This window comes from Spermophilus citellus, assembly GCF_964194105.1.
Source record: "Spermophilus citellus genome assembly, chromosome: 9".
Lineage (NCBI taxonomy): Eukaryota > Metazoa > Chordata > Mammalia > Rodentia > Sciuridae > Spermophilus > Spermophilus citellus.
The window spans coordinates 5,066,721-5,118,901 of NC_138191.1; the positions used below are offsets into that span (position 1 = coordinate 5,066,721).

The window sequence follows — 52,181 nt, forward strand, 5'->3', positions numbered from 1 at the left end:
CTAAGAAATTCCACTTGGAACCAAAAATGGGGAGGTTAGAAAACAAGAATTGTTTGGATCAGGCCTGTGAGTTGGAGACACCAGTATTACCCAGGTGAATAAAATGGTCCTTTAGATCTAGAGCTTTCTGCAGGAGCAGACTGGTGGATCCCCAGCTGTCAGAGAACCAGGAATAAAGCCACACAGGTCTGAATTCATCCGTTTTGCCTGCTCTCTGAAAATGGTTCTAGACCCTTTCGATGGTTCCTTTGCCATCTGGTGGTAGAGGACATTGGAGGCACGCCTCAGGAGGAACCATGCTGTCTCGTTCTGGTAGGCACCCTAGAGCTTGGCTTCTCCGGGTGTCCATCCTGCGGCACAGCATAACCAGCAGGACCCAGTGGCCAGCAGCTGGGATCGATCCTCAGCACCACATAAAAATAAATAAAATAAGATAAAGGTATTGTGTCCAACTACAACTAAAAAACATTAAAAATAAAATCAGATGGGCTTGGGATGCAGCTCAATGGCAGATCACCTTTAGGTTCAATCCCTAGTATGGGGAAGAGGGTCCTGGTGTGGCTCACTGAACGGTACAGAAGTGGTAGTGCCATGTAGCCTCGGGTTGTTGATAGCAGAATTCCTCAGGTGAGCCATCTCCTATAAACAGCCTCTCCAGAAACTCTAGAGGAGAGAATGCCTGCAAGTTCTGGAAGGCAGATTTCCAGCACATTCCACCCACGTGGCACTACCACTTAATTTTATTTTTGGTTTTTCTTGAGACACAGTCTCCCTAAATTGCCCAGAATATCTTCAACCCTTCAATCCTTAGTCTGAGACTGTTTCCCAAATTGCTAGGATCATAAGTGAGCACACCAGAGCTGGCTCACAAGTGTCTGGATATCAGATGGGGGTGGGGAGAGGGGTCTCTTCCTTGCAGCCTCTATCTCTAGGGGCAACAGCTGCTCTTTCCCAAGTGATTTAGAATTCTCTTGACTTGTCAGTCAATCCCTCATGATTACAATTTTGTCATATTTAATAATTATTTATACAAAACTCTTCCTGGGATATCATCATGTCATTTCTCTCTAGTGACGGGACCCCCTCTGATACAAGCAGCATGATGGTGGTGCATGTCGTACCTGGGTGAGAGGAGAGGTTCTTAGGAACTGCATCTCCTTCAGTCTCTGGAGAAGCCAGTGCTATGTGATTCAAGTGTTATAGTTAAAACTTCATCCCGAGGTTTCATAACTTCCAGACCACTCACGTATCATCGAATCAAGCCTTTATTGAAGCACACGGGTGGTGGCTGACCAGAACATAAAGCTGTTCCCCTGATCAGCCCTGAACAATTGCAAGGGCGCTCCTTATAAGCCTGAAAACTGCAAAGAGGATGTTCGGGGGGCGGAGGGGGTCTAGCCAATGCAAGCCAGCCAGGTTACAGAAGCGGGACAGTGCAGTCAAGCGGTGGTAAGCCTAACCAATCACAATTAGTCCACTCACCCCAGTTACAGAAACAGCCCCATTACCCTAGTTACAGAAACAGAGCCCCATTAGGTAGTTCCGTGTTCTTAAAGGTTTCTATAGCAGGGGCTGGGGATGTGGCTCAAGCGGTAGCGCGCTCGCCTGGCATGCGTGCGGCCCGGGTTCAATCCTCAGCACCACATACCAACAAAGATGTTGTGTCTGCCGAGAACTAAAAAATAAATATTAAAAAATAAAAAAAAAAAAGGTTTCTATAGCAAAAGGAAAAGAACATCTTGCCCCAGTCATGATCCTTCTACTTGGCATGGTTGTTTTACAGGATGGAGTCATAAAAAAAAATGGAGTCACATTTGCTTCTATCACATTCTCCACTGGTTTTAGTAGGTTTGATGTCAATCTTTCACATCATTAGGCCTCAGGCTTTTTTCCATCCTTTTGTGTCTAAGGACACTGGGCTTGCAAGACCATAAGTCTGACCGCACCTACATTCTTGTGTACATGGTTTAGGAGGGTTTTTAAGAGGCAGGGTCCTACAGTAATCCCAATCAGGAGAAGGACTAGGGCCTAACTATGGCTGAAATGATGGTAGTCAACCAAGGGGACCATGAGAATAGGTTTGGAACCAATTGCCTGAAGTTTAAATTTATATCTATTTGACAGCTGAGGGACTTAAAATTTTTAGAGCCTGTGATAAGAGTTGTAGTTCCCAAAGCAGTAGATCCAGCTATTTCCATACCAGCCAGGAGGGGAACTAAAATGGGGGCAGCCAGCCTATGTTAATAAATCAGTGGGCCCTGGCCTTTTTTTTTTTTTAGAATTTTAATATTTATTTTTTAGTTCTCAGCGGACACAACATCTTTGTTGGTATGTGGTGCTGAGGATCGAACCCGGGCCACACGCATGCCAGGCGAGTGCGCTACTGCTTGAGCCACATCCCCAGCTCCGGCCCTGGCCTTTTAATAAGTCCAGGTGTTCTTTCCCTTTTACTCCATCAAAATAGTAGGTTACATAGTTCAGAGTTATTGACAGTTTGGAGATTTAGTCAAGGAGTTCAATGTGGGATCCGGGAAGCACAATTTTTGGTGAACGGGGAGTTGTCCCACTTATAAGTTGGGTTGTGGAAGCAAGTGTCTCTTTCTGGGAGATCACCCAGGGTGATCTTGGGAGTAGTTTCCCAGGTACATCTTCCTGAGCTAGACATATTGGCGAACATCTATGTTGACCGTAATTTTATCTCTAATGTTAGGGACCTCCTACTGTTGTCAGGGAAAAGGGCGATGACCGTTCTTGCTACTTCAAACTGAGAGGGGGCGACGTGCAGTGGGCAAGCAGTTTGGAGTCCCTTTTTAGAAACTGAGTGGGTCAAGGAGTCCATGGTAAAAATCTGGTTCAGGAAGAACAAACAGGTTGTAAAGTGACCTGGGGAGGGCACTTCTATGAGAGAAACAAAAAGACATGAGTGCTGAAGTAAGATTGATACAAAATAGCAGTTGTAGCATCTGGAACCTGTCCATGAATATCATGAAAATGATAGAAATTAATAATTGTTTACCAGAAGGTGGAAGACCTGAGAAATTGTCCCCATAACAAGGCCTAACAAAGCCTAATAAGGCACTTTTTTTTTTTTTTAGGGAACATAAATCTTTAACATTGTCAGAATGTAGACACAACATTTAGTTAAATTAGTTAATGTCTTCTGATTTTTGTAAAAATACCTTTTTGGCATGACCTCTGTGTTCAGTAAAGATCCCTTTGTTACTTAGGGTTAATTAGATTAACAAACATTGATCACATCTACCTGTGTAGGAGGTTAGGAAGATCTATAGGCCTTAAACTGACTAAAAACTTCTGGCAGTTTTTTTATTGATAGTTATCAGGCATTTTTGCCTAAGAATTTCTCTTTTGTTGCCTCCAGTCTTACTCATTTTGAGGGGTATAACACAAGTGTACATTTTAAGTTACATTAAAATAAGTGTTGTTTCTTTTTAAAAGTCCAGGAATGGCTGTGCTTTGGTTTTAACTGTTTTGCTGGGTGTTTAAGACCAAGCTGGTCAAACTGACCTTGTTTCTACCTATTGCTAAGAGTCAGCTGAGTTTCCTCGGAGGACATTCTTGGGGAACCTGTGAGCAGCATTTTAGCTCTGTTAGTGTCATCTGCATTAGGATGGGTCAAGGTCTGGCTGACCATGTGGCTTCCCTTGGAAGCATCAGGCATGTCTCCCTGTTTCAATGACCCTCCTCTTTTGCAGCATGGACACTCATTGGCTTTCTGTTCTCCAGGGGTCTCATTAATCTCCCTTATCAGGAGGTTATGTGGCCTGGAGTTGCAAAGTTTTTCCCCCTGTCCTGGGTTCAGGCTGACTCAGAGGGCAAGAGCCAAATATTGGTTTCTTTGGCCCCTTTATTTTAACCTTAATATTTAAGTTTGGCCTTAAACATCCAGCAAGTCAGATTTACCAGTTTTAAAGTAAGAATGCTGGGCTTTAACTTTAATGTTTATAGCTTTACAGTTAATTTTTTTTACATAACACAATATCCTTATTTTATTTATTAATTCATGTAATGCTGAACATTGAACCCAGTGCCTCACATTTGTAAGGCAAGCACTCTACTGCTGAGCCATAACTTTAGCCCCTTTACAGTTAATTTAATCTCTTTTAATTATTATCTGTCTACAGATGATAGCTTAATATCTCAAATTAATTTAGGTTGTGTGTTCATGAAGTATTAACTCTGTAAAACATTAACAGGGGGGATTGGGGTTGCGGCTCAGTGGTAGAGCGCTTGCCTAGCATGTGTGAGGCACTGGGTTCGATTCTCAGCACCACATACAAATAAATAAAATAAAGGTTCATCAACAACTAAAAAATATTAAAAAAAAAAAAAAACATTAACAGGCATCAGTTATTGTTAGTTGTGGAGCAGGCTGAACCAATGTTAGTTTCGCTTGTTTGCCTGAAGTCTCAACACTCAACCCCACTCAAGCCTGAACATTCAACCCTACTTAAAGTTGAACACTTGACTTTTACCTGTCTGGTGTCACGGAAACCACATCTGACCCCTGCCCGGTCTGCCTGAAGGCAGAAGGTGACACCCTTAGCAACTACTGTCTGATCCAATCACTGCACACCAACAAGGCACTTGCAGACCCAGAGAGCCCATTAGATTTGGGCTACAAGAACTTTCTCTTGTCAGGTCCTCCTCTCTTGCTCTCTCTTTCTTCTCTCACGTTCCCTCTCTCTCATTCTTCCTCTCACTCTTCTCTCTTTCCCTCTCTCTTACCCTTTGTTTTTTCTCTCTCTCTCTCTCTTTCTCTCTCTCTCTCTTTGTGTTAATCAGACATTGCCACAATAAAGGTCTCTTGGTTTCTCTGAGTGTCACGGTCACCTTTTTTTTTTTAGTTATAATGAAATACAAAGTGAAATTAATAATAAAAACATATTTAGCTTGTATATAATTTTGAACCTTGGCTGAGTTATACATTATATTTCCTATTTGAGATCACAGTAATTTTTTAAATAAAATTAATCTTTGAATATAACTTTAAATCAACTGAAATCTGGCCTACTTTGAAGTTATTCTGACATGCTGTAAGGTGGGAGGCAGAGCCTTCTCTCAGGTAAGGCAGGGCTCTTTACAAATCCTAGGTAAAGTGTTTTAGTTCTAAAGCTGATCTTTATCTCTCTTTTTAGATATCATTTTATAAAGTTTATATATATTGTTTTCTGACTCTGTATGAATGTTGGTAGCACCATAAGACATATATTTGAAACATTAATTAAGGAAAGGCTGAGAGCCCTTAACATGTTTTTTCCATGTGGAAAAGTGGCAAATGTTTTATAATATTAATCTTTAAATAGATTAGGCTCTCATTACTTTTTTTTTTTTAAAGAGAGAGTGAGAGAGGAGAGAGAGAGAGAGAGAGAGAGAATTCTTAATATTTATTTTTTTAGTATTTGGCCGACACAACATCTTTGTTGGTATGTGGTGCTGAGGATCGAACCCGGGCCGCACGCATGCCAGGCGAGCGTGCTACCGCTTGAGCCACATCCCCAGCCCCTCTCATTACTTTTTAAAATATCTTTAAAATTTTATATTTTAGTGTAAAAGGTAACATAAGATTTGGTTACAAAACATTAAATAATATAAATAAATAAAATAAAATCTATTTTCCTTATAAGTTTAAAATTTCCATTACAGACAACTTTAGTTTGGCGAATACCAGCTTGATAAAATGTTTCTTTAAATCTTTTACCTTAAAGAATTGTATACCTGAAAGATATGAACACATTTAATCTGTAAAGAAGAGTAATGTACGACATTTTTATTGATTTTTTTTATATTAACCAAGGTTAGCTTTTAAAGAAAAATCTAGACTCTGTAATGTAGGACAATACTCTAAAATAACAGTTGCTGTTTAACCACAAATGTACAAACCTTGATTTTTTAAGATACTTGTTCTAGGGGATAAAACTTAATAGACACAATGTAATTAATATTTTTAGAAGTTTTGTCATTTTAACATATAAATATATCAGTACATTATTATTTGTCCTTAAGGAACAACCTTGAATAGTTTTAACTATTTGTGTTACATACATAACCAACTTAGTTACATATAAACCTTTTAATATTTGTCTCTTATTTATAGACCTTTATATTACTTAATTAGACCCTTTTGTTGTTTACTTAGATGTATTATAAGTATACATATACTTTACCACATAAAGACTTTTTACTTGGAAACGTTTTTTATTAAATATATTTTTTAATATAATTTTTATAGTTTTTATATTTAAAAATTTTTAATAATTTTTAATCTATTGATTTTTCTGTTTGTACCTTGAAATAACCCTTATAAATTTCTGAATTTAGGTAAATTAATCTATTTTAATAAGATGAAATATTTGTTATTTACTGTACCTTAATTGAAATACAGTTGAAACCTCTTGACTCCTTGTATGTAGAATTATATCTGTTGGGACTTTGTAATTTATAGTAACTTTTGTTTTTATAATAACACAAAATAATTTTAAATTTCCTTTTTAGTTTACCAATTTATGAAAATGCCAACATTGTTTAAATATTTTACCTATGGAATTTAAGGAGTTAAGAGTACTTGATATGGGCTGGGGATGTGGCTCAAGCGGTAGCGCGCTCGCCTGGCATGCGTGCGGCCGGGGTTCGATCCTCAGCACCATATACCAACAAAGATGTTGTGTCCGCTGAGAACTAAAAAATAAATATTAAAAATTCTCTCTCACTCTCTCTTTAAAAAAAAAAAAAAAGAGTACTTGATATTATATTTAACAGTCAGCATTTTAACTTTGTACCAATTAGATGTCTCTAACAAATACATCCATGCTTAATTTTATATATGTTTAGATGAAATTTATGTATCAGTTTTTTAAAAAAAAAAAAAAACAAGTATCAGACAAGTGCATTGAATAGTATTAGTAATCTTTTTTCCTGTTGAAGAAAAATCCTAGAGACAATGGATGTCAGATACTTTATAACATTTTAACAGTTGTTTAACCATCTAGAAACAAAACTGTGCATTAGTAACTTTAAAGACATTTGTACTTTGATCTATTTTTTCCAATTTGAATTGAACCTTTTAAGTCATATTAACCAAAAGTATTTGTATACATTTTTTAAAAATTATAATTTATGAGCTCATATGTCAATTTTTTGTACCAAATATATATAGACATGGCAATACATGTAGACAGACAGTACACCGGTGCACCCACACAAAGCAAACAGACACACAAAAACCTTGTAGCTTATTTCTTAAAAAACCTATTAGATTGAGAGTTAACCTTTGTAAATATGCCTTAGAATAAAGCAGAGCGTAATCAGAAAAACATATTAACCTAGGTGTATTGGATCAAAATTATGAATTTAACAAATATAGAATTTTAAAAGTTTTTTAACCTTTTTCCTGAGGTGGTCCTGTTCATGAAAGCTGAAAAGAGTTGAGGGAACATAGACAAACAAAGGGGGCTAATTTCTCCCTGGAGGAACGTACCAAAGACGCAGCTTTATTGGTCTCCTGGAGAGAGTCCACCAGGTTGGGGTCCCATTTTAAACTGGTTTTCTGGTTTCTTGGATAGCGGCCACCAACTTTTAGCCTGACATTGAAAAATCTTTGGACCATTTTTTAATAGTTGGGAGTTATTCATGCTTGTAAATACTGAGAGACAAAAGCCAAATTTTCTAGACAAAATTATGCTTTCCGTTATACAATTTAGGAATAATAATTTTATAAAACACTTTAGTTTTAATCTGTCCTCTCTAGGGACTGACATGATTTACCCAGTTGGCCACCTGGCCCAGTTCCTAAATGAAGGCAATCTCTAGAATGCCTTTTTCTTTTTACCTTTATCTTTTACTTTTGACAATTCTTTTTACTTCTGTTGGCAGCACTTTACAATTTAATGCAAGCTGTAGTGAGCACAGTTAAGACTCTTTTAACCATTTTTTTTCCATTAGAAACAAACTGAGGTAGAAATTAACACAGAACACAAAGGGAACAAACAAAAACAAACCAACAGACAAAGTCCTGAAAAGTTAAGAAAACAAGTTAAAGGGGTCCAGGTAGAGGTCTCTGCAGCGTTTCCTGTCTCTGATGTGGGTGGAGCGCAGGAGTCCTGGTGAAGGAAGAGCGGTTATGGGAACAGGAAAAGGGCCCATGCACAACACACGGACAGACAAACAGCCAGCAAACAGACACTGGACAGGTGACAAACAGCAGAACAGACACAGGACAAGCAACAATCGCTGAGGTCGCACAGGGAGACCTCTAATGGGGCAGAGACCACGTCTCGTCCTGCCCCCAGACAGATACAGACAGATGAGGTCACACAGGGAGATCTCCAGGGAGACAGGGACAACGTCTCGTCCTGTCCCGGGGAAGGTGTAAGCCACTGTGTCCAATCTGACCTTTTCCCCAGAAGAGTGGACCCGGCAGGAGGCTTTTCAGAGCGTCCTAGGATTGGAGTCGTCCTCGGAGTGAGGCTGAGGAGCGTCTCTCAGGAGCTCCCCTCTACTCCGGGCCGAGGTCCAAAGGCCGTCGTTGGAGGCAAAGTTGGTGTGAGGGTAGGGAAGAAACGGATCCAGGGCGAGCCCCCGATGTTACAGTTACAGCTTCGTCTGGGGTTTCATAAACTGACTTCCAGACCACTCGCGTATCATCGAATCAAGCCTTTATTGAAGCACACGGGTGGCGGCTGAGCAGAACATAAAGCTGTTCCCCTGATCAGCCCCGAACAATTGCAAGGGCACTCCTTATAAGCCTGAAAACCGCAAAAGGGATGTTCGGGGGTCTAGCCAATGCAAGCCAGCCAGGTGACAGAAGCGGGACAGTGCAGTCAAGCGGAGGGAAGCCTAACCCATCACAGTTAGCCCAGTCACCCCAGTTACAGAAACAGAGCCCCGTTACCCTAGTTACAGAAGCAATACCCCATTAGGTAGTTCCGTGTTCTTAAAGGTTTCTATAGCAAAAGGAAAAGAACATCTTGCCCCAGTCATGATCCTTCTACTTGGCATGGTTGTTTTACAGGGTGAAGTCATGAAACAAAATGGAGTCACATTTGCTCCTATCACACAAGCACCAGCAGGGAGAAGAGGGCTTTTGTGCCGCATCCCTTCAGCCATGACGCCTGGACTTTGATAAGTGCTTGGAGAATGCACAACTGTAGTAGCTCGGGCCTCCAGCCTACTGTCGAACCTCAGGTTGTGTGTGAAACCCTTGCCCAGTCTCCCACACAAACGTCCAAGGAACCAACAAGGGATGGAGTATAAACTCTTTTTTGGCATTAATTTGCCCTGAGCATAGTATTATGTCTTGTGTCATCTGGCTGGTATTTCAGAGTCCAAATGGACCAGGAGGGGAGAAAGTAGAGGCCAGAAGATCAGGCAGGAACTATCGCAGCAGGTTCACGAGAGAGAATGGTTAATCCACAGTGATAAAAGGAGTAAAAAAGGAGAGCATAAGAACAAGGCCCAGCAGTTTTCCCCAGAGACCCGGTTTTGGAAGTAGGATCACCCGATAAAATACTTCACTAAAAAGTTACTTACTGTTTATCAGCAACTGAAATTTATTGGTTCCCCAGGTATTTTGTTTGATCTATTTTCTAAATCTGGCAACCCACCTTTGAAGTCTACGTTCACAAGCATCCAAGGAACCAACAAGAGACGGTTTCTAAAACTCCTTTCAGCCGCAGCAAGGTATCATGTCCTTGACGGACACTTTAGAGTGCAAACAAACTCAAGGAGGGAGAGACCAGAGGCCAGAAGGCCAGACAGCAGCTGTTGCAACAGGACAGAGAGCAGACAGCTCACTCCAGGTGATAAGCAGCGGTTCCTTCAGAGACCCGGCTTTTGAAGTAGGATCACCTGATAAAATACTTACCCTAAAATGTCATTTCTTGTTTACCTGGAATTCTCACTCGCTTCGTGTTGCAGGTACTCTGTTTTATCTATTTTCTGGAGATTCCTTATCCAGACGCTGGTCCACCCAGCTCCAGGGCCAGGCCAGCTCCTGCTGTCTCTTTCCAGTCCAGGCCTCAGGGACTTGGACTTTTCCCCTTTCCTCCTCAACACTGTCACTGCTCGTCCTCTGGCATGGATTCCTCTTCCCAAGGGCTGGCTGGGGAGCAGGGTGCAGTTTTCCTAGCTATTCCCTTCCTTGCTGAAGACTTTCAAAATAAGTCCCCAGCCTCTCAGGAGAGTTTGACCTTTAATCACCAGAGAGAAGGGAGCAGGGAATCACAGTCAACAATAACAAGTGCACAAGACTTGAAAAGACGGGGTCTCCACGGGGGTCTCAGCTGGGGACCTTCCTGTCACCAGCCTCCCATAGCCATTCCAGTGCCTTGTCCTCCTGTATTTCTGAGATGAATATGAGCACTCTGTGCCCCCAGAGCTCTAGGGATCCCCGGTTTCTGTCCTTCAGGAGTGTTTCTCCACACTCAGTCTCTGCCGTAGCCTAGAGAATTGTGAGCACCTAGAATTCGTTAGGCCTTAATGGGCAGAGATGTAGAGTCTCTGGAAAGCCATGAAAAACCAAAATAAACTTTGGGATTTTTTTTATATTTATTTTTTAGTCGTAGTTGGACATAACACCTTTATTTTGTTTATTTATTTTTATGTGGTGCTGAGGATTGAACCCAGGGCCTCGCATGTGCTAGGCGAGTGCTCTACCGCTGGTTTTTTTTTTTTTTTTAACTTTCCACGGTGGGGATCAAACCCAGGGGCTAGAGTATGAGCTGGGCAAGGGCTCTACCCCTGAGCCAGTCCTAGGGGAACCTTTTTTTTTTTTTTTTTTGGCACCAGGGATTGAATCCAGGGGCACTTTACCACTTTCTTTTTCTTTTTTTAATATTTATTTTTTAGTTATCTGCGGACACAACATCTTTGTTGGTATGTGGTGCTGAGGATCGAACCCGGGCCGCACACATGCCAGGCGAGTGCGCTACCTGCTTGAGCCACATCCCCAGCCCCACTTTCTTTTCATTTTTTGAGAAAGGGTCTAAGTTGCTGAGGGTCTCACTAAGTTGCCAAGGCTGGCCTCAAACCTGTGATTACAGTGCCAGGATGCCGCCGTCTGGCTGGGCACAATTCAGGAGCCACTTGTCAAGCAGAAACCAACTTTATTTAGAACACACACCACACCACAAGAGCTCTCCGGGAATTCCCTCAGAGCCCAACTGCCACCACGGTCTTCGCAGAAGCCTCTCAACCTCCCCCACCCCTCCTGCTCTTGAGGCCCATGGGCTGGGTCATGTGGGCGGACCCAAAAAAAGTCCCCCAATGAGCAGCTCCATGGTCTGAAAGGGCAGGGAAACAGCCCAATGAGCATCTCCGCAGAGGAGCCAATCAGCTGGCAGCTAGAAGTTTGCTGGGGCCCCTTCGGCTGTGGCTCTCAACACCAGGATGACATGCATGCTGCACTTTGCCTGCCTTCCTTCCAAGGGACCTTTTATGAGGGAAAAAGATGAAAATATGGAAACACATGTAATTTTTTAAAAATGTAATTGTAGTTAAATATGCATAAAAACTTACCCTTTAAATGTACAGGTGTATGACCTGAAGTCCATTCCCAGGTGTGCAACCATCCCCACCATCCATCTCTGTGACTTTTCAACTTCCTAAACTGGAACTCGGTACCCATTGACAATAACTCCCCATTCTCCTCTCCCTCCAGACCCTGCGGACACAGTGTGCTGGGGATAACCCAGGGCCTCCACGGGTCAGGCAAAGTTCTGTCCCTAGCTACACCCAGCCTCTGTCCTACACTTTATCTCTACGAAGTGGACCCGGCTGGGCACCCTACTAAGGGAATCAGGCACTCTCTGTCCTTTTCTGCCTGGCTCATTCCGCTTAGCATAACCTTCTCAAGGTTCACCGAGGTCTTAGCAGGTATCAGAATTTCAGAAATCAATTCCTTCTTTTTTAAGGACATAAAGTTTCGCACATGTTTAGTGACATTAAAAATGCACTCTTCAGGGGCGGGGCTGTGGCTCGTGGTAGAGCTCTTCCCTAGAGAGCGCGAGGCCTGGGTTCCATCCCCACAGGGCACCACATAAAAATAGATAAAAGAAGAAAAAGGTATCCTGTGCATCTCAACTAAAAAATATTGTTAAAATACTCTTTTATAAATATAAAACAATACCCTGAGTATCATCTGGTTTCCTCCTGAAAGAGGGCTCTGAACACTGGGGAGAACAGCAGTTATTTTCTCCATTCCACTGGAGGAAAACAAAGAGCACACAATCCAAAACAACAGCTCCTCGGCCACGCTCCTGGAACCCCGAGCTCTGCAAACCCCGCCCTCCAGTCCCGCCCAGAACCACCGCTCCCCCGGCCCGGGGTGCGCCTCTGCCGCGCGCCGGGAACTCCATTTCCCAGCAACCCCCGCGCCGCCGCGGCTCCGCGGCGCCCCCTCGCGGCGCACTGGGGAGAACCCCAGTTCCCGGCGGCCCTAGCGGCAGGTTCCCGCACCGGCCGAGTTTGGGATGGCGGGTGCAGGTTCTGCTGCAGTGTCCGGGGCTGGGACCCCGGTGGCAGGGCCCACAGGCCGCGACCTCTTTGCCGAAGGCCTCCTCGAGTTCCTGCGACCGGCTGTGCAGCAGCTGGACTCCCACGTCCACGCCGTCAGGTGCCCGGGGGGCCAGCGGGGTGGCCGAGCCGGGGCGGCCTGCCCGGGGAGCCTCCGGGGCCGTGGAGGCGGGGCTGGCTGGTCCCGGTGCAGGGGATACGTGGGCGGCGGGCGGGCGCGCTGACCGTGCGGCCTTGCGGCCTTTGCAGGGAGAGCCAGGTGGAGCTCCGCGAGCAGATCGACAACCTCGCCGCGGGTGAGTGGGCGGCCCGCGGACCCAGGCAGGACCTTCGGTTCCCCGTCCCCGGCCGGGTCTCTGCCCCTTGCCCCCAGGACGTCTGGGCCCCTGGGACCGGGAGAGAAAGGAAGTGAGGGGAAGGACGGGACGATTCCGCCTTCCCAAGAGCAGGAGGTGAGCTGCCAGACGTCTGTTGCTCTTCCGTCCCCAGAACTGTGCCGCATCAATGAGGACCAGAAGGTGGCCTTGGATCTCGACCCCTACGTTAAGAAGCTGCTCAACGCCCGGCGACGGGTTGTTCTGGTCAACAACATCCTACAGAATGCCCAGGTAAACAAAGTCCCCGCTTCAAGTCCAATTTAAAAAATTGGGGGTAAGGGAGTGGTCAACTAGCGTCAGTAATAGACTCAGTGCTCAGTATCCAGTTGCAGCCATTGACATCCTACGTGAACTTTGACGCAGGACCGTCCTCAGGTGTTTCCAGCACCTGGCTGGCTGAACCCCAAAGCCTTTCCCAGGGGCAGTCACTAGGTTCCACCTCTTCCTGTCCCGTAGGAGCGGCTGAGGCGGCTAAACCACAGCGTTGCCAAGGAAACAGCCCGCAGGAGGGCCATGCTGGACTCAGGAGTTTATCCCCCGGGTTCACCAAGCAAGTAACAAGATGGCAGGGGACTGAGCAGCACAAACAGTTGCTACCCCGCTGCCTTGTTTCAACATACGAGAAGATTCAGGGAACAATTTCTGCAGACTTTGGGACACCTAAATGGCAGCCCTGGTTTATTTAAAGCACTTATTCACTACGTGGGAACCCAAGAAACCTGCGTGCAGTAGACTCAAGTTCCCAGAGGACTTTCATTACAGCTCTTGCTCCCTTCCAAGAACGAAATGAGGTTTTTTTCTTAACTACATACTTAATGACCATCTTTTTCAGGCCTCGTCAACCAGACTGGAGCTTCGTTTGTTTGGTTATAGTGGACCCAGGCAACATGTCCTCTACCTGTGACTTCTCTTTTTCCTTTTGTTTACAGAGGATTTACAAAGACAAGATGAATGACCTCTGTCCACCCTTTTTTGTTGATTGCACTGGCTTGAATACAACAGCAGTACTGCTAGAACCATTTAATTCAATAAATGCTTAAACAGTATTCTCATTTACTAATATATGAAAAGGTTCCAGAGGTATATACTTCAGTTTCAAGTTGCGATCTTGGTGTTTATGACTCAGTATCACTTCCAATGAAAAAAAAGAGTAAGTAAAGGAGGCCACCACCTACTAAGGAAAAACAAAACCAAGAGCCCTACTAGGAAGTACTTTAATAGTTTTTCTTAGAAAAAAAAATGTCCAAACACCTAACAGTTCACATTTCAACAACAGAGTAATGGTTGAGTGGGGTGTTTAGGAGTTGGGATTTGGGAGTATAAGGAAGAAATGTTGGTATCCTGCTTCATTATAGATGGATGGCATAGATTTATAAACAGGAGATTTTGGGCTGCTAGGCCAGTATCAAAACCAATGGAATGACAAATCTTTCTATAGAGTTTCTTTCCTGATGTCTCCTCTATTCCACAGAAATGCACCATACAAAGCCCAGTAGCAGATAGCTTAGGATCTGGTCTTCCCCTTGAGTAGGAACGGGACTGAAGGGAAGGAAGATCACTCTTGAGTTTCCATGCTTTCCTCTTCCTCTCCTTGAGGTGGTTCTTCTGTATTCTCCTCCTCTTCCTCTCCTTCCTTCTTCTCAGGTGGCTTCTCGTAAGCCTTTTCTGAAGGTGTCACTATCACTCCATCCCAGGTAGATATTTCAGAAGCAAGATCTAGAATAAAAAAAATAAGTGCTTTCAAACAAATACCCCAGCAAACAAGCAGAACATAGCAGAAACATGAAGTCATCTGAGTAAGATGGATGCACTGGCTAAACCCCTGCAATTTCAGCAAGACTGTCTCTAAAGAAAGGGCTGGGGACGTATCTCCTTGGAGTGCCCCTAGGGTTATGTCACAGCACCACACAAAGCCAGCTGAGCACCAGAAGAAACCCCTGACCCATACACACAGTGAGTACTCACAGCTGGCATCACCCTCCTGGCCAAGGATCTTCCTAAAGCCACCGTGTGAGAGGATTCGAACCAGAGTCTGAGCTGTGTAGCAGACCATATCCTGAGGAAGAGCAAAGTGAGGGTAAATTAGCAAAGAAAATCAGTACTTCATCTGACTGACACCCTTGCGAAAACAGATGCATATAACTTTTAATCTTAGGACCACAGTCTTTGAAAACCCCCAGATACCATGGATCCCTAAAGATCATGTTCCCTAGGTCCTCTCAGACCACTTCATAACTGTCCCAATACCTGCTGTTCCAGGGTCATGACCGTATGTACTCTGAAGTTGCCGCTTTCACAGGGGTCAGTGATACCCACTGATCCTGGAAGAAACAGTCCTGCAGCCAGAATCTGCAAGCAACGCCTGAAACATAGGGAAGTATTAACACACCCCCACTACCACCTTATAACCAACCCCAAACTGAAAAGAAATATGTGGTACCTGTATGCCACATTTAGGGCCAAAGGCTGTCTGGTGGGGTTATTCATCACAGCATAGTGCCCCTAGAAAAGAGTAAGTCTGGTAGGTGTGCCACCAAGTGGCAATTCTATCTTTAAAGCAAACTAAAACTTGAATAAATCATCACAAGGAAAATAAGTCATTAAGGTCTAGCCAAACACATCCAGAAGAAATTCTGAAATTGGTCCTCATTTGTTCATTTCTTTCCAGTATCACAATAATGAAATAATAGTAATAAAAACAAAAGGGGCACTGTAACTCAGTAACTACTCATTTAATCAAATACTCCCAGAACCCAATGAAATAATAAACTTTGGATCTACTGGATCACCTGTGTCCACTGAATTTCTTTTTAAGCTTTACTGAATTTCAGATTCTAGTAGGTTTCACAGTAAGTACTACCAATATGAATGCGTAGGAATTCCTATTGTCCTTGTTTACTTACAAGTAGGTCAAGGATCCAGGGTGTGAGGGGCTCAAAGCCAGGAAAACGAATCCTTAAGTCCTTCAGCAGTCTGATGAGAACCTTAACTCTGAATGTAAAAGAGATCCAAGGATTAAAAGTAGTAACATCGCTGCTGGGCAAAGTGGTACACGCCTGTAATCCTATTAACTCTGGAGGCTGAGACTGGAGGATCTAGAGTTCAAAGCCAACCTCAGAAAAAGTAAGGTACTGAGCAACTCTGTGAGACCCTGTCTCTAAATAAAATATTAAATAGGGCTGGGGATGTGGCTTAGTATCAAGTGCCCCTGAATTCAATCCCTGGTAGCCCACCCCACAAAAAAAGGTAATAAGATCACATTTCCACACCTGAGGTAGAGTTGAAGCTGACTATACTATTTATAAAACTGCATGTGCTCTTCTTTCAATCTTAATTTGCTTATTTAAAGTAAAAATGAAAATCCAACAGATCATGGCCAAAACAGTTCTATCAGAGGAAGTATGGGGAAATCCTGCTATTCAGTTAGAAAGGTTATCTGAAAATGACCAGAGACCGACTCACGTGGACTGAGAAGCATTTTCCTCGAACCAGCGGGCATGTCGGATGGCTGCTAAAGCACTCTGCAACACCTTGATATCCACTAGATAAAGCATGACAGACCAATGTGAAACAATCCTGCTATTAAGCAAGCAATCCAGTCCTGCCACCACCACAGTTCAGAAACTTAGGAGAGGCAAGCTAATTTTAACAATTTTGTTAAACCATCCCATGTTCCTCAGATCAGCAAGTCACTTGTTCCAAAATTATTACACCTATTCCAAACTAAATCTAGAAGCATGCAAGATCTGTGATTTTCTCCAAAAATCTATCCTCCTTTCTTCACAAATATTTCTACCATCCTTTTTAATTGTTCCAAATTTTCTTCCTGGCTATCCTATCTTTGAAAATTTCACTAGGAAGCTTGTAAAGTTATTTCCAAAGTACAGGGTAAACTTAAGTCCTTTAATTTCCAGAAAGCTTCCTATGAAACAAAAAAACTCAGCAAAGATACCATGCATTTTATTTCCCCCACACTTTTCAGCAATGGAAAAAAGGACTAACAGTGGAGTTCCGGGTCCAGTTTTCGGAGATTGGGTGGCACAGTCGTAATGAGAATCTTCACTGTAGCATCAGAAGAACTGATTTCAAAACCAGTTTCATTGGTCAGCATGGTCAAAACTAAAAGAACAAAATAATCAAAAGTTGTAATTCACATTTTCATTAGATGATCAAAGTTAAATCATTCCTGTGGGAACAGGTGGGCATTTAAAAACCAGAGTTCAGACTAAGGATTCAAAATACAGAGCTTTAGAAAGGAGATAAAATGGAATTTCAAACCCCTTCCAAAAACTCCTACAACATAAAACTGCATTTACTAAATCTAGTCTGACCTGATTTTGTTGAAAGTATAATTACAGGACCTGGCTCCTATTGCTACTCAATACATATTCAGCAATAAATTCAAACCTTCAGATGGATCCTGTGCTCTTAAACTTTCCACGACTTTGTTCCCCAGGGCAGCAACAGCTTCCACTAGATTGAGGGGGAAAAAATACCATTATAAATCATCTATTTATGTAGACTTCCTATATATCTCTGAGATACTTAGTACCGTCATTTCTGCCCCACATTCAAGTGTGGAACAAGTGTAACAGAACACTTTTACAAAGGAAAGCTTAAGTCCTAGACACAGAAACTGGAAGGTTCAGGAATAGGACACTTCCTATACTCACATCTTTTTTCCATACTAAAGTCGTTAGATTTTTTAATAACTTAAATTTTTTTTTCTTTTGTAGTGGTAGATGGACAGCATGCCATGCATTTACCTGTTTGTTTGTTTATTTTTCTATGCAGTGCTAAGGATCAAACCCAGTGCCTCACAAATGCTAGGCAGGTACTCTGCCACTGAGCTAAAGCCTCAATATCAGAGTTTTTCAGGTCAGTGGCACTTATAACATCTGGATTGGTTAGTCCTGTGCACTGTAGGATGTTTAGCACCATTCCCAGCCTTTAGCCCCTTTTGATGCCAGGAGTACCCCCTAGCTGTGACAACCAAAAACATCTCTAGGCAGTGCTAATAATTCCCTTAGGAGCAAAATATCCAGCAGAGAAACACAGTCCCAGAGTACTGGGCATACATTCTTTCAGACACACGTTAGAGAGTCTGTCCCTTTTATGGTTTGGATATAAGGCATCTCCCAAAAAGCTCACGTGTTAGGCAATGCAAGAATGGTGAGAGGTGGAACAATTAGATTATGAGAGCTGAAGCTTTGTCAGTAGACTAACTCAACAGTCCCTTATAACCCAGTAAACTTAAAAAATCAAATTTCCTATTTATGTCCCAAACACCCCCCCCCTCACACACACACAGATCTGGTCTTTAAAAATCCCTAGGTCCCAAATCAAACTATTACATTGTTTTCCACGGTCAGAAAGATGAACTGGGGGCTGAGGGATGTAGCCCAGCAGTAGAGCACTCGCCTGCCAAGCTCAGGGGCCTGGGTTTGACACCTAGCACCAGAAAAGAAAGAGAAAGAGGTATACTCACATGTTGGCAGAATCTTTAGTATTACCACCAGGTCAGCTACGTTGTGTCCTGTAGTCATTGTTCCCTTTTTATATGATCCTACCTGTCGGACTTCTTCAATTTGCTATTGGAAAAAGGATTTCAGGGGGAAAAAATTAGAAGAAAAAAGGTGCCAAGTTCCTCTCAGATCTCTCTCTCTCTCTCTCTTTTATTTAGAGACAGGGTCTCACTGAGTTGCTTAGCGCCTTGCAGTTGCTGAGGGTGGCTTTGAACTAGCGATTCTCCTGTCTCAGCCTCCCAAGCCACTGGGATTATAGTCAGGTGACCGGCTGCTCTCAGAACTCTTAAGACACAACTTCTTATTTCCCACATTTGGATGCAGCAGTGGTAAATTCATATCTCAAAAGCATGAAAGCATGGCTATACAACGTGGCTACAGATAATAATGATAGCTGATAATAATAATAAAAATCTTGCCTCAACAACAGTATTACAGGGAAATTTCAGAAGTCTATACTTTTCCATTTTAAGTTAAATGTGGAATAGGTAAAGAGACAGAAGCCAATGAAAATTCCTCTTAACAAGGCTGCCCTATCTTAGAACTAAGCCATCAAAAAACTCACCACTTCAAATGTCCCTGGAGCCACAATCAAATTGTCGATCACATTGTTTATTTTTGTCACCAGAGAAAGGATTGAGGCCTAAAAAACATCACAAAACAAAAATACCCTAAAGTCAAAAATCACAAGTAACTTCTCAAGAGTTACTTGAGGTTAGGGGAAAAAACATTTTCCCCTAATCTCGTCTATACAAACTCATGCATTAGGGGTCTGAAAACACTTCACCCCTTCTGGCCTTGAATATATCTGAAAAGAACAACTATTTAATCCTTAATAGATTCCCCAAAGAAAATATGATGCCACATAACCACTCATATATTCACCTAGCACTTTAACTCTAACTCTCTATATAGAGGACAAGTAAACCTTCTGTGGAGTTTAGGTTCTTGCTGGTGATCAAACCCAGAGCCTCATACATGCTAGGTTAAGTGCTCTACCACTGAGCTACACCCACAGCCCACATAACACTCTTCTTAACTATAATAGTCACTTTTCTGTTTTTAGTGAAATCTCGGAAAGAAAGCCAAAAGAACACACCTGTTCAGCAGAATTGGGAGCAAGGTCCTGATTCCTCTTCAGCAAGGCTTCACTGAAGGAAGTTTCATCAGGTGCTGGCTTGACTCGAGGGAAGGCCATTTCACACTGAGAGAAAAACAAAAACATACCATTTACCAAAAATAAGATACAACAGATATTTTTTCCTGTTATGATAGAAAAAAAATTAAAAAACAGATAATTCTACTTGTTTTCAATCAAAGATGTTCAAACAAGAATAGAAGAGCCATAATTTAAGCTCGAGCTACCTTTGTATTTAAAAAAAAAAAAAAAAAAAAAAAAAAAACTAAGCCAGAGATATAATTAACTGTTTAGGACAGATTCCAACTATGTAGGCAAGAAATCATCTTCCTTACCCTGCTTACTTTTTTTTTTTGTAGTACCGGGGATTGAAACCACTGGCACTCTACCATTGAACTGTATCCCCAGAACTCTATTTTAAAACAGGGCGTCACTAAGTTGCCAAGGCTGGCCTCAAATTTTGAATCCTACCTATACAAACTCAGGCTCCTTAGTAGCTGGGTTTATAGGTATGCACCACTGCAAGTGGCTTTGCTTACATTGTTTTGGTACATGAAATGACACACAGTTGACTCAAAACTCCAACTCTACAGAGGGGCAGAGTGGACAAAGAAGGCTGGATTTCATCAGTGCCTGCTGTATACATGGATTGAAGCATCACACGGAACCTTTTATATGTACTACTAATCTGTATTAATTGTAATAAAATCAGGGGCTCGCAGTCGAGTGTTTGCTTGGTAGGCTTGAGGCCTTAAGGTCCATCGCCAAGTGCCAAAAGTAAATAAACACATACGTAAAATTCTTTAAAATCCCAAATCATTCACTACTCCAACCACCTACATCTGCAAGTGACCATGACCAGGAAACTGATATTAACTCAAGAACTCACCAAATAGAAATCGAAGGGGATATGTGGCACGAAGGGCCTGAACCTAAAACAAGAGAAACAGTCCAAACAGAAATCAGGCCGACGGGCACCCGCACCGGCGAGGTGGAGAAGGGGTCTGCCTCCAGCAGGGGGAAGGCGGGGTGCGAGCCTCAGCAGGCGGGGCCCCTCCAACCCCCACCCCGACGACTGGCACTGGCAAGTGCGGGGATGTCCAGACGGGCACTCACCCTCCTCCTGGTCCCCCTCTGGAACCAAAGCGCCCACCGCGACCACGGCCTCGGTCACCCCTGAAAACAGTCATTTCCGCTCACTGCAGAGACTCCACCACGGCGCGCCAGCTCCACGCGAGAAGGAACCGTGGGGCTGCGGCGGCCGCTCACCTGGGCTTCGCGCGTGCATTTACAGGGCACGTCCCGGCCGCCTCAGTCCAGACGGCGGGCGCCACTGCGGGCCCCGGGGACCCTCCCTCTCTTCAGCCCCTCCGGGCCGGACTCTCGCACCCGCCTCCCAGCCTCGGACCACCCTACTCCCCCGGGCCTGGGGCCGCAGGCCCGGGACACACCGCCCTGGGTCCTCCGACTGCCCGCGACCCACCTTCCTAAGTTCTCAGGGAAACACCTTGAGCACCTACATCCCCTTACCTCATGGCTCCCTTAATCCTGGACAATGGAGGCCCCACCAACCGCCCCTTTTTTCCGAGGCGCGGGTAACCGGAGAGGCGTCTGGCCGGCGCGTCCCAATAAAACTCGGCGCGATTGGCTCCCTCATTACTCCGCCCTTCATGCTCATTGGCTTACTTTGGCGAATCAGGCTTAGGAACAAATAAAAAACGCCTACTGTATCAGGAATGAGCCAATAAAACTAGGTTTAACAGTAGTGACAGTTTTCGACTGGACACTAGATGGCGCTAGGAAAACAAATTTCCAGGACGGCGAACACGTAGAGAACTTTGTGTAGGCATTATGAGAAGGCCTCGTCGCAGGTAGCAGAGTGGCGCAGCGGAAGCGTGCTGGGCCCATAACCCAGAGGTCGATGGATCGAAACCATCCTCTGCTATCGGAGTGCAATGTTTTGTTTTCCGATGACTTTCTAGAGCAGGTCATTTACGTTTCTTCTGTAGAGCTGAATTATTCTAGTTTCTTTCTTTCTTCCTCAAAATTAAATTTTTAGGAGCTGTTTTTGCCACCGACAAACAACGTGGAGGGAAGTAGAAAGAGACTTTAGACAGCCAGGAACAGCACGTGTAGAGCCCTCAGGCAGGAGCCTGGGAGGCACAGGAGCCGGAGCAGTGGCCAGCAGAGAAGCCCAGCCTCACCCCCTGTGGAAAATGCAGGAATCATTGAATTCCATTTACCTCCATTACTCCTCCCGACTTAGATTCCAGAGTTGCTGCGATTCCTTATCCTTTACTGCGGCGGAGGGCGTAGATCTGAAGGGTAAATGACTCCAGCCGTGTAATCACCGCGGGAAGAGAAATAAGGAACACGCCCACCCACTCATTCCGGTGCCTGCACTGCGGGAAACAGCTGTTGTGACTTCCACGCTTTTGATCTTCACAAAAATAGACTCACACCATAGGTACTTTCTCTCCTTCTTCTAGGTCTGGCTCCTTTGGCTCATCTGACTTTGTGATTCTTCCATTTTCTACATTTATCAGCCATCTGCTCTTTCATCCCCACCCCAGCCCCAGGCTGGGAACTGGACCCTGGGCCCAGCAGGTGTCAGGCCGGCAGTCCGCCCCTGAGCCACATCCCCAGGCCAGCTCTTCTGTATTTATGAGTAGTGTGTTGTGTATAGTAACATGCCTACCAGGTTTCTGTCCATTAACTTCTTGATGAATTCAGGACCTCTAACTCACTGAGGCACACACACACCCATCTGTGTTGTTTCCGGTTTAAGACCGGTCTGCGTGAAACATTCCTGTACATGTTTCTTGTGATGGGATGCATTCATTTTCCTCGCGAAGGTGTGGGTGTATATGTATACAGAATTCAAATTATATACATCTGTACACTTGAATTCCACAAAACAGCAATGTTTATTAATTTAGTGGTCATTTAGACTGATCGTTTTAATGCTCTTTATTTCTTCCTTCCTGCATCTCCAGCCTACCATCTGGAATAATAGTCCCCTTGAAAATTTAGTTTACCACTTCTAGTGACTAACTTCCATTGTTTTAGTTTGTCTAAATATGACTTTATTTCACTTTTTTTTATGTTTGTTTTTTTTTTTTTCTTGTGGTTCTGGGAATTGAACCCAGGGGTGCTCTACCACTGAGCTACATCACCAGCCCTTTTTATTTTGAGACAGGGTCTGGCAATTGCCCGGGATTGACCTGGAATTTGTGATCCTCCTGCCTCAGCCTCTCAAATTGCTGAGATTACAGATGTGCACCACCACACCCAGTTCTTGCCTATCTTTTATGGTTTTTGTTTTTTTGTTGTTTGCTTTGTACCAGGAATTGAACCCAGAGATGCTTTACCACTGAGCCACATCCCCAGCCCATTTTATTTGTTATTTTTAAGACAGGGCCCCATTCTGATGCTGGTCTATGAACTTGCAATCCTCCTGCCTCAGCCTCCCAAATCATTGGGATTACAGACAAATGCCATTGCACCTAGCCTCTTATGTTTTTATCTTTTTATCCACATTTTTTTTTTTTGTACACAGGATTGAACCCAGAGGCACTATACCACTCAATCACATCCCTAGCCCCTTTTTTATTTTTTTTTAATTTTGAGACAGAGTCTCACACTAAGTTGCTTAGGGCCTTGCTAATTAATTTGCTGAAGCTGCCCTTAAATTTGCAATCCTCCTGCCCCAGCCTTCTGAGTCACTGTGATTATAGGCCTGCACCACCACACAGTTCTTAACTTTTGTTTTAAAATATTTGGGGTCTAGGATCACAAATTCAAAGCCAGCCTCAGCAAAAAAGAGGTGCTAAGCAACTCAGTGAGACCCTGTCTCTAAATAAGATACAAAATAGGGCTGGGGATGTGGCTCAGTGATAGAACATTCTTGAAGCTCAGGATTCTTCAATCTGTAGCAGCACACACACACAAATGTTTTTTAAAACATTTTTTAATTGTCTGCTACTGGAGTTACTCCATTATTGAGAGTTTGATTATAAACTGTATTTCTAGTTCAGTATTACTTCTGAGCTCCATTCCCACTAATTCAGAAGCCTAGTGAACACCTCCACTAGGGTATCTATAGACACCTCAAACTCAAATTATCAGTCTCCCCCATAAAAAACTCCTTCTTCAGTTCCTCAACCAAAGTGTCAATGTCACCTCAACCCTTCACTTCGCAAAGTCCATGAGATACCACAAAACATTTCCCCATCTCCTATCCACCTCTACAACATCTGGCCTCTCCCCTCCCCATCTCAAGACAAAGACTTGCCTATCACACAAAGGCTTTCATGACCTGTCCCCTCTGCCCTCTTTCCTGCCTCCCCTCCTCAGTCATTCCTAAAGCACACACCTTACATCTCAGATCAGGGTTGAAAACAAGCTCCCACTGCAGCCAGGCAGGTAATGCTCTGAGTAAAGCACATTGGGTAGGAACCTGTTATGGTTTGGATATGAGGAGTCCCCAAAAAGCTCATGTGTGAGACAATGCAAGAAGGTTCAGAGAAGAAATGAGTGGGTTATGAGAGACTTAAACCAATCAGAGAATTAATCCCCTGATAGGGATTAACTGACTGGTAACTGAGGCTGGTAGGGTAGGCTGGAGGAGGTGGGACATTGGGGGCATGGCTATGGTGTATATATTTTGTTGTTTTTGTTTGTTTGTTTTTCTTTTTGGGGGGTAACCAGGGATTGAACTCAGGGGCACTCAACCACTGAGCCACATCCCCAGCCCTATTTTGTATTTTATTTAGAAACAGGGTCTCACTGAAGTTGCTCAACATCTTGCTGTGGTTAAGGCTGGCTTTGAACTGGCGATCCTCCTGCCTCAGCTTCCCCAGCTACTGGGATTACAGGTGAGGGCCACCATGCCCGGCTTATATTTTGTATCTGGAGAGTGGATTGTGTCTGTCGGTCTCCCTCCTCCTCCTCTTCCTCCTCCTCCTCCTCCTTTGTAGATGACATAATATCTTTATTTATGTTTAATGTGGTGCAGAGGATGGAACCCAGTGCTTCACATGGGCCACAGGTGCTCTACCACTGAGCCCCAGGCCCAGCCCCAGCCCCTCTCTCTGCTTCTTGATCATCATATGAGCTGCTTCCCTCTGCCACACTCTTGAGCTATGATGTGCTTCCTCACCTGGAACCCCAAGGAATGGAGCTGATTTTCTGTGGACTAAGACCTCTGAAACTGTGCCCCCCAAATACAATGTCCCTACGCTAAGGTTGATCTGGTCAGATCTTTTAGTTACCGCAGTGGAAAAAGCCAACTAAGACAGAACCGGAATGAACTACTCATTTCAAGGAGGTCACTGATTCTTGTTCCATCTGATTGTCCATGGAGGGGCCTATATTACCAGCTCTTCTGTTTCAATAAAAGTCAGAAATCCCAATATTCATGTACCATCTGTTGATTTTTAAATATGGGAAATTTAATGAAATATATAGAAAGAACATAGTTGGATGTTGTGGCCCACCCATGTAATCTCAACTACTTGGAAGCCTGAGGATGGCAAGTTGAGGCTAGCCTCCCACAACTTAGTAAGACTGCCTCAAAATAAAATAAAAAGGGCTGGTTTGGGGGATGTAGCTCAGTGTTAAAGCACTTGTCTAGCCTGTGCAAGACTTTGGGTTCATGCAAGCCAAACAAAGCATATTTACCTCTGGGCCACTAACTATAGACAACAAGAAAATTCATATGTCTCCTAAAACTGCATGTATAGGAAATATACTTCAATAGTATGTTCTCTCATTAATGAATTCAGCAAAGTAGCAGGATATAAAATTAACATCCATAACTCAATTGTGTTTCTATATATCAATGGTGAATCAACTGAAAGTGAAATTAGGAAAACTATCCCATTCACAGTAGCCTCAAAAAAAAAAAAATACTTTGTTATTGATCTAAAAAAAAAAAAGTGAAAGACCTCAAAAATAAAAACTACAGAACACTAAATAAAGAAATTGAAGAAGACCTTAGAAGATGGAAAGATTTCCCATATTCTTAGATAGGAGAATTAATATAGTGAAAATGGCCATACTACCAAAACCACTATACGATTTTAATGCAATTCCTATGAAAATTCCAAAGACGTTCTTTGTAAAAATTGGAAAAGTAATTACGAACTTCGTTTGGAAAAATAAGAGGCCCAGAATAGCTAAAGCAATCCTTATCAAGAAAAGTGAAGGTGGGGGGGCTGGGGCTGGAGTTGTGGCTCAGTGGTAGAGCACTCGCCTAGCACGAGCGAGGCACTGGGTTCGATCCTCAGCACCACATAAAAATAAATAAATAAAATAAAGGTATTGTGTCCAACTACAACTAAAAAAATATCTTAAAAAAGAAGTGAAGTGGGCTGGGGATCCGGGTTGGATCCTCAGCACCACATACCAACAAAGATGTTGTGTCTGCCGAGAACTAGAAATAAATATTAAAAATTCTTTCTCTCCTCTCTCACTCTCTCTTTAAAAAAAAAAAAAAAAAGAAGTGAAGCAAGAGGCATCACAATACCAGACCTTAAATTATATTACAGAGCTATAGTAACAAAAAGAGACCAATGGAACATAATAGAAGACATAGAGACAAGCCCACATTAAATAGTTACCTCATACTAGACAAAGATGCCATTAACATGCACTGGAGAAAAGACAGCCTCTTCAACAAGTGGTGCTGGGAAAACTGGAAATCCACATGTGGCAGAATGAAATTGAACCCTTATCTCTCACCCTGCACAAAACTCAATTCAAATTGGATCAAGGACTAGGCATTAGACCAGAAACAATGCATCTAACAGAACAGAATGCACACCCAACATGTCAGCTTAGGAACCAACTTCCACACAAGACTCCTAAAGCACAAGAAGTAAAATCAAGAATCAATAAATGGGATGGTATCAAACTTAAAAGCTTCTTCCCAACAAAGGAAACAGTCAAGAATGTGAATGAAAGTAAATCTTTGCCACCTACACCTCAGATAGAGCATTAATCTTCAGGATATATAAAGAACTTTAAAAACAAAACAAACGAACAAACAAAAAAATAAGGGACTGGGGTTGTGGCATGTTCAAGGCCCTGGATTCAATCCTCAGCACCACATGAAAATAAGTAAATAAAATAAATGTATTGTATCCAACTACAACTAAAAAAATAAATATTTAGGGGCTGGGATTGTGGCTCAGTGGCAGAGCGTCTTCCTCTTGCATGAAAGGTACTGGGTTTGATCCTCAGCACCACATAAAAATAAATAAATAAGTAAAGGTATTGTGTCCATCTAAAACTTAAAAAAAGAAAAAAGAAAGAATAAATATTTTTAAAAATCAAATAAGCCAATCAATAAATGGGCAAAGGAACTGAACTAGACACTTCACAGAAGAAATATGATTGGTCAACAAATATATGAAAAAATATTCAGCATCTCTAGCAATTGGAGAAATGCAAATTAAAACTATACTAAGATTCCATCTCACTCCAGTCAGAATGGCAATTAACAAGAATCCAAGTAACAATAAGGATGTGGGGGAAAAGGTACACCCAACATTGCTAGTGGAACTGCAAACTGGTGCAACCACTCTGAAAAGCAGAATGAGATTGCTCAGAAAACTTGGAATGTAACCACCATTTGACACAGTTATTCCACTCCTCAGGACATAAAATCAGTATACCATAGTGGTGCAGCCACATCAATGTTTATAGCAGCTCAATTTACAATAGCTAAACTATGGAATCAACCTAGGAGCCCTGAAACAGATGAATGGAAAAAGAGAATGTGGAATAGAACATTACTCAGTAATAGAACATTACTCAGCCAGAGAGAAGAATGAAATTATGGCATTTGGTGGTAAATGGATGGAACTGGAGACTGTCGAGCTAAGTGAAATAAGCCAATCCCCACAAACCACAGACCAAATGTTCTCTCTGATATGCGGATGCTAATACACAACAAGGGTAGAGGAGGGAAGAATAGAAGTTCATTGTATTAGATAAAAGGGAATGAAGATAAGGGAGAAGAGATAGGAATAGGAAAGACAGTAAAATGAATCTGACACAACTGGTGTAACTTCCCATCATGTATAACCACAAGACTTGGATCCTAATTAGAATAACTTATTTTACATGTATGTATACTAGGTTAAGATACACTCTACTGTTATGTACGTCTAAAAAGAACAAATAAAAAAAAAAAACTCTGTGTTCTCTCTACACAAAACACTTTTCTCATTCTTCTACCCTTGTTGAATTATTTCTCTTTGGAGATTTTCCTGGCCCCAATCCAGGCAGAATTAATAGCCCTTATCTAGGCCCTTTAGCAATTCACTCATGCCTCGGTTGCAGTGGTTAATGTATATTGTATTGTTTGCTTAACAGAAGATTGCTTATCTTAGGTCCTGCTTATTAGGTTCCAGGTTCTGAAGATGCTGGCAGAGCAATACCGTCAATGACTCCTTAAGAACATTAGAGGGCAGACTGATTCCACAGCCATCTGGGCCAGGGGGCCCAGCGGTCAAGTGCCCCCAAACCCTCTTCTTCAATTTACACCTCCAGAGGTCATTTCCAACATCATTTCCTCCATTGCCACCACGGACCCCTTTTAGCAATCCTCCCAACATAGACCTACATTGTATAAGTGCCCTCCCCCCCACCTGCCCAGTCCCCAGTCCACCACCTGCTCTTCCCACCTTCCCACTACCTTTGGGAACTGAAGAGTTAACGCCTCCCTCCCACCGGGTCCGTCTTCTTTGCTAATCTGCAGGTTCTGGACGGCTGTGCGGAGGGACGGGAAGGGAAATCCTAGGTGGACTGGGTAAAACGGACTTGGGCTCAGTCTTCGGCGCCTTTTTTTCAGAAACCTGTCGCTCTCCGACCCCATTCCCAAATACCCACGTCCCAACACACCTTCCCCGCCAAGATCCCGAGGCGACACTAGTTTCCCTCTTCCCCGGGGGGAAGCAGGTAGGAGGGCGGGACTAGGTAGGGAGCCGGCGGCCCCTGGCTCCCTCCACACCCGACTCTCCCGAGCTCCTCCCTGTCCCGGCGAGGGCGCCGGTCGGCGGGTGCTGCCCTCAAGGAGGAAGACGTCCGGCTGCAGAGCAGCGGAAAGAGGGTCTTTGCGGAAAGGGCGCCAGCCCGGGGCGGGGGCGAGCCGCAGACCTCGGGCTGGGAGGAAGGAGCTAGAGATCTAGGATTGGCTCTTCGGGCTCTAATGTCACCAAGTCTGGGAGGGGAGACGGCCGGGGGGGGGGCGGGGGGAGGGTTCAGAGCTTGGCTTGAGTCCTGGCCGGTTCCCCCTGGACAGCCGGAGACTTGGGCCGGCCAGACGCCCCTCTGGCACGCTCCCGGGGCAGGCGCTCTCGCACGCCTCGAACGCACACTCCCCGTCCCTCCCTCGCGCGCTCACCCGTCTCCCCAGCGCCTGCTCCCGCTTTCTCTCTCTCCCTCCCTAACACACCTCGCTCACTCCCACTCGGGCGGTCTCTTTCGCTCCCACCTGCTCCAAGTCTCCCTCTGCGCACCCCCGGTGGCGCGCCCAGCCCCTGGCGCTCTCGCCTGTCACTATCGCAGCTTCACCGGGCAGCGCCCCGACTTGCTCTGCTCCTTCTCGCAGGGACGCGCCTGATGCCCGGGACCCGCCGCTGAGCCCAGGAGACCATGGTGGGAGCGCTTGCCCGCCGCGGTACCCACTGAGGCCATGCCGGCGAGCCAGAGCCCGGCCGGCGCCGGCCAGCGCTGGCTTCTGCTCCTGGTACCGCTGCTGCTGCTGCTGCTGCTCCAGGGCAGCCACGCGGGCAACCTGACCGTGGCCGTGGTGTTGCCGTTGGCCAACACCTCGTACCCGTGGTCGTGGGCGCGCGTGGGGCCCGCGGTGGAGCTGGCTCTGACCCGGGTGAAAGCGCAGCCCGACTTGCTGCCAGGCTGGACAGTCCGCACCGTGCTAGGCAGCAGCGAGAATGCGCTGGGAGCCTGCTCCGACACGGCTGCGCCCCTGGCCGCAGTGGACCTCAAGTGGGAGCACAACCCCGCCGTGTTCCTGGGCCCCGGCTGCGTGTACGCGGCCGCTCCGGTGGGGCGCTTCACCGCGCACTGGCGGGTGCCCCTGCTGACCGCGGGCGCCCCGGCGCTAGGCTTCGGGGCTAAAGACGAGTACGCGTTGACCACCCGCGCAGGACCCAGCCACGCCAAGCTGGGCGACTTCGTGGCGGCGCTGCATCGACGGCTGGGCTGGGAGCGCCGGGCGCTGGTGCTCTACGCCTACCGGCCCGGCGACGACCAGCCTTGCTTCTTCGTGGTGGAGGGGCTGTACATGCGGGTCCGCGACCGCCTCAACATCACAGTGGACCACCTGGAGTTCGCCGAGGGCGACCACGACCACTACACCAAGCTGCTGCGGACCGTTCAGCGCAAAGGCCGAGGTGAGAGAGGCCCCCACCCCCATTTGTCCACCTCGTCCTGACGCCTTTGACCTTTGACAGCGTGCAGGGCGCTGGCCTTCCTCTCCCTTCCGCTCTGGGCCAGTCTCAGCCTCCCCCGCTCCCCAACTTCTGGGTTTCTACTTCCCTCTCTTTCCCTGCGCCCCCCTCCCCATTTACGTTCCTACCCTATCACCTCCCCCTATTTCCCTGACTGCCCAGGGTTTACCCTAGGGGAAAAGTGCCTGCTCTCCTTCTACCTGGTATGTCCTGTCCCTTTTTTCCCTCCCGTTTTCCTCTCTTTCTTACTGCCCTCTCCCCTCCTCCATCCTTTCCTCCCATGGCTCCCACACACCCTCTCACCAGTCCCTCTACAGCTGGCCCTTCTCTGCCTCCTCCCCTCCTGCCCCACCTGCCCCCGCCTCGGTTTTCCTTTCCTGCTCTGCCTAGCTCTGCTCCTTTCTTCTCCACCCTCCACACCTCCTCCTCCCACCCTGTTTCAACTTTTCTCCTGCCACTGCTTAAACTGAGCCAGTGCCATTTAACCGCCACCAGGTCCCCTACCCTTCCCTTTCCCTGGCTGACTCCTCCTTTCCTTCCAGTCATCTACATCTGCAGCTCCCCAGATGCCTTCAGAACGCTCATGCTCCTGGCCCTGGACGCTGGCCTCAGTGGGGAAGACTATGTTTTCTTCCACCTGGATGTCTTCGGGCAAAGCCTACCAGGGGCACAGGGCCCTGCTCCCCGCAGGCCCTGGGAGAGAGGAGACGGGCGGGATGTCAGTGCCCGCCTGGCCTTTCAGGTGAGTGCCAGGGTTTGCCCATGCTGAGGGACTGAGCTGTTGACACTTGGTTTCTGGATACTGTGTCCCTAAGTATCTGAAAGGAGGGCAAAAAAATAAAGGTGTTCTTGGTGCTCATGAGGGACTTCAGAGCCAGAAGGCTAAAAAGATAAGACAATGGGGCTCCAAGAGGGAGTACATTGAAGTTCCACACGCTGGGACTCCAGTCCCTCGCTCAAGAGCAGGGACCACTTCATGCAGGAAATAGGGTATACTTTGACCTTGACCTTAGCAGAGAGGCTGGCCTGTGAGGTTGGCTCCCTGACAACTGGTGCCACAGGGTACTGGGAGAACAAGGATCAGCTCCTCGCTCGCTCTCTGCCCCCTTCCCCAGGCTGCCAAAATCATCACATATAAAGAACCGGATAATCCTGAGTACTTGGAATTCCTGAAGCAGCTCAAAGTCTTGGCCCGTGAGCAGTTCAACTTCACCATGGAAGATGGCCTGGTAGGAGGGGGTCCTGGAACCTTCCAGTGCGGACCTCCTGACTTTGCTTCACGGCTCTCCTCCAGACTCCATCCTGTTCTTTCACACAGCTCAGTGTTTCCGGGTCTCCCCTTCCCTCCCTTCCCATTGACTCCTTATCTCTCTGGATGATAGAGGTGACAGTGACAAGTTCAACCCCTCAACCTCAGGTCCTCATCAGTAATATGGGGTTGACCAACCCTGTCCTGTCTGCCCAGTCCCATACTGTGGGTGTATTTTATGGATCCTGTCTGGGCCCCCGGGGCCTCCTGTCCTCTCCCCATGGCACCCTGCTCTGGACCCTTCATCCTCCCCTTTTCCCCCCAGCTAACTTCTCTCTGTCTCTGCAGGAGAACCTCATCCCTGCATCCTTCCATGATGGGCTTCTGCTCTATGTCCAGGCAGCGACAGAGACGCTAGCACACGGGGGAACTGTCGCCAATGGGGAGACCATCACTCAGAGGATGTGGAACCGAAGCTTCCCAGGTCAGGGCCTGGGAGTGACTGGAAAGGGCTTTTTAGGGGAGGGGGGTGAGTACCATGTGCCCCAGCTTGTAGCCCTGCAACTCAGGTAGCCATTTGCCCACTACCAGTCTTTCCCTTTCTTTTATAAGAACCTCCACAGCTTCTTTCAGGCTCTCCTTCCCTCATCCCCCAGATCCATCCAGTCCTCCCACGTGTCCCATCTCAGTCTTTCCTGCTGCCAACACAGCTGTCCTGTTGGCTCTTCTTCTGTGCCTATGTATGTTTGAAGATCAGGAGATGGAGACATGGAAGTGGGACCTCCTTGAACGGGAATTTTCTCACAACACAGCTATGTTGCCCCTGCCCACAGGTGTGACAGGATACCTGAAAATTGATAGTAATGGAGATCGTGAGACTGACTTCTCCCTCTGGGATATGGACCCTGAGACCGGTGCCTTCAGGGTACGTGTGCACACACTCAGAAGACCGACCGGGTGTCTACTCAGGATGACATCTCACCCTCCTGCCCTCCCCCGCAGCCCTGCCAGGGCATCTGTTTATTCTGTGATCACCCTACCCTGCCTGGACATCTATGAAAGCCCTGGACAAAACAGGCCCAGTTCCATTCTGGGGGAGCAACCAGAATGATAGGGACTCACATGGGGAACCCCATGTCTAAGGAGGGAGCACAGCCCTTTCCTTGGGGAGTTCCTAAGGAAAGCAAGACTCCTCCCAGCAGTCAGGTCGACCCTGAGCCAAAAGGAATGCATCTGCACAGCTCAGTGGGTAAACACAGGAGAGAGACTGGCAGGGATTGAGGCCAGAGGCACCAAGGATCAAATCCAGGAAGGCTTCCTGGAAGAGAACTGCACTAATGAGGCCTGGGAATGTGGATTGAGATGGATGCTACCTTGTCCTGTTTCTGTGCTTTAATGGAGGCTATAAAGTCCTTGAGTGAAGGCGTGGGGTTCTATATGCAGCTTTCTTTATAGAGCCCTTGAGTCATTTTCAAATGTTTGCCCCTTAATTCCATGGGAACAAGTATGAGGTCTCTCTGTAGGCAGTCACAGCAGGGGCCTGGAAGTATTGATGAGGAGGTGGGAAGCAGGACTGTGTCACTGGACAGGAGGCCACGTGCCAGGCCCTTGACCATTCCTGCTCTCCCTTAGGTTGTACTGAACTACAATGGGACTTCCCAAGAGCTGGTGGCCGTGTCGGGGTGCGAACTATACTGGCCTCTGGGGTACCCTCCTCCTGACATCCCTAAATGTGGTTTTGACAACGAGGACCCAGCCTGCAACCAAGGTGACTGACCTTTGCTCTGAGGGCTGCTGCTCTGGAGACACTGCCTCCTCCCAAGGGGAATCAAGTGGGTGCTCCTCTCCCACCCCTTTCTGGATTCAGAGCCTCCTCCAGCCTTTTGCTTCCCTTCATCCATCGCTGTTAACCATGATGAAGGGAAGGCCCTTCCTCCTCCGTAGAGCCCAGATCACTTGCCACACTTGACTCTCTCCTGCAGACCACTTGTCCACCCTGGAGCTTCTGGCCTTGGTAGGCAGCCTTGCCCTGCTTAGCATCCTGATTGTCTCCTTCTTTGTATACAGGTGAGCCCAGTGGTGGCCCGGGGGGGTGCAGTGACATGGGGAGACTTGGAGAGGGAGGTGTAGGGAGAGGGGGGAGGGGAGGAGTGAAGGGACAGCGGGGGAAGGAGGAAGGAGAGAGGGAGAAAAGAAACGAAAAGCCTTAAAATGCCACAGTGCAGTGGTGCATAACTATAATCCCGGGGACTCTGGAAACTGAAGCAGGAGGATCACAAGTTTGAGGTCAGCCTCAACAATTTAGGGAGACCCTGTGCCAAAATTTAGGGGGAAAAAAAAGCTGGGCTCAGTGGCACACGCCTGTAATCCCAGCAACTTGGGAGGTTGAGGAAGGAGGATGGCAAGTTCAAAGCCAGCCTCAGCAGCTTAGCAAGGCCCTGTCTCAAAATTAAAAAAATAAAAAGGGATGGGGATATGGCTTAGTGGTTAAGTGCCCCTGGGTTCAATTTCTGGTACAATAATAATAATAATAATAATAATAATAATAATAGTTAATTTTTAAAAAAGATTAGGAATATAGTTCAGTGGTAGAGCACCTACCTAGCTTGTGTGAGAACCTATGTTTAATCCTCAGTATCACAATAAATAAATAAATAGCCTTAGGACACAGAGAAGAAAACAGAGAATGGGGTGAGAGGAAAGAGGCGACAGGGATAGAAGTGGCCAGAGAAGGTCAAGGAGATACAAGAAGGAGCAGATAGCTTGAGAGGTGATGTCATAGCAGAGCGGCTCCTGGCGTGAAACTGGTTTTCCTTGCCCTGGGGACTGGGCACTGTTCATGAGCCCTGCCGTGACCAGTGATGGACCTCGAGTGGATAAGAGAGATGAATGAGCCCCACTCCTGCCTTCCAGTGAGGCTGAAATGGAAATCCAGGATACAGGAGAGGAGGGAGGGAGGACAGTCAATGCTGATTGAGCATAGACCACGTGTCAGGCACTGCCACACACAATATTTCTTTTTATTCTCATAACAGTTAAGAGTAAAGCCAGGTGTGGGAGTGCATGCCTGTAATCCCAGCAACTCAGAAGGCTCAGACAGGAGGACTGCAAATTTGAGGCCAACCTGGGGCCATGTATCGAGATAAAAAATGAAAAGGGATCGGGATGTGGAGCATCCCTGGATTTAATACCGTGTGTGTGTGTGTGTGTGTGTGTGTGTGTGTGTGTATGAATGAAATAAATATAGTGGCCGCCAGTTTCCACAAGAGGACATTGACTGTGACTACCCCAATGTCCCCAGTTGAGGTAGAATTTCACCCGGCTCTGACCCTCAGCCTGGGAGATAGAATTCCCTCATTCACCTCTTAATACTTGAAGTGGTCTCGGGGCTCTGAGGAGGGACTCCTGACCACTCCCGACCAGGTCGGGGGATCATACATGAGCTCAGGCGTAGGTCTCATGCCCCAGGAAGATGCAGCTGGAGAAGGAGCTGGCCTCAGAGCTGTGGCGAGTGCGCTGGGAGGACCTGCAGCCCAGCAGCCTGGAGAGGCACCTCCGGAGCGCGGGCAGCCGGCTGACCTTGAGCGGGGTGAGAATGCTGGTGTCTGAGGGGCTGGGGGGCAACACGGGTGTTCTCCAGGGGGACCTGGGTACCAAGAGCAGTCGGGTAGAAACAGGGCTCCACGCCCACCTCTGCCTTCCTTTGCTTCATGACCTTGAGCAAGGCCATTCCCTCTCTGAACTGGGCTCAGTGGTGACTGCCTCTCTAGAGCCTCCCTCCAGGGGCTCTTGGGAAGATCAAAGGAGGCAGTATATATGACAACACAAATCTAAAACCAGTAAGCCAGGGGAGGTTTCATGATGTGGAACATCAAGGAGGGTGACACAAAGCTAAGGAAGGGTAGGAAAGACCAGAGCACAAACACCCAGGGGCATCCGGGCCTCTAGGCTGACCCCCTGTCCTTCACCCCTTCAGAGAGGCTCCAATTACGGCTCCCTGCTAACCACAGAGGGCCAGTTCCAGGTGTTTGCCAAGACAGCGTACTACAAGGTGGGCCTGGGTACTGTGGAAGTGTGCTCTGTGGCAGAGGGTGCCAGGATGGGCTGTCAAGGGGCAGTTGGAGATCCTCAGGGGAGTGGGGTGCCATTGGAAGCTGCTGGGGGTCTTGGAGGGCGGCGTGAGCTGTCGGGAGCAGGTGGAGGTGCCAGGGCACCAGGTCATGCTCTACACAGTGACAGTCTCCATTCCTTTCTCAGGGCAACCTGGTGGCTGTGAAACATGTGAATCGTAAACGCATTGAGCTGACGAGAAACGTCCTGTTTGAACTGAAGCATGTAATGTGGGGGCTGAAGCGGTGGCCTGGGGAAGAGTCCCCTGCCGGGAGATGGCCAATTGAGCTGTCTGGGGAGGTTTTGGTTTTCAGAGTGTCCTAGGAAAGCTAGGGTCTGTGGGCCCTGGATGGCCCCTTGCATCCTGGGGATGGGATTAGGGGACCCATCATGAGATGAGAGATGAGATCTCTGGAGATACCCTGGAGGAAGACCCTTGAGGGACCTTCTGTGGTAACCTGGGGAATAAAAGGCAAGGAGGCAGAGGATATAGGAAGCAGATTGTGGGGGAGAAGGGCCCAGTGGACATGTTTGCAAACAATGAATAGGGAGTGAAGGGGGAGGGTCCCTGAGGCCAGAGAGCAATCTGGTGAGGATGAGGTCTCTGATGCTCCTGATGCTGCCTCTCACCTGCAGATGCGGGATGTACAGAATGAACACCTGACCAGGTTTGTGGGTGCCTGCACTGACCCCCCCAACATCTGTATCCTCACAGAGTACTGTCCCCGAGGGAGCCTGCAGGTGAGGGGACAAGGGAGTGTTAGCGAACCTGGGGTCCAAGCTAGGCCTGGCAGGGCCTGCCTATAATCCCAGCTACTTTGTGAGGCTGAGACAGGAGGGTTGCAAGCTCAAGGGCAGCCTCGGCAACTTCGCAAGACCCTGTCTCAAAATGAAAATGGCTGGGGATGTGGCTTAGTAATAGAAACACCCTTGGGTTCAATCCCTGGTACCACTGGGGAAAAAAAAAAATCCGGAAATCTGGGTTCTAGCCCTGGCTCTGTCCCTGACTGGCCACATGAGCCTAGCAAGCCTCCCTCTTTTTGGCCTTTAGTGGCCCCATCTGTAAAATGGGAATGGGGGAAATGCAGCTAGAGTAAATCCAGTGTGGTCAGTGGGACCCTTGCATCCTCCCCCCACCCCCATGGAGGTCTGTGGGGTACAGGTCTGACTCTCCCCAGCAGGACATTCTGGAGAATGAGAGCATCACCCTGGACTGGATGTTCCGGTACTCACTCACCAATGACATCGTCAAGGTAAGCCCAGAGGGGCCGCTGGGGGTTGGGGGTTGGCGTGAGGACTGAGTATGCTTCTCCCCTGGCCCTGGTGGTAGGTCCCCTCATGCCCAAGACCTCTGCCTCCCCAAATTTCCCAGGGAATGCTGTTTCTACACAATGGGGCCATTTGCTCCCATGGGAACCTCAAGTCGTCCAACTGTGTGGTAGATGGGCGCTTTGTGCTTAAGATCACCGACTATGGGCTGGAGAGCTTCAGGGACCCGGAGCCAGAGCAAGGACACATCCTTTATGCCAGTGAGCCCAACTCTTGACCCTCAACCCCCCTACCCGACAAGCACCACCAGGGTAGCTTAGTAGGGAGACGGTGGCCTGGGATCTGTCTGGCTCGGGCATGCCTCTACCGAATCCAAACTCAGTTCTCATTAGCAAAAAGGGGAAGACAGAGCTCTTCCCCGTTCTAAACACAGTGTGCTCTGTCCAGACCAGTCCCAGCCCCAAGCTGGTTCACAGCTTTCCCGCACCCCTCCCCCACCGGAAGCTCTCTTTCCCAGCATCATCGCATATTCTTCTTTATTTCTATTATTGCTTTTTTTGGCCATGAAAGCTTATATTCATTGCTAGTTTTTCTTTTCCCACTAGAATATAAAGTCCTTCATCCCTTCACTTTGGGGTCCTTCACCACGTGACTCCTAATGTCTGACCCACAGAAAAGTTATGGACAGCTCCTGAGCTTCTGCGAATGGCTTCGCCCCCTTCCCGGGGCTCCCAGGCTGGTGACGTGTACAGCTTTGGGATCATCCTCCAGGAGATTGCCCTGAGGAGTGGGGTCTTCCACGTGGAAGGTTTAGACCTCAGTCCCAAAGGTGAAAGAGCCACAATGTCCCCTACCTCGAACCCCAGCCCCAGGGAGAGGGGCCCTTGGAAGCATCCCACCCCTTCCTTCTGAGATAGGGCCCGGCCACCACCCTTTGTTCCGCTGATGCCAGCCCAGCTGGTCCTAGGCTTCCCTAACCAACTCCAGCTGGCTGCCCCAGCCTCTCACTGGGCCTCTGGCTAACCCCTGTCCCCCACCCAATACAGAGATCATTGAGCGTGTGACTCGGGGAGAGCAGCCCCCCTTCCGGCCCTCCCTGGCTCTGCAGAGCCACCTGGAGGAACTGGGGCAGCTGATGCAGCGGTGCTGGGCCGAGGACCCACAGGAGCGGCCACCCTTTCAGCAGATCCGCCTGACACTTCGCAAGTTCAACAGGTCACTGGTGTTAGTCATGGCCGCCTTCCCTTCCCACTCTAGACCTACAAACCCCACACTTCAGTCTGTCTGCAGCCACAGAGGGAGCCGCTCCAGCCACGCACGGCTCACCCCAGTCCACCGCAGCCTCTCAGCCCTCTGTACAACTTGGCTGTCTCCTCAGCCCCCTACCATTCAGACCCCTTTCTTCCACCTACAGCAACACCCCAAGCCCTGCCCAGTCTCCCACACTGGGCACAGTGGTGTGCAGAATAAATGGGCCACACAGCTTTGGCCTCTCCTCCGCTCCCCATATCCTCAGCCCTCCCCATGAGCCCACTGGTCTCCCTTTCCCAGACACAGCTCTCTGCTGCCTGTGTGCCTGTCACTTTGTCCTTAGCTCATCCTTGTCCCTCTCCACCTCTTTTTTTTTTTTTTTTTTTGGCACTGGGGATTGAACCCCAGGACACACTATCTACTACTGAACTACAACTCCAGCCCTTTTTATTTTCTTTATTTATTTTTAAGTATTTTTAAATTGTAGATGGACATAATACCTTTAATTAATTAATTAATTGTTTTTATGTGGTGCTAAGAATCAAACCCAGTGCCTCACACATGCCAGATGAGTGTGCTACCGCTGAGCCACAACCCCAGCCCCTTTAAAAATTTTTTTTAATTTTAATTTTTATTTTTTAGTTGTTGATAGACTTTATTTTTTTATTTATACGTGGTGCTGAGAGTCAAACCCAGTGCCTCCCACATGCTAGGCAAGTGTGCTATCACTGAGCCACAATCCCAGCCCCAAGCCCTTTTCATTTTAAGACTTGGTCTCACTAAATTGCCCAGGCTGGCTGGGTCCATAGCACACACCTATAATCCCAGTGACTGAAGAAGTTGAGGCAGAGGATCATTAAATTCAAGACCAGCCTGGGAGACCATGTCTCTTTTTTGTTGTTTTGTTTGGTTTTTTGGTACGGAGATTGAATCCCAGGGGGTGCTTAACCACTGAGCCACATCCCCTGCCCTTTATTTTATTTAGAAACAGGGTCTCACTGAGTTGCTTAGGGCCTTGCTAAGTGTCTGAGGCTGGCTTTGAACTCAGTCCTCCTCCCTCCACTGGGATTATAGGTATGTGCCATGCACCCTGCTTTGAGACCATGTCTTAATAAAAAGGTCTGGGGATGTAGCTCAGTGGTAGAGCACCCCTGGGTTCCATCCCCAGTACCACCACCACAATAATAATAATAAGGCTGGCCTTGAACTAGTTAAACTCCCAAGTTGCTGGGGTCACAGGTGTGTGCCACCGTGCCCACCACCCCACCTCCTTCCAACTCACTCATGTTCAATGAAGGTAAACAAGCTGTCAAAATGTCTAAAGCTTCCTACTTGACCCTGGGTTCTCTGAGATGAATTGAACTTTCCTCCCATCCTTCTCACCTGCTCACCCCTATCCTGCTGTGCCCCAATTCTCACCTTCACCAGGGACCTGCTGCAGCTGGAGGTGGGCTGACTGTAAGCCTTGGTAGGGGGAGGGCCTGGGGGAGGGCTCTCCAGGGCAGACCCATGCAGCTCGGCTCTCACCCGGCTGCCCGGCCCCTCAGGGAGAACAGCAGCAACATCCTGGACAACCTGCTGTCCCGCATGGAGCAGTACGCCAACAACCTGGAGGAGCTCGTGGAGGAGCGCACGCAGGCCTACCTGGAGGAGAAGCGCAAGGCAGAGGCCCTGCTCTACCAGATTCTTCCTCAGTGAGTGCCCACCTCTTCAGACCCGCCCCGCGACACTCAGCCCCTGCCCCTGCCCCCACCTCACACTCTGGTCTGCACCTGCCCTGACCCCTCAGCTCAGTGGCTGAGCAGCTGAAACGCGGGGAGACAGTGCAGGCGGAGGCCTTTGACAGCGTGACCATCTACTTCAGTGATATCGTGGGCTTCACCGCCCTGTCAGCAGAGAGCACACCCATGCAGGTGAGCCGGGGGCAGTCACAGGTGGCAGACCAGGTGGGTCAGCTGGGTGTCACTTCTCCGTCCCCAAGGCCTACCTTCTAGTTCCCTCCTCCCACCCCACCCCAGGAAGCACCCTTCCTTCCAGTCCCACGTGGCTTCTTGTGCCTTCCAGGTGGTGACCCTGCTCAATGACCTGTACACTTGCTTTGATGCAGTTATAGACAACTTTGATGTGTACAAGGTAGGGATGGGAAGGGACAGACAGACGTAGACAGGGTCAAAAAACGGTGAGGTTCAGGCGTATGAAAGAGAAGTCCAGGGCACCTGGGCAGTGACTGGGGGGGGTGGGGAGTGACTGGGGGGGGGAGTGACTGGGGGGGGGGAGTGACTGGGAGGAGGGACCCACCCGGGGACCCACCCACAGGCAGAGGGGCGGGGTGAGCGCAGGGCGGGGAGCCAGTGCGCGTGGGTGTGGCCGGCAGGTGGCCCGGGGAAGGGAGTTCCAGCCCTCCTGCCCGGCCTTGTCTCGCGCCCCACAGGTGGAGACAATCGGCGACGCCTACATGGTGGTGTCGGGACTCCCAGTGCGGAACGGGCGGCTCCACGCGCGCGAGGTGGCCCGCATGGCCCTGGCGCTGCTGGACGCGGTGCGCTCCTTCCGCATCCGCCACCGGCCCCAGGAGCAGCTGCGTTTGCGCATCGGCATCCACACAGGTGCGGAGGCCAGGAGCACGGACGGGAGGGGTCCCCTGGAGGTGGAGCTCCGCGAGGAGAACGCCCCTGGGACCAGCACCTCGGCCCCATCTCGGTCTCCCCCTCCCAGTCCCCACTCCCCCTCTCTCTCCTCCCTTCCCTCTCCCTCTCTCCCTCTCCTCCCCTCATAGCCCACCTCCAGCCTCTCCTGGGGCGCCTACCAGTCTCCCTTAACTCCCTTCCCACCCCCGTTAGTGTGATGGACTCTGTTCCCTCCCTTGTCCCTCCTAGGACCTGTGTGTGCTGGCGTTGTAGGGCTGAAGATGCCCCGTTACTGTCTTTTTGGGGACACTGTCAACACTGCCTCAAGAATGGAGTCCAATGGGGAAGGTATAGTGCCCCTCCTAGAGGAGGGGAGGAGGGCCGGGTAGCCAAAGGAATGGCCGCACTGTGGCAGCTTAGCTTAGGCAGTCCCTGTTCTGGCTTCTAGTCCTTTCTTCTCCCACATGCCCTTCTCATAATGCAGATGACTCTCCTCTTAGGATGGGGTTACCTTGTAAGTTGAAAATATCCTACCTTGAAAATACAGTAACACACCTAACCTCTGGGAATATCATGGCTTAGGTAGCCCACCGTAAACATTCTCGGAACACTTACATTAGCCCAAAGCCAGCAAGACCCCCCTAACACAAAGCCTGTGTTGTGATAAAGTATTGAATATCTCATGTTCACACACAGGCGAGTGTTTGTAGACATGATGGGATGTGAAAACAAAATGCAATATCCAAAAGATGCTAGCAGCACAATGTACACTGGAGCATAGGTTGTTCACCTTTGGAGTCATGAGGCAGACCCTGAGCTGCGTCCCAGGGCTGCTGCCACCCACAAGGGCAGGAGGACATGTACTGCACATAGCCCAGGAGAAGATCAGAATTCAAAGAATTGAATGTATGTGGCTTTCACATGATCACAAATCAAAAGATTGGACTATAATAAAAGTCAAGGACCAGCTGAGCATAGTGGTGCACCCTGGGCAAGGCTGAGGCAGGGGACTTGCAAATTCAAAGCCAGCCTAAGCCACTTAGCAAAACCCTGTCTCAAAATAAAAAATAAAAAGTTCTGGGGACGTAGCTCAGTGGTAAAGCACTTCTGGGTTCAATCCCCAGTACCAAAAAAAGTATTTCTGGGTCAGTGTTCAACAGTGCCTAGCAGGAATCACACCTTTAAGGCCCTCTGCTCCATCTTTGGTGTGGTGAAGATGATTGCAAAGGCAGACAACTAGGGCGTGACTCTCAGTTCCAGAGCTAGCTGTATCAATGTGCTATCCCTCTCTGAGTCCTGGTTTTCCTGATCTGTAAAATGAAGGTAAAGTATCTACCTCATGTGGGGCGCAGTGGCACACACCTGTTATCCCAGTGGCTCAGGAGGCTGAGGCAGGAGGATCGTGAGTTCAAAGCCAGCAAAAGTTCAAAGCCAGCAAAAACGAGGTGTTAAGCAACTCAGTGAGACCCTGTCTCTAAATGAAATATAAAATAGGGCTGGGGATGTGGCTCAGTGGTTAAGCACCCCTGGATTTAATTTCTGGTACCAAAAAACAAACAAAAAAATTCTACCTCGTAAGGAATATGTGAGAAGCTGTACAAATGCCTAGCACATGAATGTCACTCAGCTTTTTCGAGACTCAGCAGCTTATCTGTATCTCAGAGCTGTTAAAAAAAAAATCAACTGGGCTGGGGATGTGGCTCAAGCAGTAGTGCGCTCGCCTGGCATGCGTGCGGCCCGGGTTCGATCCTCAGCACCACATACCAACAAAGATGTTGTGTCCGCCAAGAACTAAAAAATAAATATTAAAAATTCAAAAAAAAAAAAATCAAAAACCAAACAACCCTAGCACAGCTCCTGGCACACAGTAGGTATCTATAAATGCTTGCTCCCACCCTTTCCTTTCATCCTGCTTTCTGTTTCTCTGCTATCCAGCTTTTTCTGTATTTGACACAATTCAAGTCAGTAAATATTTATTGAGCCATAAATACCTGTGCCAGGCCAGAGTTTAGCTGAGGAGTCTATGTGGACCCCATCCAAGGGTCCAGCCCTGGGAGCCCTGTGGGGTCTGGTTCAGCAGATATTCCCTGGGCCCTGTGTTTGAGGCTCCGGGGTAGGAGAGAGCTTCTCCCTGAGGTCCTCAAGGAGCACATTGTCAGAAATGGCTGAGAACAAGAGGCCACATGATGCCGACCCGGGGAGAAGTATCATGAGGTCAGACAGTGGCCAGAGAAAGAGTATGGGACTGGTGGGCCCCTCTCTGATCTCCTCGGCAGCTGGGGCAGATCTTCTGCCCTGGGTCTCATTTCCTCAGCCATAAAATGAGACGATGGAGTCACATAACAGATAGCAAGGACTTACGTAAAGCTTCCTATGGGCCTCGTTTTGTTTGAATTATTCATTTATTTATTTATGGGGCTGGGGATCCAACCCAGATAATAATTCTAATCCTCACAACAGGAACGCATCCCTTTGAGATGGTGCTTTCTCTATCAGCATCTCATAGATTTAGAAAATGAGACACAGTTTATATTAATTACCCAAGCAAATGTCTAAGGGATTCATGCTGAGGCAGAGCAGGATCCACAGCTTCTAACCACTATGCTACACTGTCCCTCTGGATCTGAATGATACTCTATAACAGTACTGCCCAGTAGTATTTTTTTAAATGTTATTGTATTTTTTTAATGCCTTTATTTAATTAATTTATTTGTTTTTATGTGGTGATTGAACCCAGTGTCTCACACATGCCAGGCAAGTACTCTACTACTGAGCTATAACTGCAATCTCCAATAGTATTTTCTTGTGCAGTACAGGGAATCAAACTCAGGGATGATCTACCAGTGAGCTATGTCCCCAGCTCTTTTAATTTTTTTTTTAAAGAGAGAGTGAGAGAGGAGAGAGAGAGAGAGAGAGAATTTTTAATATTTATTTTTAGTTCTCGGCGGACACAACATCTTTGTTGGTATGTGGTGCTGAGGATTGAACCCGGGCCGCACGCATGCCAGGCGAGCGCGCTACGGCTTGAGCCACATCCCCAGCCCCTCTTTTAATTTTTTTAAATTTTTATTTACGTCTCACTAAGATGTCAAGGCAGAGGAGTCAGGCATGGTAGAGCACGCTTGTAATCTCAGTGGCTCAGGAAGCTGAGGCAGGAGGATTGCAAGTTTGAGGCCAGCCTCAGCAATTGAGCAAGGCCCTTAACAAATTAGTGAGACACTGCCTCAAAATAAAACATAACGGCTAGGATTGTGGTTCAGTGGCAGAGCACTTGTCTAGCATATGTGAGGCACTGGGTTTGAGTCTCAGCTCCGTGTATCAATAAATAAAATAAAGGTCCATTGACAACTAAAAAATATATTTAAAAAAATAAAACATAAATAGGACTGGGGAGGTGGCTCAGTGATTAAGCACCCCTGGGTTCAATCCCTGGTATATAAAAAAGTCAAGGCTGGCCTTGAATTTGCGATCCTCCTGCCTCAGCCTCCTGAGTTGCTGGGATTATAGGCAGCCATGTGCTACCACTCCTGGCTCCAATACTATTTTCTGCAGTCATGAAAATGTCCTGCAAGTTTTACTGTCCAGTATTGCAGACTTTAGTCACATGTGGCTGTGGATCCCTTGAAATGTGTCTAATACAACCAAGGCACAGAATCTTTGGTTGGGATTTTGTTCTTGAACTGGGGATTGAACCCAGGGGTGTTTTACCACTGAGCTACATCTCCAGACCTTTGGATTTTTTATTTTGACACAGGGTCTCACTAAATTGCTGAGGCTGTCCTTGAACTTGTGATCCTCCTGCTTCAGGCTCCCAAGTGGCTGTGATTACAGGCATGCACCACTGAGCCCAGTGAGGCACTGAATCTTTAGCTGCATATCGTTTCAGTTATTTTAGACATTTTTATTTATAATGACATATTTATTTATAGTGATTTTATTTATAATGACATATTTATTTATGACGACCATATTAGACAGCACAGCTCTAAAATTCTAAAGGAGCCAATATAGTCACACAGTATAGTCACACATGCATAGAGAGGGTGGGACTTCTCTGAGTTAAGAGGCTTTGGGGCCAACGGATGGAGGAGGGCATCTGTCTACCCCAGTCCCTGGTCTCCTCTGCCTGCTCCGTCCCTCGCACTCCATCTCCCTTCCCCTGTCCTACTCAGCGCTGAAGATCCACCTGTCTTCTGAGACCAAGGCAGTCCTGGAGGAGTTTGATGGTTTTGAGCTGGAACTTCGAGGGGATGTGGAAATGAAGGTAGAGAAAGAAGTCCCTGCCATCACGGTCCCTGGGGTCCTGGAGTGGGGGTACCCTTCTCCAGCAGCCAATGCCACTCCCATTTCTAGGCCTCCTCTCTGATTTGGGGCAGTAGTTGTGCCACTCCCCACCCCAACCTTTTGTTTTTTATTTTTTCCCTCCAGGGCAAAGGCAAGGTCCGGACCTACTGGCTCCTGGGGGAGCGGGGGAGTAGCACCAGAGGCTGACCGGCCCCCCTTGCTGTCCTTCCATACCTCGATGCCTGGTCTCCACCTCTCCCCCAGCAGCCCCACCACAGCAGAAGGAGGAGAGAGCCGTGGTTGGAACAGCTCAGGCCCCCAGACCCCAGTAGAGACCCTGGGTGTGACTCTGAGAGACCACTGGCATAGGGAAGAACCCAGAGCTCACAGGACCGACCAAATCACACACTCACACAAAATGGCACCGGTGCAGGCACATATCCCCTCCTCCTCCCTCGGCCTTGCTACACTGTGACTTTTATTAAAATACCACAGGGGATATGAAAAGGGACTCTAGTCAATGGAGGCGGTGGAAGGTCCAGATGTGGGCCTGAGCCACAGGGACCACAAATACCATCCCACCCATAGCCACCACCCACCCCTCCACCCAACAGTGGGCACCATGCACAGGTGAGAAGAGGGGCCATGGGGAGGGGCTGTGGTCCTGTGCGCCTTGTTCTCCTGTGAACAGACCATTAAAATCTTTATTCCAGTGACAGTGTCTCTTCTTAAGGGAGAGAGCATTGCCGGAAAACATAGCCATGTTCTCTACCTTCTGCTTCGAAAAGACTTGTTTCTCCAACTGGGAATGTAGATTCTGAAAAAGCCGGCAGTCACCTGCAGCTTTGAGGAGACCACGGAACCCTCTTTGAATTTTGCAGAAGTGCAGAACCTTTGTTTATGTGGGTTATACTTATTGATATCGGTCATATTAGACATGAAAATAACCACAGCGAAGAAAGTGAAATGAATGCTGATTGATTGAGTCATTCAGGATAACAATAATAAACCCATTATATGTTAATAATTTTTTACTACTTTATTAAGGACATTCTTAAGAGAAACTGGCCTGTATTGGTACGTGGTAGTGAAGGATGCAATGACTAATTTGGAGCCACTATCTTCATTTATGTAAGGCATCAGCGGGTTTACCCTCACTGCTTTTGTGTTGACCCAAATGTCAACACAATCCAAAGCCAAATAATGTATTGGTATCATTATGAAAATCATTGACCTCATCTATCCTCTGAAACAGTCTTGGGGACTCCCAGGATCTGTGGAGTACACTTTGAGAAATGCTATATTACCCAATGGCTGGTATACAGCAGGAATGACATAATTAGTATGGGTTGAATTAGGCCTGGGAATCAAGAAGTGGTATCATATGGATCCTATTGATTGACTGATTTAGGTAGTACTGGAAACTGAGCCCAGGGACACTCTACCTCTGAGCTCTACCCCTAAACCTTCCCCCCTGCCTCCAGTACTGGGGATTGAACCCAGGAGTACCATTGAGCTATATCTCCAGTCCTTTTTATTTTGTTTTGAGAAGGGTCTTGCTAAGTTGCTAAGGCCAGCCTCAAACTTTCAATCCTCTTGCCTCAGCCTCCCAAGTAGCTGGGATTACAGGTATGTGCCACCATGCACGGCTATGGATCCCTTTTAAACTCACTGAGATTTGGGGATTGTCCACCTACCCCTCGGTTTCCCATGTCAGTGTAGACAAATGTTATAGTTTGCAAAATGCCTCTCCAAAGGGTTAAGGACCCTGCTTTTCCTGCTTGAGCCACCCACCCCACCTCCTCCCTAGGCAGGCAGGCAGGCAGGAATGCGGGGGAGAGGTGGCTACAGCTTCACCTCCCCCATGGGGAAGGAAAGTGCCAGACATTTCTTCAGTATCATCCATCAAGTGCAGACAGGCCTCTCCCTGACCTCCCAGGCCCCTTCCTGGAGTCCTTGCCAAATTTGATCTGGAGGTAGGGGTGGGCTCCACGGAGCTTAGAGGTCGGTCTAAGGCCCGACTCCCTGGTACACAGTGGTGGTTGGGGATGCAGAAAGGGTCAATTGTTCTCCCTCCTGGTCAGCGACTCTTGTGGATGTTCTGTGCTTCCTACCCACCCCTTTTGGCCTCGGTCAGACTTGATTTATTGGGAGAGAGCGCTCCCGTGGTCAAGCCTTTCTCACCAGCCAAGCTCAGGATGAAAAACACAGGGAAGGCCCAAGGAAAGATGGTTGTCCTGGCAACCACAGCCTACCCAACTTCCTGTGGGCCCTGGTGGCCATGTTGACTCCCAGGCCCCAATTCCTCCTCCCAGGAGTCGCAGAGGGTCCCCAAAGAGAACGGCTATGACAGAGGGAATGGTGGGGACTGAGAAGTGAGGTCTGGGGGGAGGGGGCTGGGACATCCAGAGGAACCTGGGCTCCGGGGAAGGGAGACCGTGTGATGGGGGGTGATTGAGGAGCCCCAGCAAGACAATTCTAGGAAATGGCCGGTCAGATCCTTCCGGGGCAGCCTGGCTCCAGGGCAGGCCCTGGGAGGGGAGGGGGTGGGAGGTGGGCCTGAGGAGAAGCCCCAGGAGTCCTGATCTCAGCCGCTTGAGAACTTTCACTGGAACTGAGATTTCCTTCCGGAGGAAGGCCCCTGAAATCAGGAAGAACTGGGAAAGCCATTACCAATGGAGGGGAGGGGAGCCATGAAGCCCTCCCCCCAAAGCAGGGGAGACGACGGGTGCCAGGAGCCTCCACCCACGAGGGAGGGGCCGTCCAGCTCCAGTTTCCCTGGGCTGTCCTGACCAGCAGTTTTGGGAGGGGTGCTGGTGGGGGCAACAGGGTTTCCCCAGAGTGCGAGAGGAATAACAACAACTGGAATAATTGGCATTCGGCTGTGGCCTGCAGTTTACAAAGGCTCTCACATACATTATCTCATCAGCCATGTGACACTCCTGGAAGAAGGCTGCTCAGCTGTGGGGAGGAGGAGGACCTCCAGCCCAAGCCACCCCCTGTGCAAGGACAGGGCCTGGAAAAAAATAGAGCTGAGGGAATCAGGCAAATATCCCTCCCAGCCCCTGTTTTCTCTGCGTCAAAGCACTCGGGTAATTTATTTGTCACAGCAGGACATTCGGTTATCTTTTAAAAAATGATTTATACCTTTTAGGACAGATCCGCAGAACCTCATTAGCAAGAGACCAGTTTTGCAGCCTGAAAGTCATTCTTTAATTAAATTACAGAGACTATAAAAATACCTTAAAATAAATAAATTAACCATTTTTTTAAAGAAATTAATGCTGTCCAGAGAGATTTAATCTCACTGGGTTGGAAGGCAAGTAAGATTCCAGAGGTGTTTACCCCAAGGGTCAGGATGCTGATAAATTTGGTGTTGCACTAAGCAGAGGCAAAGGTGCTCTCCAGGAGCAGGACATCCAAGCCCTGACTATGCCAGATGCCATTCCAGCAGGAAAAGAGGAGGTGGGAGGGGAGAAGCTGCTTGACTATAGTTCAGACCCAAGGTTAGAGAAGTAGTGAGCCATTCTAGATAGAAAACAAAAAACAAGCAAACCCCCCCCACACACACACACACCTACCTGCCCACTTCCATAGGACACATATTGGCTCCAGTGAGTTGAGAGGTTGGGTTGGTTGCCCGTAAGAACCATTGCGAAGCCCAGATTCCATAATCAAGGACATGGATTAGTGACTGCAGCATGCCTTCTGGGCTAGATGCTGTCCCCATATTAACTGCTGCCTTTCACTTCCAAATGTGCACAGCATATGGTATGCCTTGGCTGCTGTGCATCCAAAGATCAGGTATCTTGCCATGTCTCTCAGCACACCAAGTCCCAGAAGCCAAAAATTAGGAGAAAATTCCGTGGGGTCTCAGTGTTCAGAATGGCATAACTGCACACCCCTATGAAGTGACAGGTGGCACAATGTTAATTAAGAGGTTGGACTTGGAAAACAGCCTGCCTGGATTCAGATCCTAGCTCTGCCACTTATAATCCTCGTAGACATGGGCAAACTATTTGACTTTTTTTTCTTTTCTTTTCTTTTTTTTTCTTTTAAAGACAGAGTGAGAGAGGAGAGAGAAAGAGAGAGAGAATTTTTAATATTTATTTTCTAGTTCTCAGCGGACACAACATCTTTGTTGGTATGTGGTGCTGAGGATCGAACCCGGGCCGCACACATGCCAGGCGATCGCGCTACCGCTTGAGCCACATCCCCAGCCCCCTATTTGACTTTTTTATGCCCTCAGTTTGTTCTTCTAGAACACAGGAATGATCATAATAAGACCTTCCTTATGGGGGCTTTTTAAAAAATATTTTTAGTTTACCTTTGTTTATTTAGGTGTTTTTTTGTTTTGTTTTGTTTTGTTTTTTATGTTGTACTGGGGATGGAACCCAGGGCCTCATACATGCTAGGCAAGTGCTTTAGCACTGAGCTACAACCCCAGCCCTTATTGGTTTGTTTTGAGGATTATCAGAGTGAATTCTTGCTGACACATCCTTAGGACTCTGGCTGGCAGGTGTAAGAACTGGATAAAAGTTTGCTAGCATTAAGAGTCTACATTATACAAACTCTAATGTTAAATAGAAGGAGTTCCTGATGTCCACAGAGCAGTTAGAACAAAAGCTCATGATTGGATACCTTAGTGAGAGGCATTAGATCTAAAAATCTTAACATTAGGAGAAACAGTAGAGGTTATACAGTCTAATTGCACACCCAGGGCTGAAATCCTTTCAAAAAGAGTTATAATCTTCCATGTTCTATTGGAAAACTTTCAAGGACTTGGAACTAAGATCATGCTATTTTTATATTTGGTATCAGGAATTGAACCCAGGGGCATTTAACCACTGAGTCACATCCCCAGCCCTTTTCTGTATTTCTTTTAGAGACAGAGTCTCACTGAGTTGCTTAGGGCCTTGCTAAATTGCTGAGGCTGGCTTTGAACTCCTGATCCTCCTGCCTCAGCTTCCCAAGCCTCTGGGATTACAGGCGTGCGCCACCACACCCAGCCCTACCACCAGCTTTTCTAACTATGCAGAAGTCTACCTTCTTTTCTAACAATGGTATCTGCCTGACACTGATCCATATTGGAGTCTCCACAGTGTATCATCACTAATTTCTTTATAGTGATCAGACCTTCCTTACAGACTTTTTAAAAAATATTTTTGCCAAGATCTGATTCCAAATTCCACCACTCTGGGTGAGCTCTCATGGTCTGCTCTAGTTTATCAATGTCCCTTTAACAACCTGTCTCCCATTCCCCTGGAGCAGAATGATCCAGGTACATTCTGAAGAAAGCAGACAAACTGTCACCCATCTACATCTGTCACACAATGGGCCACTTGTGGCCACATGTACAATGCCTCCCTCCACTCCCCAGTTTTCTCACATTGCTGCTGTTAATCCCTTTATTTCACCTTGTTCTCTGTTCTTAAAGTGAAATATACCTTCATTGTTACAGATTTCATACAGAATGTAAAAAAAAAAAAAAGTGGGTTTGCATTCTTTTTCTATCTAAAACTTACCACACATACTGGGCACGGTGGTCCATGCTGGTAAGCCCAGCTACTTAGGAAGGTGCCATAGAAGGAGACCTTTTCTTTCTGGAGGGTACCAGAGACTGAACTAAGGGGCACTCGACCACTGAGTGACATCCCCAACCCTGTTTTGTATTTTATTTAGAGACAGGATCTCACTGAGTTGCTTAGCGTCTCACTTTTGCTGACGCTGGTTTTGAACTCACAATCCTCCTGTCTTAGCCTCCTGAGCCACTGGGATTACAAGTGTGGGCCATCATGCCTGGCTCCCCTTTTTTTTATGACAACATGGGGATTGAACCCAGGGACGTTTTCCCCTGAACTATATTCCCAACCTTTTTTATTTTTTTTAAGAGAGAGTGAGAGAGGAGAGAGAGAGAGAGAGAGAGAGAGAGAGAGAGAGAGAGAGAGAGAGAGAATTTTTAATATTTATTTTTTAGTTCTCAGCGGACACAACATCTTTGTTTGTATGTGGTGCTGAGGATCGAACCCGGGCCGCACGCATGCGAGGCGAGCGTGCTACCGCTTGAGCCACATCCCCAGCCCCAACCTTTTTTATTTTTAAGTTTAAGAGGGCCTTGAATTTGCAATCCTCCTGCCTCAGCCTCCCGATTACAAATGTGCACCACCACCATATCTAAATAGTAGGATCCCTTGTGCCCAGGAGTTTGAGACTAGCCTGGGCATCATAGTGAACCCAGCTTTACAAAAATTTCCTCTCTAACTGACCCCCAGCCAGGTGGATCCAGGTGTTGTGGGGTCTGAGGCTTATACAGTTTGACGGATCCTCTTTAAAAAGAATACAAAATTATGTGAGAGATAAATATTTAATTATATTGTGAAAAGAAATTAACTGCCTGACATTTATTTATTTACTTTCGTTGTAGATGGACACATTATTTTTATTTATTTATTTATTTTTATGTGGTGCTGAGGATTAAACCCAGGGCCTCACATGTGCTAGGTGAGTGCTCTACTGCTGAGCCACAACCTCAGCCTCCCAGCCCTTTTTATATTTTATTTAGAGGCAGCAGCTCACTGAGTTGCTTAGGGCCTCACTAAATTGCTGAGGCTGGCTTTGAACTCATGATCCTCCTGCCTCAGCCTCCTGAGCTGCTGGGATTACAGGCGTAGTCACCATGCCTGGCTCTAACTGGATTCTGAATCATAAATTCTCACTGATTTTGTGGTTAGGAGGAATTATCCAAGTTTTGGGATCAGGTCTATGAAAAGGGTCACAAAAGGCTCCCCCTTCAGGTTAACTTGTGCTGCTCTTATGGACATTATTTGGAGCCTACCTTTCTCCTGCAGTAACAGATAGTTTGCTGAGGAATGTGACATAGCCTGTCCACTTAAACCAGGCAGTCTGCAGGTAAATTGCTTTTTGGAAAAGAAAGCATTGGAGGTCAGCACTGTGGGCTCTTTTTATAGAACGGTTCCCTTAATCTCATGTTTCAACCATTCACATCTGTCTGTCCCCTAACATCACTAAGTTGCTAAGGGTGGCCTGGAATTTGCCATCCTCCTGCCTCAGCTTCCCAAGAAGATGGGATTACACAAATGGGATTACAGACATGGGATTACAGACATGGGATTACAGTTGGGATTACAGGCATGCCCCACTGGGTCAGTTGTTTTTCTTTCTTTCCCTTTCTTCTCTTTCTTTCTTTCAAAAAAAAAAACAATAGATAATCAATTGGGCTTAGTATTTTGCAATGATGACTTCAACCTCCACTACTGGCTCAGTACTGAGGTAAGTAGTCTGTTTAACAATCTCAGAATGAGCCAGCGGGTGGGCGCGGCTC

General features: G+C 47.2%; 3 protein-coding genes and 1 long non-coding RNA gene across 9 annotated transcripts; 3 read left to right on the forward strand and 1 right to left on the reverse strand.

Annotated features, from left to right (window-relative positions):
- The first annotated feature begins 12,434 nt into the window (after nt 1-12,434).
- On the forward strand, nt 12,435-13,951 carry SNAPIN (SNAP associated protein). 3 transcript variants are annotated; one of them, XM_081306713.1, is made up of 4 exons: nt 12,435-12,628; nt 12,778-12,824; nt 13,018-13,136; nt 13,835-13,951. In XM_081306713.1, exons 1-4 carry the CDS (start codon nt 12,486-12,488, stop codon nt 13,943-13,945), a joined length of 420 nt encoding a protein of 139 aa, XP_081162839.1. In that variant the 5' UTR covers nt 12,435-12,485; the 3' UTR covers nt 13,946-13,951. The 3 variants fall into 3 exon arrangements, with proteins under 3 accessions (XP_081162839.1, XP_081162841.1, XP_081162840.1); XM_081306715.1 differs by having other exon boundaries at nt 12,436-12,628; nt 13,738-13,951; XM_081306714.1 differs by having other exon boundaries at nt 12,440-12,628; nt 13,362-13,951.
- Nucleotides 13,952-14,103: 152 nt separating this feature from the next.
- ILF2 (interleukin enhancer binding factor 2) lies at nt 14,104-21,246 on the reverse strand. The gene is made up of 14 exons (XM_081306712.1): nt 21,099-21,246; nt 20,685-20,744; nt 20,458-20,500; nt 19,530-19,634; nt 18,996-19,073; nt 18,394-18,496; nt 17,313-17,378; nt 16,908-17,024; nt 16,368-16,446; nt 15,809-15,896; nt 15,346-15,407; nt 15,153-15,267; nt 14,871-14,961; nt 14,104-14,621 (listed from the first exon to the last, which is right to left on the reverse strand). The coding sequence occupies exons 1-14, from the start codon at nt 21,101-21,103 to the stop codon at nt 14,461-14,463; spliced, it is 1,173 nt and encodes a 390-aa protein (XP_081162838.1). The 5' UTR covers nt 21,104-21,246; the 3' UTR covers nt 14,104-14,460.
- Nucleotides 21,247-21,429: 183 nt separating this feature from the next.
- On the forward strand, nt 21,430-25,096 carry LOC308656075. The gene is made up of 4 exons (XR_014023601.1): nt 21,430-21,555; nt 22,058-22,226; nt 24,344-24,445; nt 24,588-25,096. It is a non-coding gene; the product is annotated as an uncharacterized lncRNA (long non-coding RNA).
- Nucleotides 25,097-28,571: 3,475 nt separating this feature from the next.
- Nucleotides 28,572-45,553, forward strand: NPR1 (natriuretic peptide receptor 1). 4 transcript variants are annotated; one of them, XM_081306706.1, is made up of 23 exons: nt 28,572-28,686; nt 29,188-29,992; nt 30,592-30,791; nt 31,165-31,278; nt 31,647-31,782; nt 32,132-32,223; nt 32,931-33,066; nt 33,281-33,365; nt 34,767-34,887; nt 35,275-35,349; nt 35,556-35,633; nt 36,045-36,149; nt 36,587-36,661; nt 36,781-36,937; nt 37,351-37,506; nt 37,724-37,892; nt 39,476-39,622; nt 39,718-39,841; nt 39,993-40,061; nt 40,360-40,534; nt 40,805-40,903; nt 44,728-44,819; nt 44,984-45,553. In XM_081306706.1, the coding sequence occupies exons 2-23, from the start codon at nt 29,272-29,274 to the stop codon at nt 45,044-45,046; spliced, it is 3,189 nt and encodes a 1,062-aa protein (XP_081162832.1). In that variant the 5' UTR covers nt 28,572-28,686; nt 29,188-29,271; the 3' UTR covers nt 45,047-45,553. The 4 variants fall into 4 exon arrangements, with proteins under 4 accessions (XP_081162832.1, XP_081162833.1, XP_081162834.1 ...); XM_081306707.1 differs by lacking the exon at nt 28,572-28,686 and adding an exon at nt 28,693-28,795; XM_081306708.1 differs by lacking the exon at nt 28,572-28,686 and having other exon boundaries at nt 28,699-29,992; nt 36,590-36,661.
- Nucleotides 45,554-52,181: the final 6,628 nt, after the last annotated feature.

Bases quoted from the DNA above. Each gene is read 5' to 3' on its own strand.
- ILF2 (XM_081306712.1), bottom strand. The intron at 17,379-18,393 runs GTGAGTATACCT...CCCTCAATCTAG, and splicing joins ACTAAAGATTCTGCCAACAT to TGGAAGCTGTTGCTGCCCTG. The intron at 16,447-16,907 runs GTTAGTCCTTTT...TGCTTTATCTAG, and splicing joins ACTGGACCCGGAACTCCACT to TGGATATCAAGGTGTTGCAG.
- SNAPIN (XM_081306713.1), top strand. From the start codon at position 12,486: ATGGCGGGTGCAGGTTCTGCTGCAGTGTCCGGGGCTGGGACCCCGGTG. The intron at 12,629-12,777 runs GTGCCCGGGGGG...CGGCCTTTGCAG, and splicing joins TCCCACGTCCACGCCGTCAG to GGAGAGCCAGGTGGAGCTCC. The intron at 13,137-13,834 runs GTAAACAAAGTC...TTTTGTTTACAG, and splicing joins ACATCCTACAGAATGCCCAG to AGGATTTACAAAGACAAGAT.
- NPR1 (XM_081306706.1), top strand. From the start codon at position 29,272: ATGCCGGCGAGCCAGAGCCCGGCCGGCGCCGGCCAGCGCTGGCTTCTG. The intron at 29,993-30,591 runs GTGAGAGAGGCC...CTTTCCTTCCAG, and splicing joins CGTTCAGCGCAAAGGCCGAG to TCATCTACATCTGCAGCTCC. The intron at 35,634-36,044 runs GTAATGTGGGGG...TCTCACCTGCAG, and splicing joins TCCTGTTTGAACTGAAGCAT to ATGCGGGATGTACAGAATGA.